The sequence below is a fragment of the Phascolarctos cinereus genome, unplaced genomic scaffold, assembly GCF_003287225.1.
Source record: "Phascolarctos cinereus isolate Bilbo 61053 unplaced genomic scaffold, phaCin_HiC Scaffold_4;HRSCAF=312, whole genome shotgun sequence".
NCBI classification, from domain to species: Eukaryota; Metazoa; Chordata; class Mammalia; order Diprotodontia; family Phascolarctidae; genus Phascolarctos; species Phascolarctos cinereus.
The window spans coordinates 709,679,905-709,751,993 of record NW_027555847.1 but is presented as its reverse complement, the minus strand read 5'-3'; the positions used below and the strand labels follow the sequence as shown (position 1 = coordinate 709,751,993).

The following is a 72,089-nucleotide window of genomic DNA, read 5'->3' as shown; positions in this document are numbered from 1 at the left end:
TTTCAAGAAAAGACTTGGGGTCATGAAACAAAAAGCAGTCCGGCTGCTATCCTCCTCCAGCTTAATTCTAGGTCCAACTCATTAGCTATTTTTTACATCAGTCCAAAATATGTTTTTCAGTCATTTTAGTTGTGTCCAATACTTTGTGACCCCATTTGGGGTTTTCTTGTGGTTTCTTAGGAAAATCACTTAACTTCACTGGGCCTTAGTTTCCCCCTCTGTAAAATGAGAGGATTGGACTAGATGGTCTCTTTGATCCCGTCTAACTCTACATCTTGGATCTCTTTTAAGAAACTCTTGCCATGTCCTGGGGCTCGATGTAATCCACATAATGCTATCTACACACGGAGCCTCATCATCTGTGGAGAATCCTCCTTCAACCTCATGGGATCATCAGTTTCAAGCTGAGAAGGCCCATGGAGGCCATCATCTCTGTGGGCATGAGATCTCCATGTCAGAGGCAGACACCTTCAGCAAGTAAGGATCTCCCCATTTATGCATCTTTGAACATTAATGAGCAGAAGGTCATTAAATAGAATCACCTCTATCAATGTTTTTTCAAAGAATCCTGCATCCTTTTGACATTTGAATGGGAGAAGCCTTGTTAGGGGAAGAAATTTAAGGTATCATTTTGTTCTACTCAATCATATGCTTTTTCAGTCAACATATAATAAGCTTAGTGGGATTTTGTGTAGTCTATACCTTTTGGTCAATTGTATGAAAGTAAAGATGTGGACTACTATGGAATGAATCAGTTTGCCCATTCAGCCAGTCAGTTAGTCAATAAACATGTATTATGTGCCAAGTACTGGGGATACAAAAAAAAAAAGGCAAAAGACCTTCTCTACCCCCAAAGAGCTTTTCAAGATATTAGGAAATGCCCTATTTTCCAGAGCTAAGGCCCAGTGAGCAGGCTGTGCCCTGAGCTTGGCATAACAACAATCCTTTGCACTCTCTCTCTGGATGATCTCACCCTCTGGCAAAATCCCCTAATTATTGCATTGCTTTGACCAGCACCAGGTATTCTCTGAGCTCAGACAAGTGCCCTTGTTCTGATCATGAATCCCTGCTATGAATCAAACTTGTGTCATCGTTGATCTTATGCCTCATTGTCAGGGCCACAGCTCACTGAACAATTGGTATAAGTTTTGAGATCTCCCCACACTGCCTCGGGTCTCCCCACAAGGGGTGGGGCCCTGGCACCTGTGTCAAATCTGCCTCAGATTTCCTCATCTGTAAGATGGGCATACTAATATAGCCCCCTTCCTTCCAGGGTTGTTGTGAGGATATAAAGAGGTAATATTTGTAGAGTGTTTTGTAAACCTTAAAGTTCTGTATAAGCGCTAGTTATTATTATTATTATCTTCTTTTCACTCAAACAGCTACCACCTACCAGCTACCAGGCACTCATCACTCCTGCTTCGATTATTGCAATAGCCTCCTGACTGGCCTCTCTGATTCTAGTCATTCCCCTGCACTCAGTGGCTTTCTTAAAGCCCAGGCTGACCATGTCACTCTCTTGCTCAGGGATATTCTGTGGCTCTCTGTCACCTACACAAATGTCTATATTTTGCATTGCAAGCCCTTCACAACTTTGTTCCAACCTACCTTTCCAGCCGAAAGCATCATTCTTCTTTACATGATCTAAGAACATGTCAAACTGGCATCCTTTCCATTTCTCAAATAGGACACTCCACCTCACATCCCCTTCCACTGCACAGGCTGCCCTGGGTGTTTGGAATGGACTCCCTGCTCCCTTCTACTTCCCAGAATCCCCAGTTTCTTTCAAAGCTCACTCAAGCTCTACTTTCTGATGAATGAAGACTCTTCTTTTCTCCCCAGGTACAAAGGCCTTGCCTTCTTACTAGTAAAGTTACATTGTAACTTATTTTGTGTATGCTTATATAAGTATATATTTCTCTAATAGAATGTAAGCTCTTTGAGGGCAGGGAGTGTTTCATTTCTTTCTATCTCTCACACCCAGCATAGTATCTGGCACCAAATAGATATTTATTAGAGATTATATTATTTATGTGTTGATTAATTGATTGACCAAATTAATTAAATTTCCTTTTTAATGCAGATAGCATTTATGTTCTCATTTTTATTCCTTTTCCCTGCTTATTGATTTATCCCTATGCTCTAACAAGTTAGTGATATGACTAGACACGGACAATTGATTCAGAAATAACTCTACTCCATTTGAATCACATCCTATCTATTAAAATGGAATTGATTTCACTTTTTGCAATGTTACTGGATGTTTTCGCTAACATCTTCCCCTTCTTTTTCTAGACCAGGTATCTGTGATCTTAAGGCATGAGGCTTTTGTGGAGTCCTTGAGTCTTTGGTCTTCCACAGTTTTTAGTCCTGAACCATATTTCCAACATATTTTTCACCATCCTCACTTATGCTCACCTTTGTACTGAAATCACTGAGTATCAAAGTATATGTTGAGTTAATCTGGTATATTAAATGGAATTCTTCAGAGAATTATCTTTTTGCCTTTTTATTTTCCTTTTTTTTGATCCTGAACTCAACAAACACAAAACAAAAAAGGCTTGCTGAGCCCTGTTCAGGGCTGCTCATCCACCTTTGGTTTCTACCTGGCACTCACCTGCGGCACCAAGAAGTTGCAGCATGCACAGCAGCCATGCCCCAGTAAAACCGTCTCAGTAGGTGGGCTAATCCATACTGAGGGTAACCAATAGGCCTTAAACAAGGTCAGTGAGTTTGGGGATGTCTACCCCAAGCATGTGAAGGCTTCTCTCAACAGAATGGGCAGATGAGAACAACTTATCCCAATGGTTATGAGAGTGGCTAAAGTAGACGCTGTTGAGCACTTAGAGCTTGGTCAGACATCAAACATGCCGAGGTCATGCATTGCGTCCTGGGCCTTTGACAGTCGTCCTGACTTTTGTCCTACCACCAGACTTTGGTGATTCTGGATAAAAGAATGAGGCTTTCTCTTAATTCTGCCTCACTTAAATTCAATTCACTCAAAAGTCAAGACATCACCCTCAGTATGGATTAGCCCATCTACTGATATCATTGACCCTCTTTGAAAATGAAGGACAAACAATATGTAGACCAGAAGGAAAGGGTGACACATGAAATGATGAGTGTGATTTTATAGAATTCTCTACATCTTCATGCTCTGTAACAGAAGTTAAATGAATGAATAAGACTTTACTTTTTTGTGAGCCATTGTGCTAAGCCCTGGCAGGGTACAAACACAAAAATGAGTAGGAAGTGCTTTCAGAGGGCTTACATTCACGTAGAGGGAGAAAAATATAAAGGAGAGTGAGGGTCAGGGGGTGATGAAGCCCCAGGAATGGTGAATGATTGTCCATGATACTTCATCTCCCAGCTCCAGGCATTTTCACCAGCTGTCTCCCATGCCTAGACCTCTTGCCCTTCTCATCTCTACGTCCTGGCTTCCTGAGCTTCCTTCAGGTCTAAGCTAAATCCATTCCTTTATAGGAAGCCCTTCCCATTCTCCTCAGCCTCTGTGCCTTTTCTCTGTTGATTATCTTCAATTTGTCCTATATTTGTGTATATCTAATTTGCACATAATTTTTTCATATTGTCTCCCCCATTAAACTGTGTGCTCCTTGAGAGCAGGGACTGTCTTTTTCTTTTCTTTGTATTTCTTTTGTGTTTTTGTATTTCACTCTGCTTAGCACAGTGCTTGGCACATAGCGCTCAATAAATGTTTATTGATTGGAATTGACATAGAGCAGTCCATTGTCACACTCTTTCCAGAAGCAATGATAGTAGTGATATGATTAGGGTTCTGAAAACAAGACGTGGAAAGTGAGATTGGGGTTATGTTCATGGCAGCAAAGTCAGTGATGAAATAGCAGTACATAGCAGCAAAGCCAGCATCAAGATAGTACCAGGTGGACAGCTGAATGGGATATGAAACCAGTTGGCACAAAGCTCCAATTGTTTTCTTTTTTTTCTATTGTTGTACTGGTCTTTTTTTTTAAGGCAATTGGGGTTAAGTGACTTGCCCAGGGTCACACAGCTAGTGTTAAGTGTTTGATCTGAGGCTGGATTTGAACTCAGTTCCTCCTCACTTCAGGACCGGTGCTCTATCCACTGTGCCATCTAGCTGCCCCTTAGCTGCAATTATTTTCAAAGGGTTCTTTGAATCAATCAATCAATCAAATCAAATCAAATCAAAAGAATCCATCAAAAAATGGTTGAATAAAAGAGTATTTGTCAAGCACTTGCTATGTGCCAAGTAATGCAATAGAAGAGCAAATGGCCAGGTTATGTCTTTTTTGTTCTTGTTGCCTTTGGATAAACAATAAAACTGGCTCTGCCTGTCCACAGGGGCAAAGTGCTAATCCAGTCAGCTCCAACTTCCTTCTGTCTCTGGGTTGGGTTTATAGTGAGAATGGCAAAACTGTTACAATTTGACTCCTCCAGTAGAAGGTCTATTTGCTGATCATCGGACAAAGATTTCTCATAGAATCATAGAATGAGATTTGGAAGAGACCTCACAGGCTCCCTGATTTTACAAATGAGGAAACAGAGGCCCAGAAAGGTTAAATTATTTAGGCTCATAAACGTAGAACCAAAAGAGACTTTAGAGGTCATCTAATCTAACTCCCTCATTTTCCAGATGAGGAAACTGAGGTTCTAGGAAGTTAAATGACTTATCCAAGGTCACATAGGTACTAAGTAGCAGAGGCAAGATTTGAACCCAAGCCCTCTGACTTCAGAGCCAGTCCTCTGTCCACTGTACTACACTGCCTCCTGTCTAAAGCAATATTTACAGATGCTCTAAAAGCAACTGATTCTTAGCATCCTTTGACCCTTTTCCCATTATCATAGAAGCAGAAGGGGCCACACAGGACTGCATTCTTTGGTTCACAGGTCGCTGTGACTAAAGAATTCATCACCAAAGCTAATGGTAATGAGACGCTCCATGGATACCTCAGCAGATCCTCAGAAATCAGACAGTCGGCTTGTAAGACCTTGCTTGAAGTCCTTCCAGCATAGTGTATTCTTTGCTCAAAGCCTTAAAGAACCAGGGTCGCCTCCCCACTAGCCGGAGGCTTGGGGGTGGATGTCCTATAGCCGCCAAAGGGATGCCTAAAAGCACAAGCCTGGTGGGGCCACAACTCCCCTCAAGAGCCTCCAATGGCTCCATATTTCCTCTGGGTTCGTCTTTCCTTTTTAAAAAAACATTTTTTAGGGGCAGCTAGGTGGCACAGTGGATAGAGCACCGGCCCTGGAGTCAGGAGGTCCTGAGTTCAAATCCAGGCTCAGACCAAACACTTGACACTTACTAGCTGTGTGACCCTGGGCAAGTCACTTAACCCTAATTGCCTAAAAATTAAAAAAAAAAAGAAAATTTATAAAAAAAATTTATTGATACTTTTTCCATTTTTTAAAAACATCACTATTAATTCTTTTCTTTCTTTTTTTAAAAAATTCTTTTCTTTCTTTCTAGATATAAGGTTTATATCAGGAAAAAAACTTCTAACAATTAGAGATAGAGATAGCTGGATGGCTGGATAGATAGAAGATGACAGATATGGATAGATAATAGGTAGAATATATATATGTGTATGTGTGTATATATATATATATATATATATATATATATATATATATATATATATATATATATTCAATGATGAAATAGCAGTAAAGTGGGGTAAAGTGACTCACCCAGGGTCATATAGCTAGTGAGTGTTATGTACCTGAGGTCAGATTTGAACTTGAGCTCAGGTCCTCCTGACCCCAAGGCTAGAGCTCTTATCCACTACGCCACCTAGCTGCCCCATGATAAAGCATTTGTTAAGCCCTTACTGTGTTGCGCCAGGTAATTTTGTAAGCATCGGGAATACAAATCCAAACAAAAAGACAGCCCCTGCCCTCAAGGAACTTACATTCTAACAAGGGAAGGCAACACATGAAAATCAGCTGAAGAGTGAGGGGGAAGAAAAGAGAAAGAAGGGAAAGGTGAAGGAGTCCAGAGAGTCAGGAGCAGAGCCAAGAGAGGAGGAAATGTGGTTGGCTTGGGCATTTCCTCAAATGGACATTCTGAGGGAAGAATGGCCCAAACAGTGGAGGGGCCCGCAAGGACAGAGATGGCTTCCAGGGTGAGAAGGCTGCTGGCGCTAAGTGAAGAAGCCCAAAGTGGCAGGAGGAAAGCTAAGAGAGAAGTGAGATATCAGCGCTGTCCCAAAGTGGAATGACCTTTTTCTCTGGATGGAGTGAGTTCCCTGTCACTGGAAGGAGGGCTTCAAGTGAGTTGTTGGGGAAAGTGTTCAGATCTGGGCTGGGCTGGGCAGCTTCTGAGACCTCTTCCAGCTCAGATCTTGTACTTCTGCCTTCAGATCCAGTACTTGGTCCCCATGCCACATAGATTCTCCTGCTCTCTAAAACCTGCTAGACTAATATATCCACAGCTGAAAGGGAACTCAGCAATCATTTAGCCTAACTTTTCTCATTTTTCATATGAGGAAACTGAGGCACAGAGAAAGATAATCACTTTCCCCAAACTTTTCCACTCACCACTAAGTGGCAGAGCTACACACTGCCTGAAGTCCCTTCCCATGCCCTTAGCTCAGCAGACAAAGCAACCTTCCTAAAGCACAGGCCACCCCTCCACTCTCCCCCACTCAGTGAACTCCAGCCCTAAGATCAAAATACAGACTTCTCTATTTGGCATTCAAAACACTTCACGACCTGTCTCCAACCTGACCTTCCAAGGTTATCAAACGTTTACTCTCCTTCACAAACCCCCACCATCCAAATGTGTGATTGCTCCTCACACACAAAATTCCCTGTCCTTTCTCAAGGTCTTTGGGAGGCAACTGAACCATATGCCTGCAATCAGTCAAACAAATAAACACTTATTAAGCACCTACTATGTGCCAGGCGTTATGCTAGCTGCTTGGGATGCAGAGACAAAAGTGAAATGGCTGCTGTCCTCAGGGAGCTCATGTCCGATTAGGAAATGCAGCATGTATAGACAGGGTGTCCCAAAAGTCTAAGAGCAGTTTTAAGCTTTAGTATCAAAATCATATTATGAAATATTATATTATATTACATTACAGTGCATCACATCATATTGATGCATACAAATATACACAGTTTATGTTATGATATGGTATGATATGGTATGCTATACTAAAGTTATACTTTATTGTATTATATCACTATATTATATCACACTATATTGGTATGTACAATGTATACCTTTATACTGTATTATGGTATGGTATATTATACAATGTTACATTATACTAATACCATGCTATATTATATTATACAAAATATGTGCAACTTATATTATGGTATAGTATGACGTGCTTTACTATACCATCTTATGTTACATTATGTTACATTACGTTAATGTTATGCTGTTATGTTGTTATGTTATGTTATGCTATGTTATGTCATGTCATGTTATGTTACTATATTATAGGAGGCAGCTAAGTGGCAGAGTGGATACAGTGCTGGGCTTTGAGTCAGGTAGACCTGAGTTCAGATATGGCCTCAGACACTAGGGCAAGTCACTTAACCTCTGTTTGCCTTAATCAACCAGAGAAGGAAATAGCAAATCACTGCACTATCTCTGCCAAGAAAACGCCAAGGATAATATTGGTGCGCTATGGTCCATGAGGTCACAACTGAACAACAACAAAAACAGTGTATTATAATGTACAAAATACACACAAATTTAAAGGGAAGGTTGTTGGGGGTGGGCCGGGGAGGTGGTGGCATCTGGGAAGATCAAGACAAACATCATGTCAAGGTGGCACTTAAACTAAGCGTTGACAAAAACTTGAGATACTTAAAGGTGGGCTTGAGGAGTGAGGGCATTCCAGGCTCGAGGGACAGCCAGTTCAAAGGTAGAGAGATGGGAGACGGAGCATTGTGTGCGAGGAGCAGCCAGAGGGCCAGCTTGGCTGGATTATAAAGTGACTAAAGGTTGGAAAGGCAGGTTATAGCCAGGCTGGGAAGAGTTTTAAGTGGCCAATAGCAGGAAAACCTGCCTTTTGAATCCTTAGTTTCATTCAAAGCTAAGTTTAAACACCATGTGCTTCTTATACAAGGTCTTTATTGCCCAAACTCATATTAATCTGATCAGCCCCAGTCAGACACACTGTAACTTGACTCTAACATAGTGATGTCACTTTGGTCCTCTTCAAGATCGGAGGACAGCTAACTGACTGACCACTGGGGGAAATGCCCCCAGTTGCTCATGCCTCCTCACTGAAATCAACTATTTCTGTTTTGTACATCCTTGCATCCTTGCAGGCTTGTTTTCTCTTCCCCCCTCAAACGTCTGCCTCGAGGGCAGGGAATGTTTCCTTTTGTCTTTCTGTCCCCAATGCCAGGCACATCAGAGACACTTATTAATGCTTGTTGCTCCAGTGATTGACTGCCTAGAGCTCATATGTCCTCACTGCCTGATTAGCATTCTACCCCTCCCAGATCTATTTTTTTTCTTTTTTATTTAAAGAGACCATTCTCTGCCTCATTTCTTATAAAACCTCAATTGCTGAATAGGCTTCGCCTCAGACAAACGGAGACTTGCTAAAGACCTCAGCTTGAAAAGGCTGAGGTCCCCCACTGCATCCAGGGCCATCTCCTATCATTCTGATCTATATCTATCCACTGGACCCAGATAGCTCCGGAGGAGAAAGGGAGGCTGGTGACTTTGCTCAGCCCTGCCTCACTTCAATCCAATTCACTTGCAAGTCATGGCATCACCTTCCTGATGTCATGATCCTTTTCGAGACCGAAGGACAATCAGCAAGATCCTCAGAGGCTAGGATTTGGGTTTATAGAACGTTGTTCCCCACACAGAATCCAGCACCATGCTTTTCATCCAAAATAGGCATTTTCAATGCATGAAGGAAAACCTGCTTTTAAGAAAGGCACTGCTACCAGTCATTGACACCTTCGCTGATATGAGCCAAAGCGCATTTCTCCCAGCAATAGCTGCATTGTATGTTCTGGCTCTGCCATGAGGCTGTGGGCTTTTGAAGAGCAGGGGTTCTTTTTTACCATTCTTGTATCCCCAGAACTTAGCAAGATGCCTGGCACATAGTAGGTGATTAAGAAATCCTAGCTGACTGACTGACTGAAGCACTTACTGCTAATTTTATAATAAAAGTCATTTGATAGCAGACATCAATAAGCGGGTACTTAGCATGATAAGCCATGGTGAGAGAGGTCTCTCACCCAGAAGACCTAAGGGCTTCCACTACCAGAGCTGCCAATGGCTCGTCTCTGATTCATGCAGATTAGAGTCAATCCCTTTTAATAACCCATGAGCCCTAGTTTAAACTGTGTTTAAACTGTGATTATCTTGCCAGTTATGGGGGGAGGGGGAAGACAGATGGACAGACAGAGAGAAACAGATGGAGATAGAGACCAAAAGAGAGACTGAGATAGACAGAAGCAGAAGCAGAAGAGACTGATAGAGACAGAGACACAGAGAGAGATTATTTATTAAACACTACGTGCCAGACCCGATGCTAAACACCGGGGATACAAAGAAAGGAAAAATCATGGTCTCTGTCCTCAAGCAGCTCACATTCTAATGGGGAAGGACAGCTCATGAAGGAGAGCTGGAAAAGTGGATGGGGAATCCATGCAAGGAAGGGCTGATTTGGTGATGGCAGGGAAGGGGAAGGAGAGACCTGAATCTGCTGGTAACTCACTTATCAGAGCCTGTGGTGGTTTCAGGGGCAGAGTTCAACTTTCTGGTGGAGAGGAGATGGGAAGAAAGGCTGAAGTGGAGTTGTGGTGGGGACATGGTTTGGAGATGGCTGAATAGCAAATCCCACTATAGCCATCAGTGAGCCCCATTCCTTCCTATCCTCCATATTTTGTGAATCCAAGTGAAAAACAAGGTATAGGGAAAGAGATTTGTCAGAACGAGCAGGGAGGAAAAAAGCTGGGCTTTTCTTTAAAGCAGTGCAGAAAGTCCCATCTAAGACCAGGATTTAGATTCAACCTACCTAGGAAGGAAGTTTCTTCAGTTGCCCTGAGCCTAGAGGGTTACCAGGGTTCCAGCCTTCTAACACAGTTGGCCCAAGTAACAGTCTGAGCAATGGAAGGATTTTCCTGGGCGTTGAAAACAGGTACCTCCTACCAGAACCAGATGGCATTGGGTGGTACATACAACTTGTCATACAACTCCACCTGTTCTTGCCACCCAGCTCTAGGCCACCAAAGCAGGTCTGAAAGACTTACCTACTACTGAAATTCCTAGGCTATGTGGATCCAAGAGCAGAAATCTTCCTGTAACACCTTGACAATAATTGGCTTGTTTTAAGCATATAGGACAACACAATGATCCCTAAGGTCCACTTGGTTCCCTCATCTTTAACTTTCAGGAGTTTATTTTGGATGAAAAGCTCTTAGTTGAATCACAATTACTTGTCTCCAGTAAAGAAAGTTGCTAACACCTAGGCAAAGGTTGGGCTTTTTTTTTTTAAAAGCCTTTCACTTTTCCTTTCTCTCTGTCTCTGGTCTCTATCTTTTTCCCTCGCTGCTGTTTTTCTCCCTTGATGCCGTCTCTCTCCCTTTCTGTCTTTGTCTCTGTCCCTCTCTTAGGTTGTCTCCTTCTCAGTCTCAGTCTCTGTCTCTTTCTCTGTCATTCTCTGTCTCTTTGTGTCTCTGTCTCTCTGTCTCTGTCTCTCTCTGTCTTTGTCTCTGTCCCTCTCTTAGGTGGTCTCTGTTTCTCGGTCTCAGTCTCTGTCTCTCTCTGTGTGTCTCTCTATGTCTCTCTCTCTCCCCCAGCAGAAGCTGGGTGACCATTTGTCATGGAGGTTGGAGGAGGGATTCTTGTTCAGATTGGGCTGGGATTAGCTGGCCCCCTTCCAACTCTGAGACCTTGGCCTTCTGTGAAGGAGGATTCCCACTCTTCCTGGGCTGTGTGGACTCAGGGACTGGGGGCAAGGCTCTTCCAGAGTAGGTTGGGTTCAGCTGCCTTCGGGAGAGCTGAAGCTGGGACCGCCCCCTGGATACCAGCCCAGGATGGCCAGAAGCCAAGGATTTAACCTTGGAATTGGATTATTCAAGCAAAGACCTTACTCAGAGTCTACTACCCCCAGGGACACGGCAAACATGAGGATTACCTCAGCCTCTAAGTGGCCCTGGAGAGGGGATAAAAAAGAGGAGGCAACAGCCCTGGTTTGCAGAGCCTAGAAAGTTCTGAGAGCCAGTGGTGGGATTCCTTTTCAAGACAATGCTTCTGATGGAAACTCAGATGCTTCTGGCTGCTCTTGCTCTGCTACCCAGCCCCAGTGACCACGGTTCCTGAGCAGGCCTGCAGCCTCCTCTCCCCAGCTTTGAGCCCCTCTGTGTTTTTTGGCTCTTTAGAGAATGGGGCAACTCCACTATCACAGCCCACCATGGTTACAGGAGCCACCAGCTCTTCCATACACATCTGTGCCAATGCATCCCAATGGAGAACACCACAGGGATATTAGGTATCCTGCCAGAGCCGATCCAGGGAGGTAGCAGCCCCCACTCACCTACCCCCACACACACCAGGGGCACACACCTCTACTGTCTTGTCTCTGAAATATTTATTGGTACTAGGGCCAAGGGGAGCTAAGGTAGGGTAAGGAGGATGGGGAGAGGATATGGGAGGCTTAGGCTCAGGGTGAGACATGCCAGGTGGGGGGATCTGCTGGCAGGATGTCCCTTGCCCAATCACCATTAGCAATGATGGGGTGAAGGGCCGCTGGGTCCTTGTATGGCTTCTGCGTGCCTTGGCACTGCCACCTCATCCATGGGCACTGCCATTTCCAGTTGCAGGAGATTGTGAGTCTTTCACAGTGCAGAAGGGTGGGGGGCTCCGGGATGGGGCACCTCTGGCGAGCTTGGACAGGCTCAGTCTGGACGTCCTGTACATAGGAACGGTGGGGTGAGGTGCTCTTCTTTCTCCCTCTGCCATCTTGTCAGTGCTTGCAGGTCCCTGGACCCTCAGCGGGACATCATCCGCACAAATTCTGGGGAGCAAGAACAGATGGAAGAGAGAAGGGTGAGCAGCCCCCAGATTCACCCATTCAGAGTCTATAGGTATCCTCACCTCTCCTTATGGCTGGGTGATGCTCTTCCTTCCTGGTCCCAAATGGTTTAAATTGAGACAAAATGTGAATTTGGGAACATAAGCTTTCAGGAAAATGTTGAGTTACCTGCAGTTTAATAGACTTCAATACGTGAGGGCTAATAGAGTACTGGACTTGAAATCAGGAAGATCTGATTTCAAATCAAGCCTCAGATACTCACTAGTTTTGTATCTGGGCAAATCACTTAATCTTAGTCTGCCTCAGTTTCTTCAACTGTAAAATGGGAATAATAGCACCTACCTCCAAGAGTGGTTGTGAGAACAAATGAGATAATGTGTGTAAAGAGCTTTAAGATAACAATAATAATAGCTAGAACTTTCACAGTGCTTTAAGATTTGCAGAACACTTTATAAAAGTTATCTCATTTAATCCTCAGAATCACCCTGGGAGGTAGTTGCTGTTATTATCCCCTTTTTTACAGATGAGGAAACTGAGGCAAACACAGGTGAAGTTAGAAAGGAAGGGAACAAGCATTTAAGTGCCATGTGACAGGCACTATGTTAAATGCTTTAGAAATAAAGAAAAATCTCATTTCATTCTCACTGTGAGGTACGTGCAATCATTATCCCCATTTTACAGTTCAAGAAACTGAGGCAGGCAAAGGTTAAATAACTTTCCCAGGATACTTGAGGGCTAATAGAGTATTGGACTTGAAATCAGGAAGACCTGAGTTCAAATCTGGCTTCAGACACTTACTGGCTATGTGACCCTGGACAAGTCACTTCACTCTGTTTGTCTCAGTTTCCTCATCTATAAAACGAGCTGGAGAAGGAAATAGCAAACCACTCCAGTGTCTTTGCCAAGAAAACCCCAAGTGGGTTCATGAAGAGTCAGACACAAAAACAATTGAACACCTCCCAGGCATTAAGGCCATATACCATAAAATTCCCTACAATAGACTGCCTCACAGGTGGTCTACATTACTTACATTGGTCCTGGTACTTAATAATGACTCTTCTTCATTGTAAAGGCCAGGAGAAAAAGGACTTGCATTGAATCTCAACTGCTCCTAATGCTGTGCCTGCACATCTCACTTCTGATACATTCTATACTTTAATCACAGGCAAGAGACTTCATTTCCCGGTGTCTCATCTGTAAAATGGACCTAGTGATGTCTGTCACACCTACTCACATGGTAGCAGTGAGGAAAGAATTCTCAAACCTCAAAAAGCCTGAGAAACACGAGTTGTTATTCCAGCAGGGGCTCCGCCAATATTCCACCAAAGAACGAATGGGGAGTGCCCCACACCCTTTCCCCCCCATTCCTCAGAGAATCCCCGTACCCTTATCAGAAGAAGCACCTACCTTCGAAATCTACACGCCCATCCCCATTAAGATCCACATCCCGGATGATTTCCTCAATGTCTCGGTGACCCACTTGGTGACCCAGTAGCTTCCTCATGGCCTCCCTGAGCTCGTTGGTACTGATCTCCCCATCACCATTGGTGTCAAACTGGAGAAAGGGTAGGGGAAGTGGGACGAAGAGGTACTCATGTCAGGAGGACCAGCAGGGCTCCCCCAAAGCTCCTTCTCTGTGGGCTTACTAGCCTTCCCTTGGAAACAGTTCTTCCTTCTACTTCCCAGTCCTCTCTATATTCTGCTGACCCTTTCATTCCCTAGGATTTTGGCTACATCTATCCCTGATGATCTGAGAAAGAGCATCAAGGCTTTTTGTTGATCTATCCTGGGGTTCGGTGCCTAGAGATGCCCTCAGCCACCTAGAATGTAAACTCTTTGTGAGTAGAGATTGTTTTATTTATTTTTGCCCTTGTCTCCTAGCACCCAGCACAGTGCCTGGAATGTAGTAAGTGCTTAATAGACACTCGACTGATTAATTGATCGGGCATCACTCACCTCTCGGAAGGCATCTCGAAGTTCCTTTACCCCAATCATATCTGCTGTTTCTGCCAGGAGTTTTGGCCCCATCAACTCTACAAAGTCATCAAAATCCACATGGCCTCCCACTGGGAAGAGAGGTAAAGGTTGGTGTGAAAGATATCCATCCCCCACATAGCTTTGCACCATTCCATAGCCAACCCAGTACTCCGATACTCACAACAGCATATGCTATGCCCAAGAGTTGAAGAACAAATAAGTGGTTATCTCTAGCTTATGAGAAAGAGATGGGTCTAGACAGTCATTTTGACAGAGCTAGATGGATAGACGAATGGCTGGATGGCTGGTTGGATAAATGAACTGGTGGATGGCTGGATGGCTGGATGGCTGGATTGATGGTTGGGGGGATGGAGAGATGGATGGATGGATGATTAGATAGATGTATGGGTGAATGGCTGGTTCAACAGAGTATACCTAGATTGATGAAGACAGGCAAGGAGGTAGAAACTGAAAAACACAAATGGGATTAAAGGGGAAGGAAGGTGAAAAGAGAAAAAAATGGGAAGAAGAAGAGGAAAAGTGGAATGAAAGGGGTATTTGAGAGGAGACTCACAGTTCATATTGATTTGCTGAGAGAGTTCAATCAGTTCCATCTCTGTAGGCATGTAGCCCATTGTTCTCATACAGTTGCCCAGGTCCCTGCAGTTGATGTAGCCGTCCTTGTCTTTGTCAAATTCTTTGAAGGCTTCTCTTAGTTCTAGGAAAGGGAAGCCAAGAGGGACACTGCTAGTCACCCTGGCCATCAGTGGCTGGAGAGGCAACCTCTGGGAATCAAGAACAGCCCAAGAGCTCAGACCCTCTCCTCCTCATCCTGTTAATCAGGCCATGCCCTGGATTAAGAAAAGTACTCATTGCCATCCTGGGCAGTTCTCCCCGCCTGCAATCCCTCCCCTCCAGCCCCTCTGCTACTAAGAGTCTGGCCCTGGAGCTGTCCAGTCATTCATAGATATTTGTTCCATATCAAGCACTAAATTTCAATGGCTTCTGCTCGTTCATTCATCCGTCGACATTCATTCATTCATTCATTTAACAAATATTGATTAAGCGCCTACTATGTACAAGGCACTGTGTTCAGGAGTCTGGGAACATCTCTGCCTCTCCCCACCAGTGTCCCCACCCAGGCAATCTGGGAGGACTTGGCAGCAGTTTTCACCCAAGGGGCCAAGTTTTACCTTCAATCTCCTCTGGTCGAAGCTCTCTGTCCTGCAACAAGAGAACACTCCCTGTTAGCAGTTGCCAGTGGCCTAGAAGAGCCAGCAACAAGGATCCTAGAGTGTCTTGGCTTCCTGGGGCCCCAGGGCCCCAGGCCAATGGTAGAGAGCAGAAGAGAGAGAGATTGGAGAAGGGGAATGTCCAAGACCCCCAAACCCTCCCATGTGATTTCCTTCTCGGAATCACCCCAGAGCCGAGGGCACATTTCCCAGCCCTCCTCTGGAGAGGTGATGCACAAGACCTCCACCACCACTCCCAGCTCTGCCCCAGGCCCTCCTGCCAGGACAGGCAGGAGCGGGTACTGCTGTGACCCTCCTGTCCCAGATACTGGGAGGTGGAGCTCCGCAGGTTTGCAGGGAACAGAGAGCATCCAGAAGCAAAGCACCTGCAAGGAAAACAGGATGGGGAGAAGAGTCACAACTCAGAGAGAGGAAAGCAGCCCCTCCCCAGGTGAAAGGAGAGAGAGAACACAGGATAAGAGATCAGGAATAAGAGGGAACCTCAGAAACCAGTACTCTGGTCCCTTCATCTTAGAGAGCAGGAAACGGCAACCCAGAGAACTCATACAAGATTATAGTCGTCGGGGTTGGAAAGGACCATAGAGGGCATCTAGTCCAATATCCTGATTTTGCAGATGAGGGAACTGAGGCCCAGAGAGTCTAAGTTATTTGCCCAAGGTCACATAGGTAGTAGTAAGTTGGGATTTGAACCCAGGCCTTCTGAGGCCAAACCTAGATCTCTTTCCACTGTAGCATACTGCCTCCAATGAAGAGGAAAGAGTCCATAATTAGGAGAGAAAAGAGAAAGAAGGAATGGAAAGGATGATAAGAGGAAAAAAAGGAGGGAAATGGGAAGTCAAAAGGCTGATTGGATGGTGATATGAGACAGGGGGCTAGAGGAAGGAGACAGAGGCGTGGACAAGCTCAGGGACTGAGGAAATGCACTGTTGCCTGGGGACAGTGCCCTCCACGTCCAGGGGACTTGGAGAGCCCAATCCCTTTTCTCTTGACCTCTTCCTGAGAGATCCCATCTTCTATCTAGCTTCCTTCTACACCTGCCCCATCCTCCTACACAATTTGGAGCACCAGACAGCCCCGTCCCTCTAGATGAAATCAAGGGCAAACGCCATGTGTCTCCAGTCCTCAATGCCTTGAAAAGTATTCTTCTAGCCTCCTCCCATCCTGACTTTATCCAAGGAGTTGTGAAAAATATGGGATGGTGGCAACAGATTCAGCAGAAGACTCTTCGCTACACAAGGCACCAAGAAACTGCAGAGCAGAGATCTGCTAGTACTAGGTAAGCTCCCTCTCACCCACCAGTGGGGCAATTGGTACCACTGACTAGATGGGACCATAGCAGAGAGAAGGCATCAATACTCAGGTCTTTGGGGAGTGGCATCGAAAACTCATACCTTTGGGAGAGAGCCCAGATTTCCATAAAGTGCAGGTATAAGGGTTAGGGGGAGAATGTCTGCTGCAGGGGGCTCCATGGGGTATATTCATGCATGTGTAAAGGTCATTTTATCAGGATGGACATTCTATGAGTCATTTACAATCCACAGGGCTATGCACACAGATTGTTTTTCCATGGACCAACTGGAATACAGATCAAGCGGGGATAGCTACAAGTTAGACAGGTCTGGGCAAGGCTGACCACTCACTCCAGATGGGCCCCAGCATAAGGGGGCACAGATGCCCAGCATGGAGTATTGGACTAGAATCTGGAGGTGATCCATAAGAGGAAATACTGAGTCACATCTATAATGGGATTTCTGTACCTCTAAGCATCATAGACTCCATACTACACGCAAATGGATGAAGACATGAGGCCTATTCTGATGGCTCATGCTTGGTAGGCCAGCTGAAAATAACCAGGCCTATCAAATAATGTTCGCTAATGAATACCATGGACATCTTGGGATTTACATATAGATGAGAGATGATTTCTATGGACCTTCTTTGAGTAATTGAGTCTGGTAGTGGGCACCTGTGGAGAGACGTTGCTACCATCTTTACTCCATCTTGAGTTTCAGAAAGCAAGGAGTGTCTCTGAATAGCAACTTTCCAAGACTCTAAGCTGCAGAGGGGGGACTAACCCACATCAGTAAAGAGAAGTTCATCTCCTGGAAGCAATGCCATCACTAGTCCAGACCTTTCCCTGTAGTGACATGTACATGTCATCTCCCCCAGTAGAATGTAAGCTCCCTGGGGAAGGGATCAGATTTTTTTCTTTTCCTCATGCCCCTTCTGGCAATTGATTCCAATTTATCCTACATAGAGCTTGTTTGCACAGAGCAGTTCACACATTATCTCCCCCAGCCCCATTCTATTTGATCAAATAAGGATCCAAAAAGATTTTATCCTCAATTGTTAAGTACAGTGCCTGGCACATAGTAGGTACATAATAAATGCTAATTCCTTCTCTTCTTCTTGTCAACAGGCTGTGAGCTCCTTGAGATCAGGAACTGTCTTTTGCCTTTCTTTGTATCCTCAGTGCTTAGCACAGTGCCTGGTACACGGTAGGTGCTTAATAAATGTTTGTGGATTATTGCCATCTCTTCATCACTAACAAGAGGCTAGGGCAGGGAAGGAGAGCTTGTGTGTATAACATTAGGACACAGTGATTATGTACTCAAAGTGCAAATTCTTCCCCATAACATCCTCTCAAGGAACCCCACCCCACATTCCCCTAGCCTCAAGTGCAAGAAGGAGCTATTGAACATAAATGGAGAGTCAAGGGGATGGAGTAAAGGAACAAGCATTATTAAGCACCTACTAGGGGCCAGGCACTGAGCTGAGCACATCACCAATATTATCTCATTTGAAGAGGAACAGGATGGTGCTGGCAACAGCGTCCATGTGTTCCTTCCCTCTCAGGTTTCCCCAGAGCATCTGGGCTAAGCAGGCAGTACACTTTTCCAACAGCATACACAGGGCATAAGCTGAACCAGCTGGGCATTGATCTCAGCCCTATGATGTCCCACTGTGCTTTGAAGTTTATAGATGAGATGAATCCACGGGCTGCTCTTAGAATGAGACCAGCCATATACACAATTACAGGGTGGAAATCCGTGTGCTCCAATGTTGGGGGCAGGGAAGGGGGAAAAGGGGAGTGTTGCATGGAAATGGTGCAAATAATCATAGTGACCCATTTCTCTTTAACGTTTACAAAAGCACTTTTCTCATAACAGTCCTGTGAGGTAGCTGCTAACAATAATTCACATTTGTATAATGCTTTAAGGTAGTTAGTGAGAGTGTTATTAATCCTGTTTTACAGACAGGGAAACCAAGGCTTAGATTTCTCCCTCCATAGAATGTAATTTCTCCCTCCTTTAGAGCTGAGATAGGTTCAATGTCTGTGTTCACAGCACCAGGAAGACCTGGGTTCATGTCCAGCTTCTGACACAAAGTAGCTGTGTGACCCTGGGCAAGTTAATTAACTTCTCAGCATGCTGGGCAGCTGTCAAGATAAGTTGCAGAGAGGGTGTTTACCTGCATTGAGGGAGAGGAAGTATGCCCACCTGAGAATTTCCCATACCAACAAATGACAGGTCTTATCCACATCCCTATTCATATACGTGTTGTCTCCCCAGTGGAAGATAAATTCTCTGAAAAGAGGGATAGTTTCATTTTTGTCTTTGAATCCCCAGTACCTAACAGAGTGGAGGGAGGGAATAAGCATTTATTAAGTACCTACTATGTGTCAGGCACTGTGCTAAGTGATTTACAAATATTATCTCATTGGGTCCTCACAACAACCCCACAGAGGTAGGTGCTGTTATCCCTGTTTTACAACTGAGGAAACTGAGGCAAACATTAGTTAAGTGACTTGCCCAAGGTCACACAGTTAGCGTCTGAGGCTGGATAAGTGAACAGTCTTACTGACTCCAGGCTCAATGCCACCTAGCAGCTTCAGAATTAGGGTTTAGGGATTGGTGCTGGAATACGGCCAGTGTGTAATAAATATTTGCTGACTGACTGACTGACTTGCCCAAGGTCACCCAAGCTAGTCAACGTTGGGAAGTCACTTCCCATCTATCCAAGTAGTCAGTGGAGATTTGTAAGCACATAGCTTTTCCAGGGAGTTATAGCACTGAGTGCTTACTGAATATTTGCTGATTGATGGGATGGATGAATGGATGGATGGATCTGCCCAAGGTCACCTCATCAGTCAATTTTTGTGGTCACTTTCTATCTACCCCAATAATCACTGGAAATATGTAAGCACAAAGCTTTGCTGAAGTTACAGCACTGGGTGCTTACTGAATATTTGTGGGTGGATGGATGGATGGATGGATGGATGGATAGAAGGATGGATGGATGGATGGATGGATGGATGGATGGATGGATGGACAAATGAACGGTTGGTCTTGCCAAAGTTCACCCAGCTAGTAAATGTCAGAGTCACTTCTCCTCTATCCAAATACACACTGGTGATCTCCAATCAAATGTCTTTGCCAGGGAGTTGTGTACTGAGCATGGGTCTCTATCACCCAGCAGTCTGTGTATTTGCGTAGGAGGGAGTAATTCAGGTGTGCCATGAGGATGGAAGTGGGTAAGGTGGGTAGGTAACTTTGACAAATGGATTTCAGGCACAGCTATGTCTATAGAGTTGGTGTGTGTCAGTGGGGTTTAGGGCTGCCCCCTTTTTCCTTGGGAGCCCTGGGTGATGGCCAGGCCTGACCTCACCCCACCACCAGGAAAACTTACGTACAGGCTGCCTGTTTTCAGCGAAACCCTTGCGCAGGAAGATACAAGCAGGGCCCAGCAGGTTGTGCATGACCGCACAGTTCTGAGCCAGCATCATAAGAGGCCCAGGGAAGTCAGCAGCCACCAGCCCTTCCTCACTCGTCTGAACGGCTGTATAGCATGTCTTCTCCTCCTGATGGATCTTCAGCCAGCACCAAGCAAATAACACAAGAGAGGAAATTACCTCCCCAGCTGATAGGAGTCCTTCACTAGGGAGCTTCAAAAGGGAGGCAGCTTCTCTCCTCCAGGGAGGGCTGGAAGTGCCACAGACTGGGAGGATGGGCAGGCCCTTTACATCCAAGGGAAAGCAGCCCAGTCCCATCTCTTAGGGCTCAGAGGGGCAGCTTTCGAAAGGTCCTCCATCTAGCCCAGGGGGAGAAGGAAGCCTCCACCCCCTGCCCAAGATAAAGCCAGGTACCTCTAGAGAAAATTCATACACATACACACGCATATTACACCTACACACACATCCATGTGCATGTACAGACAGAGAGGAGGGATTCTGTTGCAAGCACTGAGGGGTAAGGATAGTGACCAGACCTATGATTTCATTGATATAAGGAATTCCCAGGTGAGGAAACTCCCTCTATCAATGCAGGTTGCCATCTTCTCTGTCACTTCTCATCTTAAGTGAGTTGCTTCAAGCACTGAGGTGAGATGGGTTACCTGGGTCCATATATGCATGTATGAAAGGCAAGACTTGAACCCAGAACTTCCCGGCTTCAAGGCTATACATACATACACTGGTATGTAGCCATGCATACACATGTCCATGGACAGACACTGGCAACCTTTCACTGAGGAAATTGGATAAGGACTGGACACGTGATTTCATTGGTATAAGGAACTCCCAAGTGAGGAAACTTCCCTCCATGCAGGTTGGCAGCTTCTCATCTTAGAGTCACTTGGAGACTTTCCCAGGGTTACACAGCCAATATGGGTCAGAGGCAGGACCTGAATCTAGGTCTTCCTGACTTCAAGGCCCATTCTCTGTTCACCAAGCTAGGCTGTCTCTTTTCATGGGGAGGTCAAGTAATAGCTTTCCTGGGTTGGGGACCTTATAATTCCAATAACATAGTGCCTGGGACCAGAGAGTGATCTCCAAATTCAAGAAGCTTTGTCCCCCACTTCTTCAGTCATCGATTGGCCCCAATACCAAACTGAAGCCCTCAATCTGACCTCTAAGGTAGCCCAGCCCCACTTGGCAAGCCCTGCCCATGACCTTCACATAATAGAGGGGCCTAAGAAAGCCACCACAAATGGACTTGGATGCTGCCTGACCTTCTTTCTGGCTCTTCTCATTTGCCTACCCCTCCCACTCTTGCTGGTTTCTTCCTCACTCAGTCCACTTTGGCCCAACCCAGCAGGCTGGACCTCAAGGGGCTGTGAGGCTGGAGCTTCCAGCTGGCAACAGTGCTCATATTTGCCGTATATAGCTGTGCTTCAGGGCCTGGGATGACTCCTTCTCTCCTATCGTTCCCATGCAGCTATAAAAAGTCAGAACTGCCCACTGGGCCTTCCCCCTTAGTGCAGCAACATCTAAACACCACGTTCCAGCCGTCCCCAGAATGCTGAGCATCTTCCCAGAAGTCAGATGGGAGAGGCTGGAAACTGACCTCAACACCCAACAACATGAAATCTCGCTCGGCTTCTGCTAGTGGCATTAATCAGGTCAATTCAGGTACTGAGGATGTGGCCTCTTCCTGGTACCCCAGAGGTACACTTTCCAATAGAGCCCACCCTGCCCTCCCTGCAGCTGATGCCCTCCAAGGGGCTTCTAGCTCTCCGGTCAAGTATCAGTGTATCCACTAAGAAGGATATTACCCCCCATTTTAATCACTGGGCAGCGCAGCTCCCACAGCTGGGGAATGGAAATGACTCCTCCCCAATTATTCTCCATCCCAAACTCCAGTGCTGTGAAACCAAAGAGGTCTCCAGGCTTAATTCTCCAAATACTTTCTAAGAATGAGTAATGCTATCTGAGGGTGGAGGAAAGTCTTCTTTCCCTTCCTTTGTACCCCCATCCCTTAGCACAATATCTGGTAGACAGTGAGTGCTTAATAAATGCTTTGTTTATTATCTGTCTCAGAGGTTCTTGAAAATTATATTTTAAAGGAGTCTGTGAAATTAGGTTTTAAAAATTTTGATAACTATATTTCAATATAACTGATTCCCTTTGTAACCTCAGGCATTTTATTTGACAAATTTAAAAATATTATTCTGAGATGGGATCCATAGGTTTCACCAAGCTGTCCCCCCAAAAAATGCCTGGGAAAAAATACTTAAGACTTCTAGACACAAATTCTCTTTCTTTCTTTTTCTCTCTCCTCCTCCTCCTCACTCCCTCTTCTCCTCTTCTCTCTGTTTCTTCCTTTCTGGTTCTCTCTTTGTCTTCTCTTTCTGTTTTTCTCTGTCTCTCTCTCCCTCTCTTTCTCCCTTCCTCCCTCTCTGTCTATCTCTGTCTCTTTTTCTCTTTATGTATGTGTGTGTGTGTGTGTGTGTGTGTATATATATATGTATATATATACATATATCTAAATATATACATACATATATTTATGTATGTTATACATGGGGGAGGGGGAGAAGAAAACTACAAGAAGCATCTTGGGAGAGTGGAAAGGACACTGTCTCTGGAGGGGGATGACAGGTTCAAATCCTACTTCTGGCAATGACCACTTGGGGGAATTTGGGGAAGTCACATGACTTCTCTGGCCTCAGTTTCCTCCTATGTAGAATAAAGGTATTGGACCAGATGGCCTCAGGGGTCCCTTCTAGCTCTAGAGCTCCCTGGCGCTGACAGTCTCAGAGGGAAAGAGACTCTGGCCAGGTTACCTATCAGGGTAAGTGACTGGAGTAAGGTGCAATGAGTATAGAGCTCAAAGGATTCTATAATATCCGGCAAGTGTACCCAGGTCAAAGGGCAAAGCTTGAAGCAGATTTCCCAAAGGAAGTCCCAATAGAACCAGTACACACACACATACACACACACACACACACACACACACACACACACACACACACACACACACACTCCTGTGAGTTCAGCAATTAAAGTTAGGGAAAGGCAGAAGTGGTTGGTGGGAGTTGTGGGGGAGCGCTCTTTGGAGGCAGGGACTGTGTTTGCCTCTTGGCTCAAAGTAGAGGCCTAATAAATCTGTGTTTGCTTGACCTTGACCCTGGCTGCAATTTCAGGGGCCCCTGGACAAATATCAGCTCAAGTATTAGAACAGTCTCCCAAAGCTGATTGTAGGCATCATCCCCAAGGCTTGTTGGGATCCAAGATTAGAGATTTAGGGCTGGAAGATACATAGTGATGTTTGAGGCCCAACCCCCTCTTTTTGTAGATGAGGAAACTGTGGAAATACAGTGAGAAATAACTTTCAGGAGGCAAAGTTACCTGGCTACAGTCATATGAGGCTCAGAATTCGAACTGAGGTCTTTCAACTTCAAATCCACTGTTATTTTTCCTATATCAAATTATCTCTAGATTTAAATTTCCTTGAGCCTGGATCAAAAGCTGTCCATTCCAAGAGGAGGGAAGTATCTGGGGGCTTACTCTGCCAGACAGAGAAGCCCTTGGCTCTAAGAAGCTAAAAGAGGTCAGGTCTCAGAAGGCAGCACTCTGCTCACCTTTGACCTATGTATGTCTACTTTCAAGATCTGTTTTGGGGGGGTGGATGGAGGTGATTCCCAGATCAATACAGAAATAAGCAAGGCTCTCACAGCAGAGTAGGAACCAGTTTGACCTATGGAATGAACAGTGGGTCCAAGTGGCTAACATCCATAGTAATGCTCCCTAACTCTAAAAGGAAAAGAACCCTTAGACATCATTCAATCCAACTGCCTCTTTACAGATGAAAAAACTGAGGGACAGAGTGATGAGATAATTTACTCAAAGTAGAAGGGCTGGAATATAATTCTAGTTCCTCTGATTCTAAATCCAGGGGCTTCTGGAATTCTCCAGCCAAAAATAACCCCCAAGAGAGCCTGAACAGCCCAGCTCAGCACCCCTCACCCAGGACCAATTCTCCACACTGAACAGCCAAGCAGTTTCCCACACACTCACTCTCTCTGAATCTGGCAGTAAAGAAGGTTCTATCATAAGTTAGCAATGAGAAAATATTATTCTCTGCCTCTCCAGGAAGTGACCTTATGGCCCAATGCTATGGAATATGACTAACACTCGGATTCTCAACTTAAACAAGACGAATGCTTTTGGTACTCAGCCCTGCCTCCACCCCCTGATCCTTTGTACTCCCTTCTGGGGCAGAGGGAAGGAAGGGTGAATGACCAGGACTTGAGATAGGAGGGAAGCCAAGAGAGGATCACAGTTCTCTAGAGATGGAAGACACTGTGACAGGCTGTCCAAAGGAGAAAACTGAGGCTCCCAGAGAAGTAACTTGTCCAAGGTCACAGAGATGGTAAATAGCAGTGCCATCCCTCTGGGATTATCTCCACTTTATCCTGTCTAAATCCTGTTTGTCTGTAGTGGTTTAGATGTTGGCTCCCTGATTAGATTGGAAACTCTTTGAGGGCAGGGACTGTCTTCTACCTTTCTTTGTATCCCCATAGTGCTTAGCCTGCAGTAGGTGCTTAATAAATGCTCATCGATTGACTGAAAGCAGAGCTAAAATTCAGCTAAGCATGTAACGTTCTTTCCCCAAACACTTTTGGGTGCTTTATTTCCCCTCCTCTTCATCTTGGTAGGTGCAAGCCACACTATGGAAACCCTCCCAGGTTTCCCAAGGTTACTTCCCACCCAACTTCCTTTCTATTCTCTTCCCATCCAGCAGTGTAGCTCACAAGGCTTGAAGTCAAGAAGACCAGAATTAAAATCCTGCCTCAGATACTTATGAGCTGTGGGACCCTGGACAAATCACTTAACTTCTGTCTGCCTCAGTTTCCTCATCTGCAAAATGAGGGGATTGGGCTGAATGGCCTCTAACTCCAACCCTAAATCTATGATCCAATGAGTTTTCTCTTTTCCTCATCTTATGGCTTCTTTTCCTCTTCTCCAAAGCTCAAAATGGCAGGATGAAGAGGGTCAGACAGGGAAAGGCAGAGAGAAGATGGTAGTTGGGAGAACCCCAATAGGCTGTGATTTCCTCATCCAAGGCCCAGAATGAATCTACCCTGCTGTGTTTGATTTCATTTCGAATCAGATTGACTGCAAGCCTGGGGGCAATGGGCAGGCTCTTCCATGGGCTAGGACATAGCTTCGGATTCTGAGCTTGGCAGAGAAGACGATGACAGGCTGAGGAGAGAGGTGGGGGAAGAAAGGGGAGCTTAAGGAAAACAAGCAGTCCTCTGAGGGAGCCAGAGGAAGAGGGAAGATTAAGAGGGGTTTGATATGAGCTGCTTAGCTAAATAAGGAACAAGAGGGACAGAGATACTTGCAAATATGAGCCTGAAAAAAAAGAGCCCATCAAACCATTTGTGGTATGACCCAAGGGGACGAGGGAAGGAAATATAGAGGAAGTGGGGGGCATGCCCCTTTAAATGAGCCCAGGAAATGAAAACCCCAGCTTTGTACACAAAATAATTTGGCCATGGTTATTTGCTTTACAAAAGGATTCAGGATATGATTTCTTGTTAGAATGAACTTCACTGGCCTAGACCATCTAAACCAAATTAATTTATGGAAACTGATTTTCCCCCTTCTTTTAAAGAGTATATCTACTGTGTCCATATGGGGATGATAGGATTTAGAGTTGTACGAATACTCAGAGACCACCTAGTCCAATCCCTTCTCTTTATAGATGGGGAAACTGAAGCCTACACAGGGGAAGTGACTTGCCCAAGGTCACAGAGGCAGACTGAAACTGAGGTCCTGGGACTCCAAAATCAGAGTTGCTTTGAGTCCACCACACTGGCCTCAGAAGGACCTGGCTCCCAGCCTGATTACTTGAGAGCTCCGGACCTGGCTTGAACCCATGGCTAAGATTGTCAGTCCACATCCAATTGCTTTAGGTGGCCGTATGAGAGCTACTTCCAATTGCACTCTTTTGAAGAATGGGAATAGAATCAAAAGAGAAAGAGCTGAGACCCAAGAAGGGAAATATGACCTACAGACCCTCCACGTTGGGATGACCCACAGAGCTCATGTCTATGGGTCTGGCAGGAAAACGAAGATCCTTATAAACAGAGACTGGAAGGACCTTGGATCAACAAATCCAACCCCATCATTTTGTAGGTTAAGAAACGGAGGCTGAGAGAGAGGAGGCACCTTTGCCCACAATACTAGCATTATTAATAAAATATTAATTACCCAAAAATTACGTCTCTCAAACTTTTTACATGTCACAGGTTTGAACCTAGGTTCTGTCCAATCCCAGCACTGCTTCCTTCCACTCTACCTGTGTGTCTGAGAGAAGGATTTACACCAAAGGAAAAAATTCTCTTACTCAACACAACACCTATGGAGCGATCAGGGTTCCAGGACACAAGCGGGACCAGGAAAAATATATACAGACCCTCTCATTCCCCAGGGTGATCCATGCCAAAGCAGGTTTTGACATCTGCCTGCTAGAACATGCACACACAAAGATATTATCCAGAAACCCAAACAAGGAGGTGTGTTCAGACCCAAGCAGCCAGCTCCCTCTTATATGTCTACATTGCGCAAAGTCATGAACACAAACACACTCTCTTCTAAGGCTTAAGTTCTGTAGCTGAGCATGCCCCAGAGAGACAAAAAGACTTCCAAAGGAAGTTGGGGGGTACCGGAGAACAGGGGCTTAGCCAGACTCAGATCTTCCTCCCTCCACGTTCCATCTCTCCTTAGCCTCTGATGTGGCCAGTTGTAGTACCCCTGTATTTCCTCAACTCCACACCTACCTTTCTGGAGAGGTTTCTCAGTGGAGACTTCACACAGTTGCCCATAATATGCCGAGACTGCCTCCCCAGAGCACTTGATCACAAGGGACTGGAAGTACCAGAATCCATGGAGATTCTTTGAGGGGGCAGGGGGCCAAGCGGTCACAGCCAGCCCTCCTAGCCTCCTGCTCCAACTTGGCAGTGCCTCTTCCCACTGGGGCTCAGTTATGTATTCTCCTGCGCCTGCTCCTTCTCCCTTGCTCCTCTCAAAATCCAAAATCTTTCTCTCTCTCTCTCTCTCTCTCTCTCTCTCTCTCTCTCTCTCTCTCTCTCTCTCTCCCTCCCTCCCTCCCCCAACCTCTCTCCCTCCCTTTGTCTCTTTCCCTCTTCCTCTCTTTGTCTCTCTCCCCTCTCTTTTCTATCTCTATCCCTGTATCTTCTCCTTTATTTCTCCCCTCTCTCCTCCCCTCTCCTCAACTCTTCTCTTTCTCTCCCCCTTTGTCTCTTTCCTTCTCTCTTCCTCTTTTTGTCTCTCCCTGTCTCTCTCCTTTCTCTTGTCTATCTCTGTATTTTCCCTTTTTTCTTCTTTCTCTCTCCACCTTCCCTTTCTTCTCCTCCTTTTTCTCTCTCCCTCTTGCTCTCTTTGTGTCTCTCCCTGTTGATTGCCTTTCTGTCTTCTATCCCTGTACTTTCTCCTCTCTCTCTCTCTCTCTCTCTCTCTCTCTCTCTCTCTCTCTCTCTCTCTCTCTCCTCACCTTCTCTCCATTCCCCTTCTTCCTTTTTCTCTCTGTCTCTTTCTTTCTCCCTCCTCCTTTGTCTCTCTCCTTTGTCTCTCTTCTTTCTCTTTCTCTCTCCCGTCTCTCCCCCTCCTCCTTCTCTCTCTCTCTCCCTCTCCCTCTCCCTCCCTCCCCTTCTCTTTCTCCCTCTCCCCCTCTCTCCCCCTGTTCCTGCTCTCTGATTTGTGCTTTTTCCAAAGGCTGGATTTGGTTTTGGTTTTTTTGTTTTACTTTCTTGATGAGATTTAAGGGGAGGGGGAGGGGCTCACTGAAAAAATCACTAAGTGAGTGAGAGCATGGAAAGCTGGAGAAGGTGGAAAGATAATATACATCAGATTAATGCTGCATCCCTTCCCCTCCCCCCCCCAGCCCCCACCAATCTTCAGAGAGATTGTCTCCGTGGTAGGGATCTGGAATGGCAGCTGCAGATGGGAATTAGGACAACAGCGCTACTGGGAGCCCCGGGAATCTGGCTAGTTTAGGTCCCTGCTGCCCCCAAAGCCAACATATCACCCAGTTTCTGAGCTTGTACATGCACGCACAACACAAGCATCCATGCACACAGAAGAAAATTAGAAATCCTGTAATGAGTCGTGTGCTCATTAGAAGCAAAAGCTGGTGACTTTTCCTGATAACCTCTTCATGGTAGATCCCAGGTCCTGTGTCTTTGAAATCCAATTTTCTTCCTTCCTTCGTATTCATTGCTTTTGCTTTTATTCAGACTGTATAGCCAGAAGGTAAGCCTGGGGCCAAACCATCCCTGTGTCCTGGTGGCCACCACTGAGAAGGCAGGGATGTTCCAGGATGTTCTTTGCGGGCACAGAAGCTGAAGCCAGTTCCACCAATGTCCAAGGATCTTGCTGTATTCCTCCCTGAGAATCTCAAGGAGCTGGATGCTGGACCCCCATTGCTCTTCAGGTTAGACTGCTCAGGTCCAGCCTTGACTGAGACAGAGCATTTGGGCTGGTCACTTACCTCTCCCCAATCCCTTCAGGTTCCTGCTTTGGTTTAAGATTATTTCAAGCAGGTTGGCCCTGGAAGTCAAGTCAAAGCCCTTTGGCTGGTTCCAATGCACATGTGAAGGTTAGGTGAGTAAATCATCTGCCTGCCTCTTCAAGCTTTCCTTAGCAAGAAGGCCTAAAGGTTGTAGTGGAACTTCCAGCATCTCTGAATCGCAGGAACCATGGTGGGTCATGATGTTTCTAAGCTGTTCTCCAAGGACTTTACACCTCAAGATGAATTGGATTGGTTGGAATTCCACCTGCTGTCCCAGAGGGCCAGGAAGGGGAAGCGAGCAAGCCTCCAACATCCTTGGCCCCAGAGCCATAAGGCCCTGGAGGGTAGCAACCAACTGTCATCAGCTAGGAGCAGAGGCAGTGAGCAGCAGCAGTGAGCCATCTACAGTGATCCCTCAGAGGCTCTGCTGCCATGGAAGCTGGTCCAGGAAAGGAGATACCCTCCCCTCCCAGTGCCTCTCCAGGAACCTCTGGCAGCTGAGTAGGAAGTGAGGAGGCAGCCTTAGGGAGGGAGCTCTGTCCCTGTCACAGCAGAGACATTAATCAAGAGAGTGGCTTGGCTTTGGTGTTTCAGACAGCCTCTGACAGAGGGAGGCACTAGGTTGCCCTAATAGAAAAAGGAGGAGCCTGGCTGAATTAGAGGCAGAAAGGCTCAGAATGAGAGGAAAGCTTCCCTAGTGGTTGAAAGTCCAGAGGATGAGAAGAGAGCAGAGAGGGTGACCCAGTGGGTTCTTTGTATTCTCTCTCCATCACTCCCTCAGACAGAAGAGGGAACCAAGCGGAGAGGAAACACCTGGCAAGAGAGCCAGGCTGGGGCAAGCTGAAGCTGCCAGAGCTGAAGCTTTTGCAGGATGGAGGGATCTTGCAGGCCCATCATTTCACATAGAACACCAACCTTGGTTCATTTTGCTCCATCAAAAGATTATCTAATTGTACACCACTCTGCAAACCTTGACGAGCCAAACAGATGTATAATTATACTTATGGAGAGACTTGCCCGAAGTCTCGAGGGCAGCAGGGATCAGAGCCATAATCTAAAACTGGGGCCTCAATCCCAAATCCAGCACTTTCTCCCCTTGGAAAGCTAAACTAGGGTCTGCCAGCATTTATCACAGTGCCTGGCACATAGTAGGCACTTAATAAATGTTTATTGATGATTGCCAAATTGCAAATTCTGTGCTTTGTTCAGTCTAAGCCAGTATACGGCTTTGAACTCAGTAAATGCTTAATAACTGTTACTAATGAGACATGGCCATTCACAAAGTTAGAGGAAGGGGGCAGGTGGCTGTTGAGTCCCAGAGATGGTCTTAGGGTCATCTCACTGTACTCATGTCGGTGAAGCCAGGGTCTATCTTATCTTGCCATTGAGGTAGACAGTAAGTGGTTCTGAGTTCATAGGAGCTTAGAGATAGGATGGACATGACTTCAGAGGCCATCGAATCTCACCCTCTCATTTTACAGAGGGGGAAACTGAGACCCAGAGAAGTCATAAACTCCTAGAGCTATCACTGAAAGGGACCTCAGAAGCCATATTGTCTAATACCTTCATTTTACAAATGAGGAAACTGAGCTAGAGTTAGAAAGGACCTCAGAAGTCATCTAACTCAACCTCTTCATTTTACCAAGGAAGAAGCTGAGGCCCAAAGAGATTAGGTGATTTGCCTGAGGTCCCAAATATAGCAAGAGGTAGAGTCAGGATTTTAATTCAGATCTTCTGACTCCCAATCCAAGCTCTTGAAGGCTGTGCCAGTAGAGCAAATACTGGGACAGATTCTACCCTCTTGTGGTCCTGGTGATGACAGATTGCACCTCTTGACTAGGGATCAACTTAGGGAAACACTTATGAAAGGTAAATTCAAATTAAAAAAATATATATTTAAATGGCTCTCTTGCTATACAGTCCCCTTAGGCTTCTGCAAGGGAATGACAGAAAATGGATTTGGACCCAGCAGATCTGGGTTCAAATCCTTACTCTGCCACTTACTAGCAGTAGGACCTTGGACATATCACTTAAATTCTCTGGGCAGAAACAGCTTGTCACAGTAGGTGGAAAGCTAGCCTGAGAGTCAGGAAAAGCTGGGTTTAAAACCCAAGTCAGACTGATGAATCACTTAAGCCCTCAGTGCCCCAGGCAGCTCTAACACTATAAATTGCAGAGCAGGTAGTGAGGTCTCCAGTGAAAGGAACGGTTTTCCCACCTGATCAGAGGTCCGTCTCTTTTTTTTTAGTTCAGTTGTGTCTGACTCTTCTTGACACCCATAGGGTTTTCTTGGCAAAGATACTAGAGTGGTTTGCTATTTCTTTCTCCAGCTTATTTTACAGATGAGGAAACTGAGGCAAACAGGGGTAAGTGACTTGCTCAAGTTCACACAGCTAGTAAGTGTCAGATGCCAAATTTGAACTCAGGAAGATGAGTCTTCCTGATTCCAGGCTCAGCTCTCTGAGCACTATGGCGTCACCTAGCTGCCCTAAAATCTCAGCTATGGTTCCCGAAAAGGGGGCTGAGGGTGCTGAGAGTTGTAATTTTTAGATAGCCTCTGTGTGCTAGAGGCAACAAAATGTTATTTTCATTAAATTGTTTTGTTGGTGTTTTTTTTAACCCCAAGGTGTGTTTCGTAGAGAGGGAAAGATGCTGACTGCTCTCAGCAGCTTTTCCGTTCCTAAACTCTGCCCTGATTCCCCAGGGCAGTTCCAATGTGAACTTGCTGTCCTCCTCAGGGCCCAAGGCTCACCTCAGTTAGAATCATCAGAATCATCCTTCGCCCTCCCCGGCCAGCTACATTGCAGTAACTCCTGCCCCCTGGAGGCCAGACCTGAGCCAGACACCGGCTCATTGACCTTGGGGGAAGTATCTCCGTCCTTGGGGAAAAGAGAAGCCCAGGGCCAACTGACTCAAGGCCAGAATGGCCAATCAGGAGCTTTGGGGGCTGGACCTGGAGAAAAAAACCCTACAAAACAGCTAAGCCTCCTCAGTAAAGGACTGGAGATAACTTGGGATGAGAGGGAGGAGACCAGGTGACCTCATGCTCATTAGAGCTAAAGCTTGGGGGTATGTGGAAGGGGATGGAGAAAAGTGGCTTTAGAAGGCAGGACGTAGCACATTATAGAGCTTTGTCCCATGTTCTTTCTTATTTTATAGATGAAGAAAAGGGAAGTGGATGATTGCTGCCCAAGATCACACAGCTGGCTTGTGGCTAAGCTTAAACCTGGGTCTCCTTACCCTGATTCTACTATGCTTCCTACTAATGGTACTCACATCGCAGAATCATAGATTTTGAGCTTGGAAAGACCTTGGGGCCATCTGGTTCAGCTCCCTAATTTTACAGAGAGTAAACTGAGACTGAGAAGTTACCATTTAGACAACACTTTCAGGTATGCAAAACTCACTTTGCATAAGTTATCTTTTTGGATTCTCACAATAACCCTATGAGGCAGGTGCTCTTAACATGTCTGTTTTACAGATGAGGAAACTGAGCCCGAGAGGTTAAGTGACTTGCCCTAGATTGCACAGTTAAGTACATGAGGCAGGATTTTAACTCAGTCCTTTCTGACTCCAAATTCAGTATTCTATGCACTATACTAATGTGTGTTGAACAAAACTGAATTTAATTTGCTTAGAGTAGATAAGGGAAAGGGTAAATTTTTAGCTGAGGGGGAAGGGGTCATCCTTCCTGGCCAGCTGTGGCAATAAGTAGCCATTATGTTTAAGGAACATTAGAAATGAATAATTGGATCAGAGAGATTAGAAAGATAAACCCACTACTGATTAGGAAGGAGATTGGCCTTTTTCCCTGATCCACCCTATCACTATCCCTGCAGCCTGGACATAAGGCCAGCCCTCATTGAGGGAGGTCAGGGGGAAGAAGGGAATAAGTATTTACTATGTACCAGGCTCTGGGCTAAGTGTTTTACAAATATTATCTCATTTGATCCTCACAACACCCTGTGAGGTAGGCACTGTTATTATCCCATTGTACAGCTGAGTAAACTGAAGGTAAGTTATCCACTTGCCCAGCTAGTGAGTATCTGAGATAAAATTTGAATTCTAGACTCAGAGTTCTATCCACTGTGCCCCCTAGCTGGCTCTGCCTCATTCTCAAGGAAGGTTACAGAAGAGGGTAGGCAGGAGCTGGGTACACTCTTCTACTCATGATGGGCCACTGCTTACAAGGATGATTGATGTAGATGTGTTTGAATTTGGCTGCAGTGGGATGCATAACCGAGTAATTAACACACTGATTGCCCGCTGAGGGCAGTTTTTCACAGAGTCATAGATTGAAAGGTGGAAGGGACATCAAAGACCATCAAATTCAAGACCTTTAACAGTTAGGAAACTGAAATTGAAGAGAAAACTCGAAGTTGGGACCCTACAAGCCTTGGGTCTGAGTTGAGATTTGAAGCTGGGTCTTTCTACACCATGTTGGCTGTCATTCCCATTTGAGGCTAGAGATAGAGATAGAGCACTGATTTCACTGGGGTAGTGAGCTCCCAGGGAGGAGCCTTCTCTGAATCATAACAAGGAGGTTCTGTGATTCTGCATCCTTCCAGGGCTATATCCCCACATCTTGGCCCTGGGTTCTTAACACAATGATGCACTGATATCAAGGTCTTTCTCCAGCCTCCTCCACCTCATGCGATTATCTATACTTAATGCATTTGTATTTATTTTGTTAAATGTTCCCCAATTACATTTTAATCTGGTTTAGGCCCCACTCCCAAGCATTGTGAGCCGGGTGCAAAAGGCAGACCCTATGTCCTGACATCTCTGTCCTGAAGCACTGAAGGGGTGAGTGATTTTGCCCAGGGCGACACAATCAGTATTTGATGGAGGCAAGCCTTGGACCAGATCTTCCTGAGACACCAAGGTCAGCTCTGTATCCCCTACACAACACTGCATTTCCATTTTACAGATAGGTAAATTGAGACCCATAAATGTAAAGAGATAGCTGGGTGTTGCAGGTGTCTCCAGGAAGACCTGAGTTCAAATCTAGCCTCAGATACTTACTAGCTGTGACTCTGAGCAAGTCACTTTCTTTCAGCCTCAGTTTCCTCACCTATAAAATGTATGTAATAATAACACCTACCTCCCAGGGCTGTTGTGAGAATAAAATAAAACAACATTTGTAAAGCACATTGCAAACCTAAGTTCTAGTTATCATCATCATCATCATTATTATTAACAATAATAAAGTGATATCATATGGCTCTTAAATGCCTGTGCCCAGATGGGAAGCCCAGATCTTCTTGACTTGAAGGTCAATGCTCTTTCTACTACATTCAAGTCACCTCGCCAAAGGCACATCCAAATAGGCCCTTGGCTAGGCACTGGCATGATTTCACTTTCCTGAAGCACTTTCATTGTCAGCCCTTCAGTTCAATCCCTGGCTCTGTAATTATGAAAAAGTAAAAGGGAGGGGTTGATGCTAAAAGCCTCCATCAGCATCCCACCTCCCAACTGGAATCCACAAAGTTAGACTTGATAGTGCATTTTCTACCTACTTGATTCACCACGGCACAATTTCATCTAAACCAGACTTTGCTGGGCCCCTGATCTGTCTATGGAGACTGAGAAATTGCCAGGGCAAATAGAGGTTAGGAAAGAATAATTGCTGTCTTTATGACCGGGATCTGGAGGGTCTAGAACAAACAAACGATTTTTTTCTATAAAAAAGGAGTCTTACATTCTCCCCAGGGTGTAAACCCTAAATTAACTGCACTTTGAAGACAAAGCCCACAGCCCCTTTAGCCAGAGAGGCTCCCAGAGGGAGGTATTAAATATTTGATGGGATGTTCTTGCTTCACTGATTCCAGTGACCCCAGTGGCATTTCAGAAAGGTTGTCAGGGTACTGGGCTGGATTAATCTCTTCATTTATGGGCTAAGAAAGCAGAAAGCAGACCACGAATACACAGCTGAGCTTCTCTGAAGAGCCACGGTAGAATTCCATGTCAATGAACACAGCAGGAACAATCCTGGTCAGCAGACAACTGAACAATTGGGAGTTCTGTGACGCTGCATCCTTGTTTGGCCACATCCTCACATTCTGGCCCTGAGTTCCTAATATCCTGATTCACCGATATCACAATCTGCCTCCCCTCCCTGCCCCCACCAACCTGTACTACCATCATATAAACTTGCCCGGCACTGACACGTTAATTAACTGCAGCAAGGTTCTCCCTGGAGCCGGCCCATCACCACATAAGCTTTCATAGCCTGGCCTCAAGATCACCATCCCAGAGAGCCATTTGCAGCCGTATGACACAGAGCACTTCCTGTAAGAATATATCAACACACCACTGTGCTACCAAGCCAAGTGATGGGCCACTGCTTCAATCTGGGGGAATGTGTTACTGCATTAATGTCAGACCTCTGCAATAATCAGCTGCTACAGAAGAGCATTTGGCGAAGGGTTGTGCAATGCCACGGCACAACCCACTGTCCCAATGCTACTCCCATATGTCAGAGAACCCAGGAAGATGAAACTAACCCATTTGGTTTAGCTTAAATGAAACCATTAGGACACTCAAGACAAAGCCTTCTCTCAGAACACTGTATACAGTTTATCCAAGCTCCAGTGAATACACTCCCAGGCAGGATGCTGCCATCAGATGACTGCATTGCAACCTTCCTCTGACTGTGGCAGCATCCTATCTCACTACTGCACCGGTGAGAGTTTTGCCTGAGTGAAACTCAGAGGACTGAAATACCCCCCAAAAAACATTAAAAAGAAAGAAAGCCCAAGGATTGCTGAGTTCAGTTGCTCATTTCTCCTCAGCATCTCATTCCATTCTCTTGTCCCCCACTGCACCCTGCTAATTCTGGCAGTCTATTTTCAAAAGATAGACCCCTTTCTGCCTGGTACTCCTGACCAAAGACAGGACGATGACTCAGACAACCTCTCAAGGGCCTTTTCAACCCCAGGATTCAAACTTCATCCATCTGTAGGTGGGGTTTGGACTCAGTGTGGCCACAAATCACTTCAAATCCGGTGACCTAACTGAAGTCCCAATGGGATGTCCAAAATGCCGACCTACAGAACTCAGCAGTTCATTCTGTATTTCCCCACATCCAGCCACAAAACAGTTTCCAAGCCCAGACTTCTGACTTCCTCTTACATTACTCCGTAAATTCTCCCTTCTGCCACAGCCCCCTTCACCGCTAAGTTGCCCTCTTATTGCCACCTCCCCTCATAGACCACATTCCTGGGTACTCGTGCAGACTTTTCCACTTCCCTTCTCTCTCCCTGGCTGCATTTGGCCTGGCTATCCATGCCTTTCAATGCTCATTGGCATCACAGACTCTGCGACCACAAATTTTAACTCAATCTAAGTTGCTTGTCCTTGACACTTTTCCCTGACCTGCCCCCCATTTAGTTTCCAGGCTGATTCAAACTCTCAATTCCTTTGGGTCACGATAGCGTGGGCTGGGCGGGCCGGACAGAGGGACTGGAACCCCTTCCTCCAGCTGAGCTTGTTCCACTCTGCCCTGGACTGCACCTCAGACCCTAGGTCCCGCACAGTCCAGCAGCAAAGGTTCCAACCCCAGCCCCCCTTTCCCGCGTCGGCCCCCGTCTCTCGGCTTCTCCGGGCATGCTTCCAGCCCTGAAGTCCCGCTTCCACGGCTGGCACTCATGCTGAAGGCTTCCAGTGCCAATCGAGGGGCATCGGTGCCCTTAAACGAAGTGGACAGGAACGGCAACTCCATTGACAGCAAAAGAACCGAGAGCCGTATTCTTTGTGCTAGCTCAAAGCCGAGCAGTGGACAGCGCAGATGGTGCTGAATCTGTTTGGGAAGGGACGCCGCAGAGGATAGAGAAAGGGACCGGAGGAACCGCGGGCCAGGGGCGGGAAGTAAGCACAGCGAGCGAACACGATGAATAAGAGAGGGGACAACTACCCAAAGAGTGACAAATGTCGAGCCCAGGTCAGGAGAGGTGGTGAGTCTGGTCAAGGGGCCAGAGAGGGGCTTCTTGGTGTTTGCTGGTCCCCCGACTCGCCCCTGAAGCCACAGAGATGGAGCCAGCCGGTTTCCAACCTCTCTGCCCCCCAAGATGCCAGCCCTCTCCCCAGCCTGCCCACCCCCCCGCCCCGGCCCGGCTCGGCGAGTTGCTAGAGCCCGACTGGCCAGGTGACCCTGAGCAAGAGGTGGGGCAAGGGGTGGGGGGGAAGAACTGCATGACCCGGGGCTGGGGGCGGAGTGCAGGGCGCGGCCCTTACCTGGCCGAAGGCGGAACTGAGCATGGGGCGCAGCTGGTGGAGGAACGGGTCTGCCTCGGGCACCGCGGCTCCGGCTCGGGCTCCGGCCGCCCGCAGGGACTCCCGGGAGCGCTGCCGGAGGCCAAGCGCCGGGGACAGCCCCCGTTCCTCCCCATCCCGCCCGAGGTGCTGTGGTGAATGAAGCGGCGGTGACTCCCGGCTGCCCGGGGCCGGGGAGCGCCGCCAGCTCCCCCGAACCCCGTCCTCCCGCAGCCCGGGCCGGCACAGGGGCCTCCGCGAGCTGGGGTCCCCGGGCGGCGGCGGCGGCGGCGTCCCGGGGCAGCCGGGCTGCGGGCGCGGGGGGCGGCGGCCGTGCGGCCCCAGCTCCCGGGCCGGGCCCTGGCGGGGCTCCGCGCCCGCCGCCACCACAGAGCGCTGGGGAGCCCGGCTGCCCCCGCCCGCCGCCGCCGCCTTCAGAAGCGACGTTTTGGACTCGCTCTTGGCAATGGACGAGCTCATCCCGGCGGTGCCCGCGCTCGCATGGCCCGGCGGGGGTGGGGGCGGCGCGGCGCAGACCCCCCGCAGGCGGAGCCCGGGGCGCCCGGCGGGAGCCGAGCCAGAGGACGCGCTGGAGGCGGGCGCCGTCCCCCAGCCGCTTAAATGCGGCCCCGCCGCCGCCGCCACCGCCGCCGCCGCCCATGTGACAGCGCAACCTCTGCGCCCCGAGCCCCGGGCTCCCAGCTAGCAGAGCCCAGCCCGAGGCTGGGGGCCGGGGAGGGGGGGAGGGAGGGGCCTGGGATCGGAGGCGGCTCCCTCCCAGCCCCCGCCCCCCCGCCCCCTCCCCCTGCCTGCCCAGGTGGCCCCGCCCCGCCCAACCAAGGGAGGGCACTTGCCTCGGGGCTGCCCGCGAGGCCAGCCCAAGAGGGATGGTCCGCTGGGGTCAGGGACCCTGGCTCGGACCCGAGAAGGGAACTTGTAGGGCTTCCTCTGCCCCACCCTGACAACGGGCATGTGTGGCACCCCCCCTTTCCCTGCCCCGCCTCTGCTCTGCACCTGAACCCTCAGAGCCGCCTGGAAAAGCAACCCTCTTACAGATTCATCCGACCATACCGACTTTTAAGCCAACTGGGCAGCTGCTGAGATTTTGGAATCCGAAGACCTGGATTCAAATTCCACGTCAGCTACCTATTATTTGTCTTTCACCTATGCGACCTCGGGCAAGTCCCTTTACATCTCCGGGTCTGGGTTTCTTCATTTGTAAAAAGCAAGCAAAGGTAGAACTAATTAGATGACTTCTAAACTCTAAATCCTAGGATCCTGTATACTGGAGACTTGGGAGGGTGTCATAGTGGAGTCAGGAAGGAGCCTTATGGCTGACCCTCTGCTTTACCTCTGCTGTGTGGCCTTAGACAATTTGGTTCATCTCTGCAAGCTTTGACAGGTAAAGAAACTGAGGCCAAGAAAGGGCAAATGACTTGCCCAGAGTCATGTCTTCTCATCTTCAAAACAAAGGGGCTTGATCTTGAAGTCCCTAAGGAACCTTCCAGTGGTAACATTCTAGTTTATTCCTAGCAGTTCAGCTCAGTTGAATGCACAGTGGCCTAGGAAACTAGCTACCTAAGGGGCCAAATGAGCAGGGAAGTGTGGGAAATTGTTCCACAACTCACTATTCCCTTCTGCTGTAAGGGATTGAATTGCATGTCATAGTAATTCAATTCCTCTGAAAAGAAAGGAGGAAGGCAGACTGTATGGCTCAGCTGCCTGGTCACTGGTTATTAGTTCTGTTCTAACAGGCAGGGAGGACAAGAGTCCATTCACCCTGGGGGATGGAGTCAATCAATGTCCTGGCTGCTGCAGCACCCTTATAATCGGGGTATGTCAGGATCAGCAGCAAATGTACATTCTACATAAAATACCTTGCTCAAATCCCTCCGGAGTTTGGATGGGCTATTCGGAGGGTTTTAATCCCTGCTTTCTCCAACACACTGAATGACCTTGCCAAGACTCCCATGGCTCAGTGGGTTGCTTTAGTTTCTGTAAAAAGAAAGAATTTTGTCACTTCATTTGTGAATATCAGAATACCGTATTTGGCCCCATGGGAACTAATGAATGAGAGCCTAGCTGCTTGGTCTATTTAGTAATCAGAAGACCTGGTTCTGAATTCCACATCTGCTACTTATTATTTGTCTTTCACCTATGTGACCTCGGGCAAGTCCCTTTACGTCTCTGGGTCTGGGTTTCTTCATTTGTAAAATGCAAGCTGGGATAGGACTAATTAGATGACTTCTAAATTCTAAATCCTATGATCCTATATACCGGAGACTTTGGAGGGTGTCACAGTAGAAAGTCAGAAGGAGCCTTGTGAGTGGCCCTCTACTTTACCTCTGCTGTGTGGCCACTTCCCACCCCCACCCCCAGGAACCTGATCTGTAAAATGGGGTAGTTACTCACAGAGGGAGAGATAACTAAGGAGAATGAGGTCACTGCAAACTGCCCTGCCATTATAAATGTGATACATCAATTACAATAGTTCCAATGCCAAGCTAGACTGGCAGCCTAGAAAGTGTGCCTGGCACATATGGGCATTTGAAGGGGCATGTGTTGTTTTGAGACGAACAGGTTTACCAAGAGTAAAGTCATATTTGGCTTGCTTGCTTTCTCATTTTCAAAAGAATCTTTTTTTTTTAAGAAGAAGCAATAGAGGATTAAAGGCAAAAATTTTCAAGTGCTTACTTTTATTTAACACTACCTAAGTTGTGAAGCTCGTTTAAACACTAATTGCCTTTGCTACTAGTTAAGCATTTGCCATGTTCCCTAATCAGCACAGATCCCTGTAAAAGCCCAGTATGTAAAATGAGTTGAGCATTTCTTTGATAGAATCTAAATGGATTCACTCTGTGGTCTTTCTTGCCTAGTTCATTTTTTTCTGCCATATTCTCTTTTCCTCAGGATCAGATTTCATCCAAAATTTCCCCTCTCCTCACTTTGTTTTGTTTTTTTAAGAGGACAGAGATTGTTTGGTTTAAGAAAACTGGCATCACCCAGTGTTCCTAAAGATGAAGCAGTGTTGGGGGCCCACAAGAGGTTGGGATAAGAATGTTTCTGTGGATGGTGAACTAGAGAGGGACTCCTTTGCAATGATCTTCCTGAAGAAGGTTTTTGTAGCTTTTAAAATAAAATGTGCCAGGCAAATAGGAAAAAAAAAAGCTGATTTTTTCTGAAACATGGAACCTTGATACTGGCAAGAAAAGAGGCAATGACTGAGATTCCATTAAGGACACAATTATCTCACAGTAGTGGTTTAATTGGCATTGTGTTACAATTGAGTTGAAGATTATAGATTGATCCCCAATATGGCCCATTAGTTTTGCTGTGTTCCAAGGATATTAATCTCATCCCCTAACCATAGCTATCAATCTTACAAAGACTCTGCTGTAAAGGGGAAAGAGTATGAATAGATTAGTGAAAACCCAGATTTAAAGATGGAGGAGTATAGTCCAATCTCCTCGTTTTGAAGAAATGGAGGCCAGTAGGCATAAGTGAACTGCTCAAGATCACACAGAAAGTAAGTAGTAGAGCTGTTATTTGAACTCAGGAACTTGGTTTCCAAACCCATAAACCAGTTTCCTTAACTCTAAGGAAAGTTGCCCTAACCTTAACCACTCACCACTACCAAAAAAAAAAATTCAAATCAAATTCAACAACCATTTTTTCTTTGTTGTTGTTCAGTTATTTTTCAGTTGTGTGCAACTCTTCATGACCCCATTTGGGGTTTCTTGGCTAAGACACTGGAGTGGTTTGCCATTTCCTTCTCCGAACTGTTTTACAGAAAAGGAAACTGAGGCAAACAAGGTTCAGTGACTTGCCCAGGGTCACACAGCTAATAAATGTCTGAGGCCTGATTTGAACTCGGGTCTTCCTGACTCCTATTATTTAAAAGGATGCTCACTATGCTCAATGCCGGGGATATGAAGAGAAAAAAATAGCACAATCCTTGCCTTTAAGGAGCAGCCTAAGTTCAGAGTCTCTTAGCACGTGGGTCCTCCCAGGTATAGCTCAGTAACTTCCTCTTCGTACAAGGACAGAATATTTGGGTACTTACAGATTCTTTCTCCTTTTCTCACAACTATCTTCCCTCAAGGTCTTCCTCTCTCTTCTTAATCTGGATCATCTTCTCTGCTTCCTGAGGTCGTGATTAAAGGGGGAAAATGGTCATCTTCCAGGCTTTATGCTAGCAGCTGGGCAGGATGGCATCCAAAGGGACAAATTTAGATTTCCTTAGCAAAAAGTTGACAGATTCTAAAATTTCTAGAATTCTGCTTTCATTTGCACCCACCTAACTCCCACCCTTTAATGTTCCCAACTCTACACATGCCCACATTCAGACGGGCAGTATACAACTCAACAAAAGACATACACACATTCATAAACAATTTCCATTTGATGAGAGACAACTAAAAATGTACATACCATTAGAACTGAAAGGCATCTTAACCTAGACTTTCTCTTTATAGAGATGAGAAGGCAGCTCAGAGAGTTTGTGAACTTCCCAAGGTCACATAGCAAGGTAGTAAGGAACATAGAAAAGGGAAGAATCTATGTCTCTCAGGCTTCTTCTACAGTTTCCTTGCCTTTCCCCCTCCCCATGATGTTCAGTTGAACTAAAAATAGCAAAAATCTTAAATTTCATAGACACATATCCTCTGTCAGGAGCTCTTAACTTTTTTCTTTTTTGCCATAGACCCCTTTGACAGCCTGGTGAAGTCTATGAACCCCTTCTTAGAATAATGCTTTTAAATTTAAAAACAGTATTACAAGGGAAAGCAAGTATACTGAAATACAGTTAGCAAGATAGGGAGGAAAATACAAGTTCCCGGACTCCAGGTTCTGAATCCCTGTCCTCTTCTGATTTGGGAAAATGATACTAAACATAGCTAAATGTTGAGATGTGGTTTTTCCTTAGATTATTTCTGATGCTGCCAAATTTCCATTGTCCTTTGGATCTACAAATGAGCACCGAATGTCCAAGCCTGCACTTTACCCCTCAGGCCTAGCCATCTTATTTCCATAGGCAAAAGGGTTCTGTGTGTAATTGACTGTAGACTTCATCCAAAATTAGAGTCAGCCAACAATGCAGTCTGTGAACAGGGCGGTTACATCTGTGGCAGTTGGAGCTATGCCCGGCCCTATACTGAGCAGACCTACTGAGTACGGTGCTGTCAGAAACTGAGTGGGTACTGCAGATGAAGCTCTCCCTGCTTGAGTAATGGAGGTAGAAATATTCGAGTGAGAACTTGTAACAGCCATTAGTCTGATCTCTAAGCCTGCAGGACTCACAACAATCTTAGCACCTGATCCCACAGGCAGCTGGGTGGCATAGTGGTTATTGTCCAGGACTTGGAGAAATGAAGATTTGAGTTCCAATCCTACTTCAGACACTCTCTAGCTGGGTAACCCTGGGCATATCAGTTAACTTCTGTTTGCCTCAGTTTTCCTCATCTGTAAAACGAGGGTAAAAACAGCACTTACCTGCCAGGGTTCTTCTAAGGATCAAATGAGATAATAATTGTAAAACACTTAGCAGAGTGCCTGGCACATACTAAACACGCTAGAAATGTTAGCCGTTAGTATTATTTCTATCTGTAAATGAAGATAATAATAGTACCTACCTCACAGGGTTGTTATGAGATCAAATGCATTATTAAGCACTCTATATAAATGCTAGCTATTATTATTAGCAGGACACTGTTTATTTATGAGCTCCAATTCCTCAAATTCTAGGTAGGATGCTTAATGTGGGCCTCAGCTGCAATCCTGTTTGACAAGGCTCTGCTGCTAGGAGGCTTGCTCATCATTAGCAAGTTCTCTTGTCCTCCTGCAAGAGTGACATCACTGACCTAAAGGTGGAACCCAGGGAAATTTACAGCTCTGACTAGGGGACAGTCATTGTGCAGGTATGTGACTCATTTTGTGGAGAGCAAAGGATTAAGCGACCTGGTCAGGAAAATGGCCTTATTGACACATCTCGATACAGTCAGCCCTGAAACTGCTGCGTGTAACCCAGCAACGAGGAAGTAGATGGGGGCTAAGACCTAGGAAGCTACTCAGTCTCAAATGGCAAGGAACAAACATAGAGAGCCATGTTCTCCCAACTCCACTGTCAGCCCCTTGGTTCTCTGCCTCCTGCGCCTCTGATCAGAAGCTGAGTGGCGCCTGAGGAATGCCAAAGAGCAAAATGATCCCCAGGAGCCAAATGCCAGCCGGCGACCCCACTCCAGAGAGACGCAAGCACCATGCGTCTCCCGTTACTGAGAGGCTAGAGTGTGCACGGGTCTCTGCCGTGTCACCATCTGCCGATTCCTCAGGAGGACAGAACAAACCAGCGAGGCACAAAGATGAGATTATGCAACATCCAAAAGGGTTGTTTTCAAAGGGGAAACAAATGACACACATTGATCTGCTCAGCTCAGTGTCAGAGACAAGTCAGAACCGGAGACCTGTTCCTGTCTGCTCCAGGAGGACCTCATTAAGCAGGGACTAGAAGAGAGGCACACAACATTCCATTGAGCTCCTCATAGCAATGCCACTTTGGGGAACTGAAGCCGGTGCTGTTCCTAATTCAGTAGATTTGCTAGTGATTTGTGAAAAATCTCAGCACATCCAGCTGTACCTAAAGGTACGTGAAATCAAGCTGCAATATTATTTATAACGTGACACTGGACAAAGTCACTTAAAGAAGGACCAGAATTTGAGAATACCTCAAAAGACAGAGCTGTGTGGTCCTTGGACCTAGTACATTTTTTTTATCCATAAGACAAAAAAAATAGAGATAATAGGATAAAAATATTTATTTCAAATTAAAATTTAAAAAAAAATTGTTTGCGTCAGTTGGCCCACCTGGTCCTTCTAGTATTAACCTCCCTGTGTCTCAGTTTTCTCATCTGTTAAATGGGGATAATAATAACACCTAATCTCCCAATGTTGTTGCAAGGATAAAATGGAATAATACACTTGGCAAACCTTAAAGTGCTATATAAATGTTAGCCATCATCATCATCATCATCATTGATTTCTCCACTATGGCTGTCACTTTGCACTTTAATAAAATACTGACATTTTGATTTCACAAATGTGTTGTGATACATATTCTTCCTAGGCAAGGCACTGTGCCCAGGGAGATGGGGGATTTCTTTCACAAATAAATAAGAGGAACAAGGGCTGACCTCAGGGGTTTACAATCTAATCCAGGATATAAGATGCACTGAAGCATTGATTTTTAAAGTTGGCAGGGACTTCCAGAGCCTGACCCAGTACAATCCATAACTGAAAAAGAATCAATATAACTGACAAGTGGACATCCAGTGTTTGCTCGAAGACAACCAGTAAGAGGGAGCTCACTTCCTCTGATAGCAGCCCAGTCCACTCTGGGATGACTCTAGATGTGAAGAATTTTTCTCTCCATCAAACTTAAACTTCTCCTTTTGGTTTTTCCTCAATTGCTTTCTAGTTTTGCCTTCTAGTTCTGCATAAATAACCAAATCCGAGGTTCAACCAGATAAATGTCCCTGCAGGTACAAAGTCTGATGAGAACAGAGAAGAGGAAGAGTCTGCTTCCAACTAGGGGAAACAGAGAAGTGGCATTAGACTCGGACCTTCAATGATAGATGGAAATGCCCTTTTATGGAGAGGGGGAGACAGCACATGCATTTGAAAGAGTTGGGCTACAGGGCAGATGGAAAGGCTTGCAGGTTCTAAGGGCGCAGCAGTGGAGTGGATGGCAAATCCCAGAGGCCCTGAGCAGGCAAAGTTAGATCACATGGAAATGCCATGGGTCTGGAGGGCTTAGCACCAAGGTAACTGATAGAATCTTACCGAAAGATTGTAGTTGGTGACTCCCAGCTCATCCAAGCACTTTTATTTATTAAAAACAAATTTTTAATCAATGAAAACCCGCTTTCTCCCCTTCTCCCTTCTATTGCCTCACACCCTCGCATAGAATATTGACAGGAGGTGGAGGATAGAATTCTGGGCAGAGGGTAAGCAGACAAAAGCACCGAGGTGAGAAAGGGCAGTTCATGTCTGGGAAGGACCAATAGGGATCACAGGATTTAAGGCTGAGGGGATCTTAGAGATCACCTAGTACAAGCCTTTCTTTTTACAGAGGGGGATATTAAGATCCAGAGAAGGGGAAGCAATTTGCCCAAGGTCATACAGACAAAATGTAGTAAACCTGGAATGTGAACCCAGGTCTTCTGATTCCCAATTCATTACTCCTTCTACTCACTGAGTCATCTACTCTATCCAGAGCACAGGATTATTGAAAAGGAAAAAAGACATAAAGGTAGATTACACTGGAGTTCTTAACATAAGCTCCATGAACTTTTAAAAATGTATTTTAATAATTCCATTTTGATATAATTGGTTTATTTTGTAATTCTTTGTATTTTATTGTATGCATTTAAAACCATTATTCTGAGAAGATTTCACCAAAGGGGTCCCAGGACACCAAAAAGATGGGGAATTTCTAGCTTAAATCTTGAAAGACATGATAAAGATTTTATTCTGTCACAAGTAATGGGATGTAGGCATAAAAGAAAACTCAGAGATCCAACTCCCTCATTTTATAGATAGGGAAACTGAGGCTCAGAGAAGGGAACTCAGCACTCTGTCCATTACACCATAGCTGCCTCCTAATGATCATTAATCATATTAACATGCTATTCTTGATATTATCATAATATTAATGATATTAATAATCATTAGGAGGCAACTATGGTATAGTAGATAGAGCACTGAATTCCCTATCAGAAAGATCTGAGTTCAAATCTTGCTTCAGCCACTTACTAGTTGTAAGGGGACAAGTTATGTCATCTCTCTTAGCCTCAGTTTCCTCATCTGTAAAATGAGGGAGTTGGATTTTCTGACCTCTAGTGTCCCTTACAGCCATAGACCTAGGATCTCATCATTCCTGTAAGGTCACCAAGGTCCTAGACTGGACTCCAAACCAGGTGTGCTCATCTCAAATCTAAGGAACATATTGCCTCCTCCAACATCATTGAACACTTTTGATCCAAGGAATGTCGTGACAAGTTGTGAATTACATGGTTCAGAAATGTATATTTTATTCCATCTTGTAATGGGCACAACGAGGAGGAACCTGGTTAGTGTTAACAAGGTTAAAAAATGAGACCTCTGCTCTGGCCCTGAAAATATGTCCCTGTAAAAAGTATAAACATCTCCATTGAAAACATATTTGTGACTTTGCTCTGGCACTGGTCCTTGTTCCTTGATGGGGTATGAATAAGTACCCAGCTCTTGGCCCCCAGCACTACATTAAAGGTCATTGAATAAGGGGACTGGGTGACGCAGTGGAGAGAGTGCTGGACTTAGAGACAAGAAGACATGAATTTGAAAACTGCCTTAGACATTTACTTCCTGTGTGACCCTGGAAGTCACTTAATTCCTCAGTCTCAGTTTCCTCATTTACAAAAATTTGTAAAGTGGGATGAAAACAACAGCACCTACCTGAAAGGGATGTTGTGAGGATCAAAAGATTGCACTCATAAAATGCTTTGCAAACATAGTAGTAGTAGTAGTAGCAATAGCGGCAGCAGCAGCAACAACAGTAGTAGTGGTGGTGGTGGTGGTGGTGATGGTGGTAGTAGTTGTAATAGTAGTAGTGGTGATGGTAGTAGTGGTAGTAGTATAATAGTAGTAGAAGAAGTAGTGGTGGTGGTGGTGGTAGTGGTAGTAGTAGTACTAGGGTGGTAGTTGTGATAGTAGTAGTAATAATAGTGATGGTGGTGGTAATGGTGATAGTGGTGGTGGTAGTGGTAGTTGCAGTAGTAGTAGTGGTAGTGGTAGTAGTGGTGGTAGTAGTGATGGTGGTAGTAATCATGTACCCTCGGAGTCTCACTTTAAAAGGGAGCACAGATACAGAATTCAGAAAGATTCTGAGGATGAAAGCTAGTAGACAAAGAGAGGATGTGAGCCAACTCAGAAGCACAGAGTTTGGGTCCCTGGAGAGAAACCTGACATGGCCCCATGCCCCTCCAAGAAAAGGAAGGACTCCGTGGCCCCAAAGAGAACAGAGGCTGATATCATGATAGACAAGCTGAGGAGTCTAGTAGCAAACCTCCCAGAGATAGGAGGGAGGTCAAGACAGTGCTAGGTGTGTAGACCAAGGAAAGAAGCTCTAAGCTAAAAGAAGCCAAGGAACAAGAGATGAAGGCGCTGTGTGAGGTGTAAACCTAGTGCCCGCCCTTCGCTATGTTTTATCGGAGACAGCTAGGTGATGAAGTCTATAGAGCACTAGTTCTGGTGACAGGAAGACCTGAGTCCAATTTGGACTCAGACCCTCACTAGCGGTGTGATCCTGGACAAGTCACTTAACCCTCTGTTTGCCTCAGTTCCCTCAAGTGTAAAATGGGGATAATAACAGCACCTGCCTCTCAGACTTGTGAGGATCAAATGAGATAATATTTCTAACGTGTCTGGCACACAGCAGGCATTACATAAACATGATTCCCTGCCTCTTCTAAGTCTATTTCTTTCTTTCTTTCTTTCTTTCTTTCTTTTTCTTTCTTTCTTTCTTTCTTTCTTTCTTTCTTTCTTTCTTTTTCTTTCTTTCTTTCTTTCTTTCTTTCTTTCTTTCTTTCTTTCTTTCTTTCTTTCTTTCTTTCTTTCTTTCTTTTTGGCTAGGCAATGGGGTTAAGTGACTTGCCCAGGGTCACACAGCTAGTAAGTGTTATGTGTCTGAGGCCGGATTTGAACTCAGGTCCTCCTGAATCCAGGGCCGATGCTTTATCCACTGCGCTACCTAGCTGTCCCCAAAGTTATTTTTCTTAAACTGTGTACGGGTTCAGGTGCCAGTTCTTCCTGGATTGCATTTTCTGTTGAGTTAAATAAAGCCTATTCATTATACTGTTAGTGTGAGTGCTCACACATGGAATCTGAAGGTCCTTTAACTTTTCTGTCAGGAACTAAACATAAGCAATATTCTACTGTTTCCAGGAAATATCTTAGGTGGGGAAAGGAGCTAAAGGGAGTGACTTATGAGAAGTGACCCCAGGATTGACCCTCAACGCTGTAACCCCAGAGCTGCTGTGACGGAATGTGGGTTACCTATCCAAATAGAGTAGTAACTTGGATTTGAAGAAGGGGGACAATGTTTTGAGGCCCAAGGGAGTCTTTTCCACTGTCCAGAGCTCTACCTAGGTGCTGGCTACAGTATATGTATTATAAAGTAAATTTTACCTTAATTAAGAAAGTCAGATTATTATAGCTATGAGATTCTATTGCCCTATAATTTATGAACTCTATCATAAATGACTGAGGTCCTAAGGTTATAGCCACTAAATCAGCTACAGAAACTCTGGCACAGATTAATTAATTCATTAAACAAGTATTCAGCACCTACTATGTACTCATTACTGCTCTAGGCACTCCTGTCAGTTTTTTAAAATTGGTAGATAAATCATGCAATGTGATGCCCTCTTCATTTACCTTTTCTTTGTGTGTGTGAGGCAATTGGGGTGAAGTGACTTGCCCAGGGTCACATAGCTAGTAAGTGTTATGTGTCTGAGGCTGGATGTGAACTCAGGTCCTCCTGACTCCAGGGTCGGTGCTCTATCCACTGCACTACCTAGTTGTCCCCATTTACCTTTTTTGAAGGATGTCATAGCACTTTATAGATCTGATCTATTTCAGACTTGTAACACCTATTTTTTTTACAAATATGCTCAAATATAAGATATGGATTTCCATACTAGTGGGATTAATTTCAGGTTCATTTTGGATAGAAACAGAAAAGACTTTGGAAAGATCATTTAGTAGTAGTAGTAGTAGTAGTAGTAGTGGTGGTGGTGATGGTGGTAGTGGTGGTAGTAGTAGCAGCAGCAGCCTAGAGTTGAATCCAGATCCTATGACTTTAATTGGGGTTTGTTTTTGTGATGTCATCTTTTTAACCATAAAGATAATGCATATAGAAGTAGGTGTCCTGACCTCAATTTAAAAGGCAATCCTTTCTCATCTTCTCAATTGATCTACCATCCCACTCACCAGAGAAGCTTATCCAAAACTTTTCATTTCTCCTCAAATCTGCCATGGCTTCCCCTCGTCCCACCCTCTCAGCTGAGAATCTTGCCTCATATTTCACTGAAAAAAATGGAGGGCACTCTTCACAAGCTACCTCTTCTCCTTTCCTCCTCATCTCACGTCATTCAGATGTCTTGCCCTATCATCTCCACTTTCACTTTCTCTCACAAGATGAGATGGTCCTTCTCGCCAAGGCTGATCCTTCTTTGCCCTCCCTATCATCCCTACTCATTCATTTATCTTCAATCTCTCCCTATCAACAGGCTGCTTCCCTACTGCTTATAAATGTGTCCATGTCTTCTCCTCCTCCAAAAACCCTCACTCGATCTATTCACACCCACTAGGTATTCCATTTCTCTCCTCTTTTTTGTGGCTAAACTCCATGAGAAGGCCATCTACAATAGGCACCTTTACTTCCTCCTGCACTCTCTCCTCCTCTCTTTTGACCTTTCTCCAGTCTGGTTTCAGAATTCATCATTCAACTGAAACTGTCTTCTCCAAAGGTCCCGATGGTCTCCTAATTATCCAACCTAATGTCCTTTTTTTATGTTATTCAATCTTCATCCTTCTTGACCTGTCTGAAAACTCTACCACTGTCAACCATCCATTTCTCCTTGATCTTCACTTCTCTCTAGGTTTTAATTTTCTTTGCTGATTCTCCTCATACCTATCTAACCATTCCTTCTTAGTCTCCTTTGCCAGATCTTCATCCAGGTCATGGCCACTGACTATTTGTATCTGTCCTAAGGGCTCTATCCTGAGCCTTCTTCGCCCTCTATTTTATTTCACTTGGTGATCTCATCAGCTTCCATGGATTCATTTCTCACCTCTGTGTTAGTAGCTCTTAGACCTCCTTAGCCAGCCTTAACCTCCCTCCTAACCTCCAGATTCACATTTTCAACTGTATATTAGACAACTCAAACTGGACATCCCATAGATATCCAGCCTCAATGTGTCCAAAACTGAACTCATTACCTTGAAACTCTCCCCACTTCCAAACTTCCGTATTACTGCCAAAAGCACCACCATCTTCCTAGTCACCTAAGCTTCCATCCTATATGTCCTCTTTGACCCCTCAATATCTCTCACCCCCTGTGTCCAATCTGTTGCTAAGCCCATTGCTTTTGCCTTTATAATATCTCTCTAACATATCTCCTTCTCTCTTTTGACACTGCTACCACTCTGGTGCAGACTCTCATCTTCTCACCTCTGGATTAATGAAATAACCTGATTGTGGGTCTTCCTCCCACAAGTTTCTCCCCACTCCAGTCTATCCACCATTCCATTTCCTAAAGCACAGATTTGACCATGGTCCCCTACCCCCATTCAATCATTCTAAGGGCTCCCTATTGCCTCCAGGATCAAATATGACATCCTCTGCTTGACATTCAAAGCCTTTTACAACCTGGCCTCCTCCTACCTTTTTAGTCTTCTTACACATTACTCCTCCTCCTCCAGTGTCCCATATACTCTGCAATCCAGTGACACTGGCCTCTTTTCTGTTCCTAGAACAAGATACTCCATCTCCCAACCCTGGGAATTTTCATTTGCTGTCCTCAGGCCTAGAACTCTCTCCCTCTTCATTTCTACCTCCTGGATTCCCTGGATTCCTTCAAGTTCCCACTAAAATCCCACGTTGTACATAAAGCCTTTCTCAATTTCCATTAATGCTAGTCCTTTCCTTCTGTTGATTATCTCTGATATATATTGTTTATATCTCATGTGTACATAGTTGTTTGCATGTTTTCTCACCTGTTAGACTGTGAGCTCCTCAAGAGCAGAGTCTTTTTTGCCTTTCTTTATATCCCCATCACTTAGGATGATACATGGCATACAGTAGGTACTTAATAAATGCTTATTGATGGATTTCAACAATTTGTTTAGCACTTCATTTAATGTAATAGATATATTCACGAAAAGTTTGACTGTCAGTAATTTTTTTGCAAATTTAACAAATTTTTGAATGCTACAGGGGAGTTCACTGGGGACTGGTCAATGAGTCCTGTATTTATGAGCACATGCAAAGTGCTTGGCCAATGCAATCCTCATGTGAACTTTGGAGCGTGCACAGATATTTGGTAACTAATTCCAGTCCAATAATCATGTGAAGAGAAATCTTTTTGATTGGCTAAGAAAACTTCTGGGTCATATGGTCTTTGATATTTTCCCTGATCCTGAAAACCTCTTAAACCTCTCCAAAACAGTAATTATGCACCAGAAATGAAGCAACTTCAGCTGTCTCCATGGTCTAGGACACCCAGAACTCAAAAGAAGGTTTTAAAAAAGCAACATTATGAATTTGACTCATTCAGCACTCCCACCCCCATCACCTCCTAAGCTACTGGCAGCAGACCAGACCCTTGGGATTGCAAAGAAAACTCAGCCTCACACTCCAGTCCCCACTCTCCTCCCAACCTTCTTTTTTCCAGGGCTGGAGAGATTTAGACTCCGGGACGCAGAGTTTTACTGGGACCAAGGCAATCAGTGCTGAGGCAGTATTATGTGCTGCAGATCTCTTCAGGAGAGTAGAAGAACAGGAAGAAAGAAGTAGGACATGTGTCTGGGTTTGAAATAGAGCTCAGCAACCCACCCCCACCTCCTCAATCTTTGGAAACTCAAACTCCAAATGACAGAAATCATCCCAGGCTGTAGTGGCACCATTGTGGCAATGCTTTGAACTGTCAGTCCAGAGAACTGAGGAATACAGAAAACAGAGCAAAATACTGGGGCTTGGCGGGGGGGGAGGCACTCCATTAAGGCTGAGGGAAACAGCCCAGGAGCCAGCTGGGGACAGTTCTGTCCCCCTCAAAAGTCTCTTAGGACAAAGATCTAGGCTGGTGAACCATGAATTGCCCAGCATGAAAAGAGATTGAGATGCTTTGAGATCTTACTACCAGGGAAACCACAGTCAGAAGGGAAGGAGTCAAAAAGTGAGCAATATGAGGAAATAAGCCAGAAATCACCAAAGATCTCAAGGAAGGAGAAAACTTAAAAGATCTTGAATGTAAACAGATAAATTAACAGGGAAAACATTGACATCAGAAGGAAACATGGCCTCCAGTTCTAGTAAATGAGTTCAGATATCTATGACTAAATATTGCAAAACAAAGGGAAACAATCCAGCACTTAACAAGACAGAGGACCCTGGGCAATATGAGGAAAAAATGGAACCACAACAAGCTATTCCCAAATGGTTTAAAAGTGAAATGAGCATTATGAGAGCAGAATTGATTGATTAAGGAGCTGGAACTGGGATTCATTCAAAAGACACTAATCATCCAGGATGAATCCTTTTATTCTGACCTCCTTGCTCTCTAGATGCTTCCTTTTCAGAGAAGAGAGATAATGTTATAAGGGGAGAAGTCTCAGGCCCCCTTCATCCTAATCCCAAAGGCAACATTGCTGAGCCTCTATTCTTTGCCCCTGCCACCACTCTCCCCACCCCCCACCACTGCCATTTTAAGGGAAAGAAACTGAAAATGGCTTTGATTTTGTAAGCTTTAAAAGATTGGGATATCAGGCCACCAGAGCTGGTTGGTAAGTACATTCTGGGTTCATTGGCCAGCCAGTCCCCAAAGAACAACCTTTGTGACCTGCGAGTAGTAGGTAAGATGTAGACTCAACTACCCAGTGGCTATACCATATTTGGAAGTGAATTTGGTGGGGCAAAAGCCATGTAGAAACTCTGTGAAGTCTGAGCTGAGGGACTGAGCTGAATTAATGGAGAGTGTACCCCAGGTACTGGGGTAAATGTTTGTAATCTCTGTTATTGCTGTATCTTTGAGGTAAATATACTTTGCAAAAGCTATTTTGTGTTAATCCAATTAGAGCGCTAGTCATTGGTAATTAAAAGGGGAAGAATAAACTGTGCTTATTATAAACTGGGGGCTTGAGCTAATAACATCGGAGAAAGACTATTAATCCCTCAGAGATACCCCTAAAACCCTATGGGGAAAATGTAGCCATCATTTCTCTGGAAAATTAATGCCAGAGTATTGATAAATAAGGAATTACTTGATGAACTCTGTTAAAAAGATACATGACCCTCTAAAGTAGAAAAAGCATTATCTAACTTACCTTTTTTTTTAATCCAGTTTTTCATGTAATGGGCTTGCTTAAACCAGATTCACCTGTTTCTTAATATTTAAGGAGGAGAATTATAGGTCTACTGCAGTAAGGTTAGAATGAAGGAAACTATGACATGGAACAGGGAATAAATAAGAACTCTGTTAGTCCTTTATTTTCCATTTCTGAAAATCCTATATCCCCAGCCCAATGTGCTTTCCTAATGACCTGAATCTTTCAGGATAGGGCATTCTTTCCAATATGACAGCCCAATACAAAACGGAGAGGAGGGGCCCCTAGATGATGGGAGAGACCTAATTCTGGTTGCTAAGGCTCTGCATAAGCATCCCCTCAGGGAGCAGTGTCTACTGGAAAACTAATGATTGCATCCGTGTAAGAATGTAGGGCTCTGCTATTTTCATTATCATTTGTGAAAATACAATAAATTAGGAATGTCCTAGCTTCCTTGTGAATTGAAAATACTGTTGGTGGGGGCCCACACATTACACAAATCTGCTTTTTAAAAGTAGCCTGAGGCACAGGTGTAGAATTAGAATTACAATTGTTTCTTAAATTAGAAAACTTGGCTACCATTAGATGTGTAACTATGGAAAGTTTGGAGCAGTTAATTCTGTCCCTTATACTGAATATTTGGGTCTAGACTTATGACAACATACTGCCTTTGGCTAGAACCCCAATTCACACATAGAAGACACAAGATACTGTTGTGGTTGTGGTTGTTCAGTCGTTCCAGACTCTTCGTGACCCCATTTGGGGTTTTCTTGGCAAAGATAGTGAAGTAGTTTGCCATTGCCTTCTCTAGCTCATTTTACAGTTGAGGAAACCGAGGCAAATAGGGTGAAGTGACTTGTCCAGGATCATACAGCTAGCAAATGTCTGAGGCTAGATTTGAACTCAGAAGATGAGTCTTCCTTCCTGACTTCAGGCCAGGCACTCTATCCACTGTACCCACCAAGCTGCCCTCACCAATAGTCTTTAGCCCCTGCTTTTAGGTAGAAGCTTCCAATACTTGGTTGAGATGAACTGCCTATTATGTCTGTTTGTAACAATGCCCTACCTATGAGGATATTGTTAAAAATTAAACAACTCACTGTAAATAGGTTAAGCTGTGAGGATGAAAAGAACAACATATTTTGCTCTGAACAAATGGAAAAATTTCACTCTTCTCAAGAGGTCTGTGTTTTTCATCTGTTTCAAAGGAGCCCTCTTCACAAAACATCTACAGTGGGAATTGTAATTCCCAATTATTCCCACTATTCCCAGTTAGTGGGAATAATGAATCCCATGAAGTGGTAGCATTATTCTAATTCACACTGTATGCAGTATCTCCATTGGCCTAGAACCAATGACCATATTTGATATAATTATACCTTTCAAGTTCTGGGACCACTTCTCGGGATTCACTATTCACTCTAATTGGAATCTAGCTCTTTTCCAACTGAATGACCATGTTCCACTAAAGTCCATCAGTATGAGCTATATCTCTCTTTTAATCTCAAGTTACATAACCACAGCAGATAGCTCCAATATTAGATGCATTTTCATCCTTCTTTCTACTTGTTCCCATCACTAGCATCTCTCCATTAGAAAGAATTAGGGGGAGGGGGAAGGGAAAAAGCCAAATTTCTAACTTGCTTTTTTTTTGTTACCTGTTCTTTGTTAAAATCTTATTTCTATTGATAAAGAAACAGCCTAAAATAAAGCATAGAGAGCTAACCTTGAAGCCAGAGAGATCTGGGTTCAAGTTTTACCTTTTACACAACTGATCTGTGACCTTGAACAATTCACTTAACTTTAGGCAACTCTCTTAAGTTGCCAAGAAGGTACTGACCTCCAATGTTAAAGAGGGTTTCCTTATTCAGGAGTTCCCAAAATAGCAGTTTTTATCTCCATTTGTATTGATATCTTTTCATAGAATAGATAGAAGGGACACTTGCATTGGAGTACTTCATTTTCCACTTAAGAACACTTTATGAGGACTCCACAAAAGGAAACAATGACTTTTAGTAACTTAAATCTGGGGGTCTATTTGCCACATGCACATCCTAGAGGCACAGCAACATTGTATTCCATGTTCGAACCCACTCTTTCCAAAAACATGTGTTTATTTGTGAAAGAATGTATCCTAGATTTTGGGAGAAATTATTCTCTGTAACCACTGTCCTTGCAATACCATGCTAATAAATGCCCTTAGTTAAAAGTTAATTAAGTTTGACTGACTAAATGATAATTAATGGAGGGGGAGAGCATATTGGTGGAAGCTCACGAGCTATATAGTCTTAGATATTCCTCTAATGCTTCGGGATTACTCCTACGACTCTGAAGGGAGGAGTCATCTCCCTCCTCAGTGCTGGTGTGAGATAGGAAAGTGGTTGCAGAGGGAATGCTATTTACATAATAACTGAGACAACCCTGTGTTCATTAATATCATGTGAAACACTTAAGGTGGCTTTCTCCACCAGCATGGAGGAGAGCTACCCTGTTGTAGAGTCAAAGTTGAGGTGGGGTTCCCTAGGGATGGTGAGGTCCTATCCAGATTCCCGTTTGTGAATGACAATGTGCTGACTGTCTTAAGCCCTAGCACACTGCAGGACCTACTAAATGAGGTCCATGGTCACTGAAAAGAGCTTGGCCTAACTACTCACTAAAGAAAATGTTGCAGGGAAAGCTATGATTCCAGTCCAGGTCTTTGGACTTCAAATGCAGAGTCCTTTCCATCACATAATACTCAACCCAAATGACACCACGATGCTTTCTGTGACCTCCCATGCTCAGTCCACACCAGCATGTAGTCTTTATTATCTGTCCCCTGAGTTATCTCTTCTCTAACCTAAATATCCCCAGGTCCTAAGATAACATGGAATGATATCTGTGTCTTCCCCATCCTGGTCGTCCTCTCTTACACAGTACTTTCACTGAATACTCTCAGCTTAACAATGACTTTCTTATATCATGGTACCCAGAAGTAAACACACAACTCTAATGTGATCTAACTAGGACAGAGTACAATGGGGTATCACCTCCCTCTTTCTGAACATCATGCCTCTTACTGTAGCCTAAGATCAAATTAAATTTCTTGGTTAATTTATTATGCTGTTGGTTTATATAAAGCTTGAACCAACTAAAATTTCCATATAATTTTTCAAATGAACTGCTACCTAACCTCAATTCTCCATCTTGTTTTTAGGAAGTTGATTTTTTTGAACCAAGTGTGTGATTTTATATTTATCCCTCTTAAATTATTGAATTATTAAATTCAACTCAATATTTTTCCTTATCGAGGTCTTAAAATTTTGACTGTCATCCAAAATGCTAGTGACTACACTAAGTCATATGAAAATTGGAAAAGCATGCTGTTGGCAGCCAGGATGGAAACTCTGGAGACTCTGACAGTTCAGAGTGAGGACTGGGACAAAAGGAGAAATTCATAGCGTTAACAAAAGGAAACTTACCTGACCATAGCATGAATGACTACATCAAGAATACAACCTTGATTCAGTTGAGAGCAGCTTCCTCGCTTCTGCATTGACCATACTGCTTTGCTGATCATCAGCCTGAAGAAGGATCTCCTAACTCTTCATGCATTGGTTTGCTTACTTAGGCCACCAGAAGACTATGCCAATGATTCAGCCTTAGTCCCACAGACCAGTTAAGTCTCAAGGATGGTTTTAATATCTTTTAAGGATGAACGAGCCTAGCCTTCATGGGTCTTAGGATATTAGTCCTACCTGGCATACCACTGGTAAGTGTTAAACATTACAGGAGTGTATGGAGTGTTCAAGGAGGGCTAGCATCTCTCTAACCCTAACCCTAACCCTAACCCTGGTGTGAGGGCTTGTCAGGCCTTTGTCAGGGCTGCTTATCTATCTCTGGCGTCCACCTGTCACCCTCTCACCTGTGGCTCCAAGCTGTAGCGTGGGTAGCAGCAACAATCCAGTAAAACTGCCTCAGCAGACTGGGTTAAACCCAGGTCGAGGGTAACCAACAGGCCTCATACTCATCGGTGAGTTAGGCAGGTGTCTACCCCAAGCAAGTGAAGACTTCCCCTGGCAGAATGGGTGGATGAGACTAATTTGTTCCAACAGTTAGAGCTTGGTCAGATATCAAAGACACCAATGTTATCCAAAGCATCCTGGTCCATTGCCAGTTGTCTTGATTTTTCTCTTGCCACTGGACTTTGATGACTCTGGAAGACAGAGTGAGGCTGACAACTTTGTGCAACTACACTTCACTTAAATTCAATCCATGCACAAGACATCACCCTGTGATGTCATTGGTCCTCATTAAAATGGAAGGATGAACAACAAATATTGCAGGACCATGGACAGATCCCTGAGGGTTTCCCCACTTGAGACCTTTCTCCCAGTTGTCATCTCCTATTGGAGTCATTCAATCAGCTATCAGTTACAAATGCACTAATTTTTGCTGCCCTTTTGCCCACACCTCCCCTTCTTCTCCACAACAATGACCTGAGGGATATTCTCAGCTATTAAACTATGATCTCCATGAGGGCAGAGAATGTATCATAGCTAAACTTTCATCTTCTCAACCTTCTTCTTCACCATGTCCCTATACTTCCACCACCATCTTGGACTCCACCCCTGTGTCCTCCAGATCTAAGAGATGACCTCTTGCCTTATCTGGCCCTAACTCTGGCTTCCACACCAGTTCTGGGCCACGTCCACACCATGTGCTACGTACTCCTCTCCTCCTCCTTTCCAGGTTCCCCTTATGCTCTTGTTATCGTCCTCCGTTACAATGTAAATACCTTGGAGGACAGGAACTATCTTGCATGAATTTCTTTGTATCCCTAAGTGCTTAGCTCAGTGCCTAGCACATAGCAAGTACTTCGTAAATTCTTTATCTATCACCCATGACAAGAAGCAGGGCCCTGCAGGCAGTAAGCACTTGATGTTGGTTGGATTATATTATGACTGAATTGTCTCACCATGTTCAAATCGACTGTGCTTAAAATCAAAAGTGGCATTGCCAGAAAGCTAGATTTCCCCTGAGAATTAGTACATCTGTACAGGGAAGCATTTGCTGAATTTAAAAAAAAAAAAGCAAAGTATTTACTAATTTGAAAAGGTGCCCTATTTTATTTTCATGTTGGCTTTTTTTAACATTATAGTCCTGAAACTAGAGTATCTCTGGATTAAAGGAAAAAGACAACAAAACCGATTTCTACAACATTTTAATTTAAAGGTTTACAAGGCTCTTTCCCTCTTAATGATTTTGTGAGGTAGATAGCCCAAGTCTTATTATCTCCATCTTGTTGTTGTTTTGTTATTTCAGTCTTGTCCAACTCTCCATGACCTCATTTGGGGTTTTCTTGGCAGAGATACTGGACTGGTTTGTCATTGCCTTCCCCAGCTCATTTTACAGGTGAGGAAACTGAGGCAAGCAGGGAGAAGTGACTTGCCCAGAGGCACACAGCTAGTAAGTGTCTGAGGCCAGATTTGAACACAGGTCTTTCAGACTCCAGCCCTGGTGCTCTATCCATCTGGAAATTGAGGGTCAGAAAAGTGATTTGCTGGGAAACACCTTCTGCAAGTCAGAGCTCAGCCTTCTAACTCCAAATCTGATACTCTTTCAAAAACACTACAAAGCTGGCACTGAAGCAAAGAGTGAACTTGACTTCTGAGGGACCAGGACACCCTGCGCCTGCCTTGGAGGTGTCAGATCTGAAGATTTAGGGCAGGAAGGGGCCTCAGAGGTCATTTAGTCTAACCTCCCTCATTTTACAGATGAGGAAACTGAAGCACAAAGAAGCTAAGTGAAGTCCAAGGTCACACAGCCATTAGGATTTGAATTCAGAATTTTTGACCCAGAGACTAGAGTCTAAGCTTCCTTCCATCTCCAAATCTTATGCTAGAAAAAAAGTTTCTATATTTTTCACCACAGAACTGCTTTATGATAGTCAATATACTAAAATAAGGGGAAAATCAAGTAAGGTCAGGCAGTAGAAGCAGGATGATGGAGGGAACAATGAGGGCAGTGTAGACAAGGGCAGGAAATTATATTTTAGGATTAAAGATTTTCCCTTTCTTTCACTCAAAGGACAGTGTGTGTGTGTGTGTGTGTGTGTGTGTGTGTGTGTGTGTGTGTGTGTGTGTGTGAATGCACTCAGGGGGATTATTATCCTTAATTAGATTCAGAACTGAAAGAAACCTTAGAAAACATATATTTTTATTTTACAGAGAAGGAAACTGAGGCCAAGAGAGATCAAAAGACTTGCCCAGGGTCCCCCAGCTAGCAAGTTCAGACTTGAGATTTAAACCCAGATTTTCTGATTACAGAATGGGCATCTTCTTTCTACCATGTTGTGTATTGAAACTTCTTTCTGACCCATGTTATTTATCTCCAGAAAAGGGTAAATTCTTGAGGTCAGGCAGGCAGCAAGTATTTATCATTAAGAGGTTAGAATGTTCTAGGCACTGTGCTGAGCACTGGGGGTACAAGTAAAGACAAAAACATAGTCTTTGCCCTCAAGGAGCCTGCCTTCCAGAGTAGTAGCAGCATGCTGCTAAGATATACAAGGTAAATTGGAGGTGATCTCAGAGGGGAAAAGTCTTGGGGAGAGGGAGGCCATTAGAAAAGACCTCTTGCAGAAGGTGGGATTTGAGCTGAGTTTTAAAGGCAGCCAAGGATGCCAGTAAGTGGAGTGAGGAAAGAAGGCTTTCCAGGCATGAAAGATCACCAGTAAAAAGGCCTAGAAAAGGGAGATGGGATTGTGTTCCTCATTCCTCATTTTTGAGGAGTAAGGAGGCCAGTGTAGTGAATCAGAGTGTAGCTCAGAGGGAATGTAAGAAAGCTAGAAAGGCAAGGGGGGTTGTCAGGTTATGAACTTAGATTGGGATCTTAGATTTGATTCTGGAGGTACCGGGGAGCCATTGGAGTTAATTGTGTAGAGAAATGATACAGTCAGACTTGCACTTTATAAACATCACCTTTGTAGCTGAGCAGAGAGAGGAGGGACTGGACTGGAAAGAGACTTGAGTCAAGGAGACCAACCAGAAGGTTATAGCAGCAGTTCAGGGCACAAGGTCAGGAGGAACAACAAAAAACAGAGATTGCATGGGGTATTTGGTCACCTGGTCTAGAAAATGAGCAAAGACCACTACCCCCTAGGAGGACAGACAGTATGTTAGCATATAAAGAGTAGATTTGGAATCAGAGCAAATCCCAGCTCTTGTCATTTGTGAGGTGTGTGACCTCGGGCCATTCACATAAGCACTTTGGGGCTCAGTTGTCTCTTTAAAATGCAGGTGTTGGGTCATCCTGCAATCCTGAGGTTAAGTGGTCCTGGAGTTGGGAAGAGCTGAGTTCAAATTTGAGCTTAGACATTTACTGACTGTGTGACGCTGGGCAAGTCACTAGCACCTACTTTCCAGGGTTTTTGTGAGGATCAAATGAGATATGTGTAAAGCACTTAGCACAGTTCTTGGCACATAGTAGGTGCTACATAAATGCTAGCTGTTATTATTATTTGTTATTATTATTATAGTGCATTCATCTTTAAGAGTTTGGAGCTCTGTCTAAGGTTTCATAAGTATGGGGGCTAATGATACCTTTTTTGGGTAGCTAATGATACTTTATGTAAAAGCAAGCAAACTTGTAAGGATGCTCAGAGAAAAGCAGCATTCATTTTTAACTTTAAAATTCCATTAGTATTAGTTGTCCTATTAGCTTTGGTTATGATAGCTGTGATTCTCATCCTATTGGTTTCCATGGAAAATTTACTTCCAGATGCAACATCTTCATTTGTCATTTCATGGTCATAAAATCCCTTGCAAGGAGAATTACCCAGAAGTGGAATCATGGCGAGTGGGTTCTCCCTCCTTGGAGATCTTCAGGTAGACACCGGATGACCATTTGTCAGCGATATCATAGAGGGGACTCTTGGTCAGGGACTAGGGTGTCCCTGAGGTCCATCTCAACTCTCAAAAAGCCTGTGATTCTGGAAACCTTGTGATTGGATGGTCAGATTTCCGTGTGTTTCACCGAACATGGATGAGCCCAGCTGGCTCAAAACAGCTGAGAGAGGAAGAGAGAGAGCTTCGGAAATGGGGTCAGACAATAGACAGGTTGGGAGCCCAGAAAAGAAGGCGCAAGAAAAGATCCTCACATGTGGGCTGGGTAGAACTGGAGGGGAAGTTCATGTCTGGGGATCTAAGACATAGATATCCTGTCTCCACTTGCAGGGTCTTATATGGGGAGGGTTCTGGGAGGCAGGGAGGAGAAGGGGGCCATGCAGAGTAGAGACCTAACAAGGTCACAAGATTTAGGGCTGGAAGGAACGCTAGAATAAGAATGTTAGAGCTGGGAGGAGCCTTAGAACAGGGGATGTCAGAGCTGAGAGGGCCTTAGGACAGGGAATGTCAGAGCTGGGAGGAGCCTTAAAACAGGGGATGTCAGAGCTAGGAGGGGCCTTGAAACAGAATATCAGAGCTGGGAGGGCCTTTAGGACATGGAATGTCAGAGCTGAGAGGGCCTTAGGACAGGGAATGTCAGAGCTGGGAGGGCCTTAGGACAAAGATAATCACTGTCCTCAAGGAGCCCACTCTCTGGGAACAAAGTGGAGTGGAATGGAGGGGAACAACATATTTTATTATATACATATATATATATATATACATATATATATATATACACATACACACACATACATACACATATATGTATGTATATGTGTGCATTCTGTATATAATATATATGCATTTTATATACACATATGTATGTATATTTCCATACATATACATATGAAATATACAAAGTCATGGGGAGGGGCATTCACAATTGCTGGAATGAGGACAATCTTCCTTTTGGAGATGATTTTTGGACTGAGCTAGATGGCTCAGTAGATAGAGTACTGGGTCTGGGGCCAGGAAGACCTGAATTCAAATCCAGCCTCAGACACTCACTAGCTGTGTGACCCTGGGCCAATCATTTAATTTCTGCCTGCCCTGGTTTACTGAACTATAAAATGGGGATAATAACTGTACCTATTTCCCAGGGTTATTGTGAGGATCAAATGAGATAATATTTGTGAAGCGCTTACCATAGCGTCTGGCATACAGTAGGCACTATATAAATGTTTGCTTCCTTACTCCCGAGCTGCAGGAGACACTAGGTGTTCTAAGAGGCATAGGTGAAGACGGAGAGCGTTCCAGGAAAGGGGGTCAGCCAGTCCAAAGGGGAAGATGGAGAGGGAAGATCATGCAGGAAGAACAGAAGGCAGGACCATTTGACTGGAATGAAGAGAGTAGGAAGCACATAATGGAAGCCCAAAGAGGTAGGCTGGAACTAGATTGTGAAAGGCTTCAAATGCCAAGCAGAGGTGTTTGTGTTTTCTTCAAGAAGCTATATTTAGGGAGTTTTTCATACATCAAGCTCAGCTTTGTCTCCTTGCAACTCCCCTCCATTCACTGCTCCTGGTTCTGCCTACTGGGATCGAGTAGAACAAAGTGAATCCCTTTCCCCCACGCCAGCCCATCAAAGACTTGAAGGCACCTACGATGTTCCCCCCACATTTACCCCAGTGAGTCTTCTCCTCTCCAGGCTAAATATTCTCAGCTCCTCCAACCATTCCTCATGGAGCATGAGGCCCTTCACCATGGTGGTTGCCTTCCATCTAGACACTCTTGGACTTATCTGTGTTTTTCCTAAAAGGAAGTGTGCAAATACTCCAGATGTGGAGAAAGAGACTCCAGCTGATGTGGAGATCTGGAGACTCCAGATGAGCAGGATAGAGACAGTAGGATGAGCAATGCTGTTTCTGCATCAGTTGTTTTAGCTACCACACTACCTCACTGATTCATTGAGATTACAATCCATTAAAACCCCCAAATAAAGTGCTCTTTAGCTACACCTTTCCTTGTATTGTACTGATGATGGGGATTTAAAAAAAAAAACTCAAATCTAGACTTTACATTTACCTCTATTCAATCTCATCTTGTTCAATTTAATTCACCGACTACGTACAAGACATTGTGTCTAATGCCAGCGATGCAAAGAGAAAGAGGAAACAGCACTGTCCTTGCACCACTTACATTACAGCTGCTAAGAGTGAGATTTGATGTGTTTACTAGTCAATAGGATCTCCCAGTTGTTTTTTTATTACTCAGTAGAGTAGACTACAACAAAAACAAAAATACATTTACCTATAATTCAATTCATCCTTTGTCCTACTTTATAATATGTTTCAGATACTGACCCTGTTAGTCTAAGGAAAGGAGGGAAGAAAATGGTGTCTAGGAACAGAGTGGTGGGGATGGGAAAAAGTAAGGAGATAAGACCAGAAAAACCAGTTCCTCTGACCTTGACATGCAATAAGATTGCTGTGGCTCACTTGTTCTCCTACAGTCTACCTCCCAGAAGAGGAAAAAACTAAACCTGGCAATGTACAATGCTTCCTTCGGGTAAAGGCTTCTAAGAGTCATATTGGAATGTTATTCTGGTAGCTGTGTGAAGAACGGATTGGAAAGTGGAGAGGCTGGTGACTGGAAGACCAGCTGGGAAGTTATTGTGATTATCTGGGCAAGAGGAGATGAGCACCCAAACTGGGGTACACACACATATACATATATACCTACACACATGCATATTGTCTCCCTAATAGGCCGCAATCTCATTGAGAGCAGAAACAGTTTTATTTCTGTCTTTGAATCCCCAGCACTCAAGAAAGTGCCTGGCATATATTGTTGTTATTCAGTTGTTTTCAATAGTGTCTGACTCTTTGTGACCCCATTTGGCAAAGATACTGGAGTAGTTTGCCATTTCCTTCTCTACCTCATTTGACAGATGAGGAAACGGAGGCAAATAGGATGAAGTCACTTGCCCAGGATCATGCAGCTAGTTGGTGTCTGAGGCCAGATTTTAACTCAGGAAGATGAGTCTTCCTGACTCCAGGCCTGACACTCTATCCTCTGTGCCACCTAGATGCCCTGCCTGGCACATAGTAAGTACTTAATAAATGTTTGTTGGTTGATTGACAAAGTGGAGAGAAGGGGATTCATTCAAGAGATGTTATTGATATAGAACTGAGTAGATTTGGACATTAACTGGAAAAATGAGAGAGGAAGGAGTTGACTCTGAGGTGGAAAATGATGGTGTCCTCAACAGAAATAGGGAGGTTTGGAAGAGGGAGGTGGTAGTAGGGAAATTATAAGTTGCATTTTGAACATATTGAGTTTGAGATGCCAATTAGACATCCAGGTGTAGGTGGGAGACTAGAATTCTTAAGAGAGATGAAAGCCTTGTAGATAGATTGATTCATCCTCATAAGAATGGATGGGAGCTGATGAGATCTCTAAGGGCTAGAATTTAAAGAAAGAAGCAGGCTAAAGAAAGAGCCTTGGGGGATAACCACATTTATGAGGTAGAATGTATAATGAACCAGCAAAGGAAGAGACCGAGGAAGAGTGACTGGATAGGTAGAAGAACCAAGAGAGAGAAGGCTCATGGAAATCAAAGAAGAAGATGATCTACAGGAGGAGGGCATTCAACATCATCCAAAGCTGCCGAAAGAAGGTTAAAGTCTGAGAAAAGGGTGTTGGAATGACCAGATAGGATATCATGGGAAATGTTTGAGAATCATTTTAGTTGGGAAGTCAGACTGTAGGGGGTCAAGAACTTAACAGGTAAGGAGGTGACTAATGTATGGGACTCTTTTTAGGAGTTTGGCCATGCAAAAGAAGATATTGGATTATAGGTTGAGAGAATAAAGGGGTGAAATGAATGACTTTTGAGACTGGGAGATACGTGACCTAGGAAGGAGTCAGTAAATACGGAAAGATTAAAAAATGAGAGAAAGGAAATGATGGAGGTTGTAATTTCAGGGAGGAGACAAAAGGGGATAGAATCAAGAGAGAGGGATTAACTGTGGCAAAGAGAGGGCTACCGCTTCCTCAGAAGGAAAGAGGCGAAAGGAGGAGAAGATACGCAAAGGTGTAGAGGGGTTTTAAGGTGTTGAGGAGAGGAGATGAGGCAAAGTCACAATTGAGGACCTCAAATTTCTCAGTAAAGTAGGAGGCAAGGTCATATGAACTGGGCAGAAAATGGGGGGAGAAGGTTTGAAAAAGAGAAAGCCAATCAAGAAAGAATAAAAACGTTCCTCTACAGCAGTGAGGGCCCAGTTGAGATTAGAAAAAACAAATGTGTAGTAGATTCAATCAGCAGAAGCCACCGAACTTATAGCTGCATCTTTTAATGGTTGAGGAATGGGAGCAAAGAAACTAGATGGTGAAGGGGCAGCTAGGTGATGCAGTGGATACAGCACCAGCCCTGAAGTCAGGAAGACCTGAGTTCAAATCCGGCCTCAGACCAAACACTTGACATTTACTAGCTGTGTGACCCTGGGCAAGTCACTTAACCCCAATTGCCTAAACACACACACACACACACACACACACACACACACACACACACACGCAAAAAGAAAGCAGATGGTGGGGGTGACATGAGGCTGAGAATTAGCAGGGCACAAATCATAGGCTAAGAAGAGGACAAGGGCCCCACGAGACCCAGAAAGTGTGCTGTTGAACTAGAATCAAGATTGTTAAGAAAGAGAGGTGAGGCCAGAGCAAGGGGACAGACTAGAAGAACAGGGAGGGAGAAAGGGACAATCCAGCTGTGGTGAGGACAAAGAATAGGTTTAGGAGTAAGACAGAAGGAGACATGGAGAGATATGAAAATATTATCTGAGAGGGGAATTTTCAGTTTAAGTTTAGAGGGGTGGTCCAGTTGTGGGTGATGGCTGGGTCTAAAATTTAACCACCCTTGTGGTTGTCTGAAATAGAGCAGGCATGGGCAGCTAGGTGGCACAGTGGATAGAGCATCTGGAGTCAGGAGGACCTGAGTTCAAATCCAGCCTCAGACCAGACACCTGACACTTACTAGCTGTGTGACCCTGGGCACTTAACCTCAAATGCCTCACCCCCCAAAAAAAAAACAGAGCAGACTGTAGGTCTCAGAAGTAGAGAAGGTAGATGAATTTGGAGGCTATGGTATTTGCAGGGACATCGATGTGCATTTCAAAGACTCCCAAGTATGAGGGCATTTGGTTGGAGTGGAAAAGAATACTGTGAGCTAGGTCCTGAACTCCTTGAGAAACGACAGAGACTGACTTGGAAACATCTAGAGCAATAATAATAATTGACATTTATAAAGTGTTTGATATAAATGATCTCATTGGGGCCTCATAACAACCCTTTTGCTATTATTATACCCATTTTACAAATGAGGGAAACTGAGGCTCAGAGGCATTAAGCGATTTGCCTATCATCACATAGCTAGTATCTTAGCTAATTCCTGACAGCTGGGATTTTAAAAGGCCTGAAGCCCTCATCTACAGCAATCAGAATGTCTTCCACATGTGTGACATGTCCCCCTTCCGCCTTCTCTGTTCCACATAAGTTGCTCATAACATTGCCCCTTGGACTAACCTCTCCTTACTACTCACCATTTGGGTGACCTTGGGAGAGTATCTTCTCTGTGGGTCTCAGTTTCCCGGTCTATAAAGTCTGGCTCTGAATCTATGAACCTATAATTCAGCAGCTTCTGTATGTTCTGGGGAAAGATAATCCAGAGTTCTTCAATAGCTCAAAGGTGACAGTTAATTCTTTTACCCACTAAATCTGAGGTACCCCTTTGAGCCCGAGGCCCAGGTTAAATGGCCCTCCTCACCTGTCTCTGACTGGCCCTACCCCAAACTCTACAACCCCTCACCTGGCTTACTATCCCTGAGCAAGCAAGTTTTAGCCCCAAAATCTGGTGAGAGTGGTCCCCTTCCCTCAATCCTGTCCCAAGGAAGACTTTGCAGAATAATTATAATAAGTTATATTTCTGTGCTTTAGTATATTTCTAGCGCTTTAAGACTTGAAAAATATGTTTCTAACAGTGATCCTATGAAATCCTATGGAATTGGTAGTAGAATAATATTGTGCCCATTTTGTAGATGAGGAAACTGAGGTTTGAAGCCCTTAAGTGGTTTGTAATAGCAGCTGGGTGGTAAAGTGTACTAGAGTGCCGGGCCTGGACAGACAGACTCATCTTCCTGAGTTCAAATCTGGCCTCAGACACTTACTAGCTGTGTGACTCTGGCAAAGTCCTTTTACCCTATTTGCCTCAGTTTCCTCATCTGTCAAATGAGCTGGAGAAGGAAATGGCAAACCACTCCAGTGTCTCTGCCAAGAAAACCTCAAATGGGGCCATGAAGAGTCGGACGCAACTGAAACAATTAAACAACAACAAACTTAGAGGCAGCTGGTAGCACAGTGGATACCTAAGAGTTAGGAAGACCTGAATTCAAGCCTGCCTCAGACACTTACTAGCTGTGTGACCCTGGAAAAGTCACCTAAATCTCTTTGTCTCAGTTTTCTCAACTGTAAAATGGGGATAATAATAGCACTAATAAAAATAGTATGTATCAACCGAGCCAATATTTGTAAAAATTGCTTAGCATAGTTCCTGGCACACAGTAGGCTCTCTATAAATGTTTATTCTCTTCCCTCCCCCCTCATAGCACTAAAGGACTTTAAGTATCATCTTGCCCAATCCTTTCATTTTAACAGATAAGGAAACTGAGACCCAAAAAGTTAAGGAAGATGCCAAAGCCCACATAGCTAACAAACAGCAGAACCAGGATTTGAACCCAGGTCTCTCCTGACCTTAAACTTAGAGCTTTTCCCACTCTGACACAATGTCTCAGGAACCAGTAAGAGATTGAAAGTCCAGGAAGTATCTTAGAAAGATATTGGATTTTTGGAGACCTGGGTTCTAGTCTTGGTTCTGCCATACAAGGCAAACCATTTTCCATAGCTCATGAGCCCCCACCAGTATGTACTTTTATTAAACCAATCAGACAGGATACATTAGTTTAAAGCAAAAGACATTTAATTAAATGTTATAACAAGATGAATTGGACTGAGTACTCTCTAAGGTCCTTCTGATCTCTAGGACTTTATGAATCTACAAATAAAAATGGGCTCCTAAGATAAACCCACCACCAGACAGGGATAGACTAGGATGAAAAAATCCTCCCAGTCATTTATAGCTCCAAAAGCTATGGTTTGGTATTGAGCCATCAGGCTTCTCCTTTCGAAGGCAGACTATTATACAGTAAGTTTCTTCTCAGGGCTCAGTATCACAAGTGATGCTTTTATCAGCTGCTCAACCAAGCCTCAGTATGTCAGATTTTAGTTCTGGAGTTTCACAGAAATGGGATATGGAACATATTGCAGAAATCTGGCATGTGGGTATGTGTTCTAGCAAATAGGCTTGGCAGGGCAAAGGTCTTGGAAGATGAGGGTCCTTTTATGTTTGATGGTGACTTAGGGTAAAAGATGGATGTCGTTGACCGAGATGAGACACAAATGAGCTTTAGGGTTAACCCAGAGTTCCCCACCTTCAAGACAGGGAGCCCAATCAAGCAGGTAACTAAGGCTGTGCCTCCCTCTCTTCCTGGCTCCTAATCTTTAGGCAAAGCAGCACAGAGAAACAAGAATTCATTCTTCTTCCACTGGTGAGGGCTCACGAACAATAGATCTTGGATTTTGGACCCACAGAGTACCTTAAACCTACTGCCCCCCTCTCAGAATCTAACTTGTGAGTGTGGGTTAGATAGCTCTGATGGGAATGCTGCCTAAGGTCTTTCTGTGATGGACCTGGAGCTGGGAAGATCTGGGTTAAAATCCTGCCCCCTGTAACAAAGAACTGGAAATAAAATTTGTTGTTGTTCAGTCATTTCAGTTGTGTACAGCCTTTTGTGACCCCATTTAGAGTTTTCTCAGCAAAGTTACTGGAGTGGTTTGTCATTTCCTTCTCCAGCTCCTATTACAGATGAGGAAACTGAGGCAAACAGGGTTAAATGACTTGCCCAGGGTCACACAGCTAGTAAGTATCTGAGGCCAGATTTGAACTCAGGAAGATGAGTCTCCAGGCCTGGCACTCTAATCTATTTCACCACTTAGCTGCCCTTTATCTCGTTAGGCAACCACCGGCAATTCAAACTTTACTCACCTCCTACTTTCCCTACCTCCAGACTCTTCCTTTTCAATCAGCCCTCCAACTGCTAAACTGATATAATTCTCAAAGCAGATACCTAAGCATGCCACTCTCCTACTTACGAAGTTTCAATGTCTCCCCACTGAGTTTAGGATAAAACAGAATTCTCCATTTGATATTAGAAGCTTTTCACCAACCTACCTCTTCAGATTGAATTCACATTACTTCCCCTCATCCAATCCAGAAAAACTAGTCTTCTGACTTATGACATTGCAATCCCCAGCTTGTGTGACCTCGACCCCAATGCCTAGCAATGTTCTCCTTCCTCACATCCACCTTTTGGAATCTCATCAAGGCTCAGCTCAAGCTTGCCCTTCTACCCTAACTCTAGGGTTGTCTCCTATTCTTTCCTATTCTCCTAGTTTTTATTGCTTCCCCCACTCCCCTGCCAAAAATAAATAAATAAATGAATTGTTTTTATATCCTCCCAAAGGCTAAGACAGTGCCTGGTATATAATAGTTGCTTCATAAATACTTGTTGAATTTAATGGATTTGAATTGACCTAAACTAGGTTTTGAGTACATGTTGTTGTGTAGAGGATGATGTTTAGGACTTTTGATTCAATAGGATAAAACACTTTCACTTGGGGTGGGGGGAGGAGGGGAATCAGCATCTCTTGGATCCATCCTTTCTCTCTAGTCATATGGCCAGCACTCTATTACCAGCCCTCATCACTTTCTTGTCTAGAGCTAGAGAGGTGGAGAACTCCCTCTGCTTGTAAATTACAGTCTTAGAGGATTAACCTGGAACACTAAGACATTTGCCTTAGGTCATACAGCTTGCATGTGTCAAAAGCAGGATTTGAACCCCAGTCTTCTTCATCCAAGGTCAGCCCTCTCTCAACCACCACACTTTGCCACTGATGTATTAGAGAGGCACATAAAAAGTACATAGACCTGCAGGCACTTGCATACAGCCATTTGTACATACACATACATCACTCACATTCTTATATATTGGGCACCCAGACCAAGCTTGTGAAGAGATCAGCCAGAGCCCTAATGGTGGCAGAAATCTTGTCATCCCAAATCAGAACCAGATTCAAGAGTAAAGGAAGAACCCCTAAGAGGAAAGAGGTGGGGGGAGAGGAGAATCAGCATCCTTTGAATCTACCCCCTCCTCTCTATTCACAAGACCACTACCCTAGTACAGGTCCTCATCAGTTCTTTAGAATTTCAAAGATGCAAAACTCCCTCTACTTATAACTGACAGTCTTAGAGAATTAACCTGGAACACTAAGGAATTTGCCTATGGTCACATAGCTTGCATGTGTCGAAAGCAGGATTTGAAAGGTCAGCCCTCTCTCAACCACCACACTTTGCCTCTGATATATTAGAGAGGCACACAAAATGTACACAGATTTACAGGCACTTACATATACACACACATCACTCACATTCTTACATGTTGGGCACTTAGACCAAGCTTGGGAAGAGATCAGCCAGAATCCTAATGGAGGCAGAAATCTAGTCAGCCCAAATCAGAACCAGAACTGATAGCAGAGAAAGGACCCCTGACAGGAGACAGATGGGCAGAGAGCTTTGTCTAAGGCAGGTCCTGATAGAGGAGTCCTGATGGAACTAAGAGATCCCTACCAGATTCTGAGGCAGTGCTGGACACTCCCAGGTTTAGACACCAGCAAAAGGGGACTATTTGTTTGTGCTGGGCAAACAGCAGCAAAAAAGGGAGAGAACCAAGGACAGAGAGGAGTTTTCATCAAAATCCCCCATGAAGCCCTGGGGAGGGGCACCAGTTAGCCCCAGGTAGCTGAAGCAAGCAAGCAGGTGGTGCTGGGAAAATTGCTGAGAACCTGAGGGGATGGTTATAAATAGCAACATCTCCCTACAGCTTGGAAGCTAAGCGCTTTGTCCCTGTGTCCCTGCGAATCATCGGCAGGAGAGCCACAGGGCCCTCCAACTTGGACAGCTCCAGCCACAGCCTCCCTCACTCCCAGACCCTCAAGCCTGCCCAAAGGTTCTCTCCACTGCCTCGTCATCTCATTCAATACCCCTAATTCAGCAGACATGTATTAAGAACTGACTACTATGTTTAAGGCTATATGTCAGTCATCCATGGACCAGTTTAGCTAAATTTGAAGTGGCTCACCACCAGGTTGGCCACCGGGGCGGGGAGGGGGGCTGGGGGGGAGGATTAATCTTTCAGGCAAAGTAGTCCTCCAAGATCATCCGATAAGGCACGGAGAGGTTGAAATCTAGGTTAGTGGAAGTCAACGATACCAATGAAATCACAGTTAACTAAGGGACTAATTAATTAACAATCAGTAAGTGGTTATGAAACATTCAACAGGCATTTATTAAGTATCTATTCTGTGCCAAGAACTGTGCTGGGCATTGGAGGAGATACCAAGTTTAGGAAATTAGGAAAGGCTTCTCCCAGGAAGTGGGTCCTGAGGTCAGAAAGGATTTTAGGAGGACAGATGGGAAAGAAGAACAAAAGCCCAAGGGTGAGTTGGTAATAATGAAGACGCTAGAGATTGTGGAAAACCAGGTGGAATAAGCCCTCTCTAACCTTGGACTCTACTCTTGGGACACCGGGCTCTCCCAACGGATCTTTTGCCTTATCTTCCATTCCAAGACATTTCCAAACAATGCCCCTCACCCCCAGCACTAACCCCAAGCCCCTTTCTAGATTGTACTTTCTGTGTTTGTCTGGAATTAGTTACATAACTACTAATACCTTCTCTGATCAGATTACCTTCGTGTTTTCTATATATGTTTTATATGGACTTATTTATATGTTGTCTCCGCTCTGATGTAAGCTCACTGAGACCAGGGTCTGTGTTTTGGGGGGATTTTTATGTGGGTTTTGCTCTTTTTTGCATTCCCACGACTTAGCACGGTGCCTGGCACATAGCGTGGACTCTCTTTCCCCATTAGACTGTAAGCTCCCTCCCTGAGGGCAAGAACTGTCTTGCTTACTAATACTTGTACTCTCAGAGCTTAGCACAGTGCCTGGCACATAGTAACCTCATCCATTCATTCATTTAAAGGTGGAAAGGGAGGTTGGAGCACAAATCGTGGAGGCTTTTAAACACCAG

At 44.8% G+C, this 72,089-nt stretch overlaps 1 protein-coding gene across 1 annotated transcript; it reads right to left on the bottom strand.

Annotated features, from left to right (window-relative positions):
* Positions 1 to 11,554: 11,554 nt before the first annotated feature.
* Positions 11,555 to 37,498, bottom strand: CABP1 (calcium binding protein 1). The gene is given in 7 exon segments (XM_021008021.1): positions 11,555 to 12,002; positions 13,428 to 13,575; positions 13,977 to 14,086; positions 14,572 to 14,715; positions 15,191 to 15,221; positions 36,805 to 37,341; positions 37,343 to 37,498. Coding segments are annotated over 7 exon segments (1,137 nt in total). The 5' UTR covers positions 37,484 to 37,498; the 3' UTR covers positions 11,555 to 11,976.
* Between the last annotated feature and the right edge of the window lie 34,591 nt (positions 37,499 to 72,089).